We start from the raw sequence: 71248 nt of genomic DNA, 5'->3' as shown, positions 1-71248 counted from the left end.
TGAGAAAAGCTGCTAGCTTACTCTCAGTGGACTTTGCTCGTTATTCATCTGCTGAGTCGCCTCAGAGGCACAAAAGCAGATCCAAGGCGTTATGAAAAATGGCCTGAGCTCGGAGAATGTCACAGTGGTCGGCGTATTATTTTAGCCTTCTTAAAAAAAAAAAAAACTCAGGGAAAGTTTGCTTTTGATGAATTCAATAAAAGCAAAGCTGCAACGGAAGAGATTTTCAGCTAAAATTATACAGCATGGGGCAAAGCTTAGAGTAGCCAGATGGCCAAAAGTAGAGGGGTCCTCTCAGTTTCAAAACCCAGATCGAGAATTCCCTGGGCTGAGCTTCTTAGTTTATTTAATCCCATGTGTATCTTTAAATTGAGAGAGAGAGAGAGAGAGAGAGAGAGAGAGAGAGAGATCCTCTCGCTCCCCTCCTTTCCCCTTCATTTTTTTGTTCCCCTCCAGGCTCCCCATGGCAGATGTACTGGTCGCCTTCGAATTTGTAGGAGTCACTTCTCAATTCCTCCTTTGATTATGGAGTTAAACTTTTGAGTAGCTAGCCTGGAGCACTGCTAACTCCAAAGGCAGTAGGGGGGTTCACTGAAGGTCATAGTTAGGGTCTAGGTGTAAATTCCTCAAACATCTGACATGGCAAGGAAGCTGCAGCTTTTAAATTCAATGAACAATACTTTCATTCAAAAAATGATTTTTTTTTAAAGCCCTTCAGCTGGCATGGAAATGGTTTACCTTTCTGTACTACCCTGGGGAACCCTTTCATCATGGGTTTCAGAGTCAGCCCCAGAGTGCTGGATGCATTTCCGGGTGCGTTTATTTGTATCCACCCCTTAAAACTTTCTTAAGGACCCCAGTTGTAAAATTAACATGTATTCTAGTGAAGCCAAGCCCCTCCCCCTCCGGGAAAAGAAAATATGAGGCATGGAGTGGTGGTTCAGTGAAGTGCAAAAGTCAGAAGTTTGCTTTTGGATTCGAAGCCGAAAGCTAGACACAGTCCTGAGGGCATTCCTTCTAGGGAAGGAATCCTCCCAAGTCAAGTGCCTAGCACCGCCCCACCCTCAGCACACAGTGTGAGGAGGTTGTAGCTTCCACCTCCAGGGAGGCTTCCAGGAAGGCATCCTCAACCGACTTTAATCTTTAGTTGAAGTCTATCAAGAAACAAGCAGGAAGAGGAGACTGTTCAGCCCAGGCCTGAATCTGGAGAATCACCAGCCCCCACCCCACCCCACCCAGCCCCCAACCCCCACCCCCCAGCCCCCACCCCGTTAAGGCCAAATTGAAAGAAGGGGGTGGGAGCAGTGTGGCAAGGACAGAGCAATAGAGGGAAGGAGAGAATGCCACTTGGGAGCTTTTGGCTTTCCAGAGCCTGGGGTGGGGGTGGGGGTGTTAAGTGGAAGCCCCGAGCCTCAGTCTTTCCTCCGGAGAAAGAACAGTGGGCCACACTGCTTGGCGATGCTTTGCTGCAGGGTCCTGCTCTGCCACTTCCACACTGAGTAAGCCCTCGCCACGTCCCACTTCTCGCCCTTCCCTTCCGTTTCCTCCGCTGTAACTACATAAAAAATATAATCTCTATATCAAATGGGGGCGCATGTGTGGTTTCTTTTAAATGAACCGCTGAGAATGGTGTATTTTGAAAGCACACTGTAAGCACTTTGTTGTGTATTAGGGGTATCGAGTCTGTCTAGGATGATGCGTCCTCCAGACCCTACAGCTTCCGCTGTACTACGGATTCAAACTCCAGAAACCCGACAGAAATTTCTTCAGTCTTGTAGCCCCTCAAGCTTCGAGGCTCTTTTCCTGACAGCAGGACCCACTCACTCCCCCACCTTCCTTTACCAGTACTAACAGCCAAAGACTTGAGTTACCCATAATTTTGTCCCTAATTGTTGAACAGACACTGAGAGAGACCTTCAAAGCTAAGTTTGAAAAGACTTAAAAAAAAAAAAAATAGACTGAGCGATCTCTTCAAACTTTGTAAAGTAAACAGCCTCTGTCTCTAATCCAAGGAGGAAGAAGAGGCATCTGAAAGTGAGCTCCAGGTTCCTATATTGACACTATCTCTATCCCCCCCCCACACACACACACACTCCAAGTGTCTTTGTGTTGTAGTAGTCCTGAGAATGAAACCCAGGGCCCACCAGTGTTGCATAAGCACTCCACCACTAAGCTGTCGGCTTGCCCCCTAGCTTAATTATTATTTTGCAGAGAATGCTGGGAGAAAACCTTTTCTCTGAGACAAGCTGCCATCAGTATGTTGGGTGAAGGCCCCAGGATGGTAATCTAAACCCCCAGATATTGTCTTCTGTAAGAAGTTCAAAATCCCGGACACCCATGAAATATATTGCCAAACCCAGTGCCCTAGCGCCCTAAGAGGTGATTGATGGCGCACACCAAGATGCCTTGGTGCTACAGGTCCTGGCTGCGGTGTTCTCCGCAGTGCTGTGTGCTAGGACACAGAAACGCTAAATCACTAAGCTACTATCTGCCCCGATTTGCGAAGTTCAGGGTCTCCACCCGATCTGAGGAGGACTAGGCTTTGTCAATATTTTCATTCCTGGGTCCACACAAAGACTCCAGAGCAGTTTTTTTTTCCCCTGAGACTCCAAACCGAGCTATGCCTGGTGGAAAAGGAACAAGAACTGTGGTCCCCAAAGGAAGCAGGACAAAGAATCTAAACCCAGCTAAAGCTGGCTCTGGCACCCGCCTAGGCACTGGAGTCAAGTGCTGCTGGGTTTTGATTCACCCAGTGTCTCCCCATCACTACCCGGCTCCCCCACCCCCACCCCCGCGCTGCCAAGGCTCTAGAGCCTTCCAGAAACAATTTTTCCAGACGCTCTCACCTGGAATACTTCAACATCAAAGAATGAAATGGGATAGAGAGGGAAAATCCCAGATAGAATTTCCTGTCTTGGTCATTTGTAGTTAAAGAAAATTTATAGGTGACTGTGAAGATATCTTGTAGTTTAAATTCAGAAAGCCACACTACTCCTGCTCCCGAGATGCGTGTTGGATTTGGATGGAACAACAAATCTTTGATTTCTGGGCTGAAGGTTTCTTAGGAATATAATGACTGGGTTCTTTCTGCACTAGACAATCTTAAGGAAACTCTACACTTAGCAACAGCACCAGTTCAGGGAGTGGTGCTGAAAGCAGTTGATTTGCCTCAACTTTTGCAGCACCCCATTTTGTAGCTCTATTGGCCACCAATAATTTATGCAGGACAAATCTTAGCCCCCACTCCCAAGCAGCTGCCTCTCTCTTAATTTTTATTTGCCGCAAGCTTTCTGTCTTAGGGAGTATCAATCACAAAGAACTTGGGTGTTAGGGGGTGAAGTCTCCACCTAAGGTGGGCCCCTGGCATTAATTGTCCCAATAAACTGAGATATAGTGTGCATAACGCAATGGTGCAATATGGCATATTCCACGTGTATGACTTAATTAAGCCATTTGCAGCTTGATGCTGCAAGCCAACGGGTGTGCAAGTGGATTAACAATTGCTGGCTCCCTTATCCTCAGGATGGCGCATAATTACTTTACTAGCAGTACACATCAATTTTTGATGATTGCAGAAGCCATGCTAGCTTCACCAAGAAGTTTCTTAAATAACTCTCCATTGTGCGTGTTTTTTTAAAGTAGTGCTTGGAAATATTTTTAAGTCATTACTAATATTTCCATAGATTTTCACTGTCGCTTTTCATAAACCATTGAATTCCTCACGCGTTATTTTATAAAGAGGCCCAGACAAAACTGTAATTCTCTGTCTGATGAGGAAATTGGTGAGATCCCCGCCCCTTCTTGTCATTCACCTGGACAATGCTATGTTCAAAGCAAAGCTGAAATAAAATGAAGAAAGTGTCCCTCATAAAGAAAATCTTATGGGTTGAGGGGGCAGCCACTTTAAAAACGCACTTTCTGCAGCCCTCACTGTCCACATATGTCTACATGTCTTGTTCCGTTTAAAATATAATTGAAAAGGACTGGAAGCATCCTGCAACTTTGAGTCACTGCCCCACCTATGCCAACACGGAGAATGCCCTGAGTGATGAGTGCTTCTCAAGGACCTGTCTAAAGGAAAGCAGGGTGGTGTGCGGTGGCCCAGTGGGAGTTGTGTGTGCTAACATGGGTTGATGAAATCTGAAAAAAGACTAATAAAATTATGCAACTTGATGACAAAGACATTGACACCCCTACTTCTTAGATTCTTTGTCCTTTATTTAGAGTCAGATGGCATTAAAGCTCCAACTCTTCTCCACTCTGGCTGGGATGGCTGGCAATGATATGCATTTGTTCCATGTGATTTACTACTTGAATCTTAAGTCAAAGCTGATCATTTGACCTCTCTGGATTGAACTATATTCATCATCTATAATTTTATTAAAAAGCTGAATGACCATCAATCATAATGAAGGCATGGTGAGCCAACATTTTTTTCCCTGAGAACTATGTTAACTTCATGGACCTATGATGCTTCTATGGTCTTTTTTCCCCCTGTCTTTTCGATTTAATTAGATCCAGAGCAGAATATGATGGCCTCTTGATTTAAGGACCGTTTTAGGGATGCCCCAGCCTTTTTGATTCAAGGCATGGACTGAGAAATGACAAACTGTATCTCAGCCTATCTATAAATTGTACAAGATTCCATAAAGTAACATTGGATTAGGCCTTCTTGCCCCCATTTCTAACCATGTCCTGTAGGTCATTTGACATCACTGCTCTTTGGAGGCTCCTTATGTCAGAGCATTGTGAAGTAGCAAAACAAGAATAAGTCATACCTCATTAGAGCATTAAGGGCAGGTAAAATTTTCAAGTGGTCTTTGAAATTGAACTTAACCTTAATTCTTCAAAAGGAAGGCTGAAGGGTCCCTGTTTGGAAGGGTCCCTTGTCAGAGTAGATTTGTTCTCCTACCTGAAGCAGGTGATGTTTCTGCAAAGACATCTGAATGGCAGCGGGAGTGGAGGGCAAATCTAATAAAGCCTAATAAAGCCTGAGCGTTGAAATGTCATTAAACTTACCAAGATGAGACTCAAAATCACCAAAAAGGTAAATGTCTTCATTAGTCTGATCTCTGAAGACTGTCGAACATTTCATTAATTTATAATTTATGATTGTTTGACAAATATTGAAAAGTATGTAAATATGAGTGGGATAATGTCTTTTCTGCGGGAGATGAGGAAATGACCCAAACTGTACGTGCCTGCAAGATTACACACAGGACCCAGCTCTCTGCTGTCAAACTGTGCCGCCCCTTCAGCCAACATATTGTGCAAGTGACAAGTGAAATAGTGCAGATAAACCAATGGCTTAAAACGTAATAAAGACAACAGCCATTTGCATTTTTTACATTTTATTACAAAGGTAATTTACTATGACACATTTCTGAATGTAATTTATGAAAACATGTTAAAGCAATTACATCGTGTATACAGCTCTCAGAGCTACAGACTTCAGATAAATAATGACATTATAGATCTTCAGAGATTTTCACTATTAAAAACATATCATAAAAGAGAATCCTTTATTTCAAAAACAGATTCTACATAAGATGTCATTAAAATTTAAACTTAAGAATAAAATCTTGAAAAACAATATAAAATAGATGAATAATATTCTTTGTTGGAGTTGTGAAATTAAATCTTCGTGGTGACAACTTACTCATTTTATAGGGTTTATTATCATTGTAGTTTTTCTTTCCTGAAGCCAGTATTAAGTGCAAAATATTAAAGACTTCCTTGGTGGGAGATTCCAGAGGAATATGTGTTCTTTCTCAAGACTCTGAGACCATTCTTTCTCTTTGGTAAGTCACAGCTTTTGAAAAGTAAAAGAAAATGTCATTTCCTAATGGCCTGTACTACTTGAGTCAATCCTTTGAGCACACCAAGCTGTCAGGAGTTATCAAAATGACAGGATGTTTTATGAAGGGAAAGATAAGAAAAGTTTACATAATAAAGCATAAAATAAAAAGTACAGATATTTCCTTCCGTCTCTTACTACCCATACCTTAATTTATTCTGTGGCATCATCGTCATATATTCTAAGCTTCCGGGTGCATGGTTAGTTATACTTATATCCAGCCTTCAACTGTTTCATTGTTGTTGTTGTGTTTTGCTTTTACTGACTTTTTTAGGAGTTTTCATGTGTGTGTGTGTGTGTGTGCATGTGTGTGTGTGTAGGTGCAGAACTTTCTTTGAATGTGTTATCTTCAAAATGTATTCATAATGCCAGTCTGAAATGGGTCCTGCTCTTGCTTATGAGGAAATATTCTGCATTTATTCCACAATCATCAAAGAATTTGCAAGGTTGAAGCTGCACCTTCACCTGCACCATCTCCAAAGGGGGCTCAACCACTGTGACAAGTTTATAGCCACAATCTACAGACAGTCAAACTAAACAAACAGGCCACAGACATCACTTAGGGCCTACTTTGTGATCTGGAACAGGCAGTGGCAATTCCCAGTGCACTCCCTCAACTCAGAGACCCTGCTAACCCACACAGACCGGCCTCCAAAGCTTCAACTTCTTTCCCAGTCTGAATACCCTTAAGTAGCCTTTGCCAAAAGTGGACTATCACTAAAAAAAAAAAAAAAAAAAAAAAAAAACAATGGTACAGTGTCTGCCTTTTGAGGAAGCCAGCATTTTCTGAAAGGAGGCAACAGTAGAAGGGTGCCTGTTCCATTTGGCTTTCTGACAGATATTTGAGGATCAACCAAAGGGAATACACTAACACTCCTGACATCTTCAGACAGAGACAGCAGTCCTGTCCCTCCAAAGATTGTGTATATCAATTTTGGGGAAACAGGTCACTCTAGATTAGAATTTTTAACACTGACCTCACCTTTAGGAACATGGATGCCTTCATCCTCTGTCCTAGCCTAGTTCCAAGTCTAAGTCCTGTGGGAAATTGGTCTTGGAGGTTTCCCTTTAGCCTCCAGACCTGGACTAGGCAAGGGGGTGGCCTGTTAGTTTTAAGCAAGGTTAACTTGGCCCTTTGCTCCAGCCTTTTGTCTATTCTGGAGTGTATTTAGGGGTTGCATATGCTTTTGTGTTGCAAACAGCAAGCAGGGTCCCCAGGAGTCTTCCACCCCATGCCTGGTTGTGAGCACTGGTTTCCCTAGACAACTGCTGCTAACAGGAGGACTCCCTCCCAGCTCCAGCTTAGTGCAGAGGGAAGTTGGAACACTCCAGGGCTCAAGTAAAGTTCTCTACTTCTCGAAGAAGAAAGGAAAAAACTGAGGAAGGGGAAGAAAGAAGAGGTTTAATTATCCATTTCACAAGTGGTAAACTACTTGTAGGTGAGGACTATGAAAAAGAAAACATGCAATATGAGAGAGAGAGAGAGAGAGAGAGAGAGAGAGAGAGAGAGAGTTGTTGATTTGTCAATTCCAATGTGCAAGCACCACTACCCCCAATCAACAAGGAAACCACAAACAAACAAACAACAAATCAAATTGGTTGCTACTCAGTTCTCTGAACACACATTGGGTTTCTATCTGCACAGACATCATTGCAAGGATTTACATTATATGCAACTACCAACTTTTTATGCGCCATCTTTTTATTCCTTCTCCTCTGCTTCCTACACTTTTCTCTCCAGATAGTCAAATGACTTTAAAAGTAGGCAAAGGAGAAGAAAATACTCAACCGTTGCCACCCAAGAAATGATAAATAGCATCACATAGCTAATCGCTGGCGGGCGTGCTTATCAATTCATAATCATTTATTCTTGGTGATGTATGGCCCTTACTCTTAAATCTGAAAAGCTTCTATTTGAAGGTGTGAATAGCTTTCCCCCTTTCTTGCAGTAAACCTTCCTACATTAGCAGTGATTGATCTCATGTACAATTCGTCCCAGAGTGCTATTTTACAGGGGGAACACTGGCTTTTGGAGATTAACTGGGGAGTCTGTTACATATTAATGAAGCCTAGAGATATGCTAACGTTTTGGTAATTTAGTTATTTGTGTCTATAGCCATCGTTATTTTCTTTTAGACCCCTGCGGTTGCTATCCATCGAATTAAAAAGTGGTCCTTAGAATTATTTTATCTGCTGGCAACTAAACGCCCTTTAATGTGGAAAACAAATGTTGACTTCTTTCTTGAAGGATTCATGCTTCCTGGCCAGACAGCAATGGCAATGTACGTTAAACTGTATTAGTGGGAGATGTTAGTTTTCATTCTGGGAGATTGCACTAAAGTAATAACTCACTAGAGGAAAGAAAAGAAGCCCAAAATCTTTACTCACAATAAATAAATAAATAAATAAATAAATAAAGGATTTAATCTAGATTTAGATAAGAGGGGTGAGTGAAACCCCTGATACTAAACGTATTCTAGCAAGAGGTTTCTCTGGTCTCCAGGATCTTGGGAAAACTAAGTTGGTCCGGTGTTAGGAGTCGGGCTGAAGAGGGAGGAGCAATAGGGTTGCCTACTGATCTACAGCGTAACAATTAATATGCCGCCAAATGAGCCGACAACGTCATTAATGCGTGTGTGCCCCCGTATAAATGTTGAATGACTTCCAATCCCAAAGAGAAGCAGCATCTCACAAGGAGATTGCTTTGTGACGCAGAATAAAACGCTAATCTGTTTTTCCTGCTAAGAATTTTCTGGGGGCTGTTCTTAGACTGCTTTCTGCATTTCCAGGAAAAAAAATATCCCGGGAAAAAAAAAGGTTTGTCTGAGGGTAGGGGACTGGAAGGAAGCCTCCCCCCCCCCCAAGCTCTGTGGGACGCAGAATGGCAGCTCGTTAAAGAAAAGGGCTAGAAGGGCAGAAAAGGTTATGAAACCAGTGGTCAGAGTGGAGTGAGAGTGTCCATGCCTGCTTTAAGAAAGAAAAAAATGAATTTCTCCTTTCTATTTCTACAAAGTCTGTGGACCCTGCTGAGTTAGGAAAGACCTAGAACTTCTGCGGAGGAAAGGCAGCCCCATGTCTCTAGCAAAGGTGGATAGCCTGTACTCCTGGCCTGTCCACTCTGGGTCCTCGTCTTCACACTCTTTCTCCTCCTCTTACTCCTCCCACCCTGTTCCCTTCCAAAAAAGCCCAAAACCCAGATCTGGAGCTTTGGACCACTGGGGCCTTCCAGCAATTGCAAGAACCTGCTGGAAGCACTGAAGAGAGACAGCGACAGTTAGACTGGGCGCGCCCCTTTTGTTTTCGGGGCGCGATTTATGTTCTTTATAAAGATGGGGGTTTGGAAAAAATAGAAAGGGCCTTGAAAACGTTGTTACAATGAAAAAGGGACAAATTAGAAGACATTTTTCGGTGATCAAAGGCGAGAAGGAGAGCGCGCATGGGCATTCACAAAGCTTGACTTATTCACTCCCCTCTTTTGCACGCAGGGGCAACAAGCGTGTCCCCCATTGACAAGAAGCCCTATTCAGACTGCAGGTGCGAAGTGGGCCAGCGCGCCCGGCCACATTATGTCAAGGTTGTTGGAGATTAGTGTTCGGCCTTAATAACTAAAGCGCTTGATTTACATTGGAAAAAAAAGCCCCTTCAGCCGTGAAAACAAAATCGTTGAACGCGTGATCATTGCGAGGGCAGCTGATATCCTAATACTTGCATTGTTCTCGGTAGTGCCCAGGAGCGTCCTGGCCTCCTTCGGAAGGGCAAGGCCTCTGAGTTGCTGGCCCTGGACCAGGTCACCAGTCAGAGCTCCTGCTTGGGCAGGCCAGGCGAAAAGGCCGGTTATGGTGTTTTGCCAGGGCCAGAGCAAGGGAGAGAGTCCACGTGTGGGCTCTGGACTTTCGTAAAGCTCGGTACAAAGTGGACCCTCTGATGCAAATTAGGACCTTAAATAGTCCAGAGTCCTAAAAGGCTTGGGCGAGAGGGGGCGGGCTCCAGCTTCACTGTCCAGAGAAGCTTGAAGAACTTTCTTCCAAGTGCTGTAGCAAGGACGGTTTTATTCAGAGGTGGAGTCAGTTAGCTTTGTGGTGACTGGGACAGAAGGAGCCAGGCGCACCTACGGAGTGAGTGGAACTGGCCCCCAAGAAGGCTGTGAAGTTTTGTGCAGACTTGCCTTTCTGTAAGAAAAACCTCAAGCAGAAAGCTCCTCAGCTGCTGCCTGGGCTTCTGTAACTTTTCTTTGATTTGTTCCCCACAGGATGGAGGAGGAGTCCACCTTGGCCAGGCAAGAGGGTGCCCTGTGTGGTTATTTCAGGGCAGATTCCATTACCCCACCTATTCTCGGTGCCTTCCACATACTCTCCTCCCCCCACTCATGAGAAGGGATCCAGAGAACAAGAGACCTGTAGTAAGGACCCAAGAGCAGGCATTTCAATCTAGACACATATCCGTTCTAACTGTCTATCTTTTGTGAAAGTCAAGCTACTTATGGCAATTTCCATAAGATCTGTCTGTGGGGACAAGGTGAGAAAGCTGTTAACTATTGTCTGGCCTTGAAAAGGTCGTAAGTCAGGGCCTCAGTGGCTGACCTGTCAGTGGAAGGTATAAAGGCTTTATTCATGCAGTCGTGGCAGTGCTCTCAGCTCTCACAAAAGTGTTTTTATGATTCAATTTTTCTTACCTCTTTTCTTAATTAAAAAGCCGAACCATTAGGACAGCACCTGCATCATGTCCTGACAGTGCGTGCATACTAATCCTGGAGCCTTTACAAGCAGTAATTATAACATAAAATCAGAGGTTGAATAAAACAGAAGGATTTTGCTCCCAAAGCCCAGCTAATCCCCTCTTAAAAGGGTCTGGTGAAATAATTCAGAACAGTTTCCGGAAGTTGGATTACCGCTCCTTTTAAACAAAAAAACAAAAAAAACTTTTTACAATGAAATGATATTTCACACTTAAAGGAGGCTGATTTTCCACAACAGTATTTTAGTTGAAAGAAAGTTGGCAGGCTTTTGAGAGCAATAGGAAACATTTCACTACTGGTTTCTTACTCGCTAGACACAGCACCAGAATGCGTAGGGGGAGTTTTTATAATATATTTGAAACATGTTTGTCAGGTGAAAGTGTCCATAGTGTGAGTAGCAATTCCTTAGATGCATCAGAGAACTCTGCTTGTTGTTGTTATGTGTCTGTTTTTAATCTCAGAGGAAATAAATAAATGAAGCAGATGTACTTTTTATGGCAAAACCAAAATTCTCGTACTATTTTTTCAAACTTAAATTAATACATTGATGAGTACAAAAACTGGATGACTTTTAAACCGTGAGTAAATCCTTGGAAAGGCCAAACAAGAGACTTCACACTGTCTGTAGTTTCTTACTGGTTTTAGAAAAGACTGCCTGCCACCTCATCTGACTAACTTGAGGGTCCCAGGGCCAGCCAGTTAATCAAAAACAGTGGAAAACTCACCCATCCTACTGCTAAGTTACAGACTTCACCTGGTGAGGTGGTAGATTAGCTTTCTCTCTGTTCTGTCACTAAAATTCTGTTTTCTTTTCGTAGATGTTTGCCAAGGCCGTCTATTCATTGTAAGGTCAGAGCCATGTATTTCACTGTTACTCACGCTTAGTTTGAATTGATCTATATTGTAACCTTACATTTTGGGTCTCATAAATAGGAAAAAATAGGTGATACAAGTTTCAAAATCTATTGTACTGGACAAATTTACATTAAATTAACATCCACCCTGAGGCATTTTCCTTTCTAATTTCTCTTCTCTTTCAGAAAGCTACTTTGGATATTTGGGAAATCATTGGACTGTTGAGAGGGGCAAAACCTCCCTCTAATTGTCTAGTGAATTTCTCTTTTTTAGGTGGTTCTTGAGTTTAAGCTCAATAACTTTCTGAGAAAATTCTCCTTTAGTCTCTTCTCTGTCCATATTTGGGTAAAAAAGGCAGGCTGTCTGGACAACCAGAAAAGAGGCCAAAGACAAGCAGAAAATAGTACTTTAGAGCAACTGGTCACTGGGTAGCTGAGATGCTGCCCATTTTTCCTGCAATGAAGATTTAGTAAAAAACAAATCATGATTGATAAAAAAATGTGCTCACGCCTTGTTGGAAAGAATATATTTGTGTCTGACTTTTGTCTCCCACTGACCTGTCCTCAGCTGGCCTCTCACTTCCCACTTGCATTTTCTCAGCCCCTCACAAAATCTGGAGGAGCCCACATGGGATGCACAAAGACCTGCAGAGACTTACAATTTAAAAAATCACCACCTGGGCACACGGGGCCATGGAGTTCAGTACAATGCCGAAGTCTTAACAAGCCATAAGAGTGACATTAAAATTATCAAGTTCTTCAGCTTTATTCTATACTAAAAGAAAAAGCTGCTCTCATTAATTTTTCTTATTCTTAGTCCTTTAAAAGATCATGTCTCTGCTTTAGTGCTTGCTGAGTTATTCCAGTATCTGAATTCTCTGAAAAGCCAAATTATAGTAGCCCCAGAATTCTAATCAATTCTCAGGGATGCCTAAGTATGGCACATTGTGCCATGAGGCTTGGGATAGTTAAGACTTCCGCATTGTGTAGAAATGTCCCCAAATAGCTATCTAATTCCATGAGGAACTATGGGACACTTCTGAAAAATGGAGTTTAAAGAAAAAAAGCAACAGCTATAACTAGCCTTTATCTCCAAATGTTTCAGGGATTACCTTATTTAACACTCAAGCTTACTAAAGATGACACAGTATTAGAAAAAAGAACCTACTGAAAGATATTGGTCTGATTGTTTTTAAAGATCCTGGAATTGAATGAGAGTGAATTTGTATCATTCATAAGGGCACAGGGCTAGGAAGCAACAGACAGACAGACTCTTCACTCCTCATATCACTAGGCTGCCAACAGAATTTGGGCCTGGTGCTCTCCTGTGGAATAACAAGAGGGAAGGCTGAGTTGGTGCAGAGAGGGGTATCATGACCATAATATGGCCCTAAGTTGCTTTAGCCATTTGTCACTGCAAAGTTGGTAACTGCCCTAGAAAATAAATGAGGTAGTTCTAGAGTGAGACTTGCCATGAACCCTTGGAGACCAGAGAGTTCAATACTTGGACAGAGGCTGTACAGTTCTACTTTTAATGAAAAATTAAGAGATAGGTAGGTAGGTAGGTAGGGAGACAGACAGATAGATGATGGGTAGGTAGGTAGATAGATAGATAGATAGATAGATAGATAGATAGATAGATATAGATGGGCAGATAGATAGATTTTTAACAAAGCTAAAATGAAGTAGTAATTTTCCCAGTGGCCTGGAGCTAATTTCCTCTTTTCTCTGCTCCTACCCTCAGTTCTTTTGCTGGGACCAGGAAGTTTCAAAGGCAGGACTTTTCTTCTCCAAAAACCTCCAAAAAGCCACCTTCCAAACATCCTCCTTCCTTTCCACTCTGCACAGTGGCTCTGGCACAGAACAGGCAATGCTTTACCAGTCTGCTGCTACCCTGGGTGGGACAGGAAGGTATAGGTTGCATGAGTTAGTATCTCTTCTCCAGTCCTGGTTGGACAACCCTAGAGTCTTGTAGGACCTCTGGCTACCAAGACATAGTAGAGACTGGACCTGGGAGAGAGGGGATGTTGTTTCATCCCTAATCATTTTCTAGGCCATACTGATTTTTCTTCTTGAGTTTTCTTTCCCAAAGAGGCCAGGGAGCCAAAGCAACAGAAGAGATCCCTGTAATCTGTCCCTAAACCAGTGGACTGAGAGTTTCCTGGAGAGAAACCAGAGGGGGCAGGTGCCCAAGTATCTCTTCCTTTCCACTGCTTACCTATTCTACAAATTCTTTATTCTCTTGGAGGCTGCCCTTTCACCTTTCACAAATGCCTGTCTTCTTCTTTTTTAGTTCTGAATCCTCTCCCTCTAGGAAGACAGTCCTTGAGGTACAAGTCCGTTGTCTAAGGTGTTCTGGAAGAAGACCTACCATTCTCACCCTAGTTTCTATCATGGTCTCACTCCATCTAATGTTTTTACCCCAGGCACGATCATCTGCCCCAACTTCTCAGCCATTAGAAAGAAACCAGACATACATCTTCAGGCTATGACATCTGTGAACGGTTTGGAGTCCAGAAATGGCCCTGACAAATGATTGATCTGGTGATTAAGATGATTCTGATGTGTTTGGGTAAGTCCTCCAGCAGCAAGCCAGACAAATACAAATGGAGTATGCTAAAATTCACCAAAAATCCCAAAAGCCAGTCATTGCGTGGTAGCCTTTCAACCTTAATGTTGGGAATCTTCACATACACCTCAGGGGTTCTCTGCCCACCTGAGATTTCTCACCAAGGCCTCTGCCTCTGCAGGCTGCTCTGTCTAAGGTACTGTGATGCCTAAACTGCTCCATGGCAGCTTAGGCTGGGTTTGGAGCCAATTCACTCTTTCTTTTTCTAAGTTTGTCCACTTCTTCCCAGTTCTCAGGACTTTTGCTAGGAAATCAGAGGTGGTTCATGAGAGTGCGAAGAGCTGCAGGAAGGCATCCTTACCAGACAGACCACTGAGCACCCATTTATCTTTTCTCTTCTGAAATGTAAATCAGTTGCTGCCATTGGTGTTCTTAGGGTTAGAGTGTAGCCAGAGAGATCTGTCCTCTGATCATTGTTTTGTCAGGTCCCTTATTTTGCTATCTCAAGTGGCTAGGCCCCAAAGATAATCCTGCCAAACCATGAAGAAAGTTAGGAAGAGGAAGGACTATAGGCTACAAGAGAGCCCCAAATCCTTCCTAAGGTTATGAAGAAGCAATAACTGGACACTGGGAGTTCAAGAAGAAAGGAAAACATCAACTCATTTATTTCCAAGTAACACAACAAATAGAAGGTACACGTACACAAAGTCTTTTGGAGGGGAAAATTTTATTTTATTTGACTTTCATGTACATATTTTCACGAAGATTATGCCTCAACTTTCAACTTTGTTTTTATTCAACAATCACTACTGAATACACACAACTTTTTTCTTTCAAATTAGTTCATAATTTTACTGCTGTTAAGGGGGAGGGATCTTTAAATCACAGTGTAGATAGGCAAGGTACCAATAATCTAAGGGTTGACTCAGACTTGTGTGTATGTTAGTCAGGGTTATAGGAGATTTCCCTGACTTTGTAATTCACTTTCACTGCAATCATTGCATTTCCCCCATAAATTAGCAATACAAACAGACATATGGAGAGTCAAGTAAGCAAACAACATCAATATAAGAGACTTTTGCAGCAACTATAACCAATTACATGAGTACAACTTGGGGAAAAGTTCTTCACAAATCATTTAGTTAACACACAGGGTAGGGTGATGGGCATATCCTTATTTTTTTTTAAATCACCTTTCAATCTACAATAGGAGGTTGAGAAACTCCTCCACCCCCAAACAGGGGCAAAGTTTCTTTTTCTAGGCACACTATAAGATGAAGAAGCACACACAGGGGAAAGGGCTGGCACGTGCATGCACTTTTTGGTCACTATCTTGTAAACCAAACCTTCAGAACTCCAAGATAATCAAGGAAAAAAAAAAAAGGAAAGCATTAGAACAATTCTCTCCTTTATGCTACCATCCTTTAGATTAATGACATAAACGGTGTGCTGATTGCTGCTAGTGGTGAGGAAACACAATGGGTCTATTTATAGCAGAAGATTCTTTGAAAATGGGAAAACTTTTAACATTACTTGTTTTCATTCAGGTGTAAGTTCCAGAGAATTCATCTAGTAAGTAAACCTGGGTAGAGGGAATGCAGGCCAGGATAGAAAGCACAGCCACAGAAGCATAGATTTGGGAGATTTACCCTCTGCCTCTGCCTTTCTTGTATTACCTAATGCACTAGTTTTGGTGCAAAGGGCCCTCCAACATCTGAACATATCACCAGAACTGAGATTACACAATGATTTTTTCCCCCTTAGCAAAACTTATTCCTAAGGTTATCTGCTGGTGGAGTGTAGGGATTTTTGTTGTTGTTGTTGCTGTTGTTGTAAGAAGTTTGAAATTTTTATCTCTTTAGCAATGGTTTGAAACCAATGGGGGCAAAGTGAGTTTGACAGAGAGGAGAACAAATCGTTGACAAAGAACCTTTTACATTTCACCAGCGTTGTTAGGACGACAAGCAGGAATGTCTCAGATAATAACTCCCACTTCAAAGATTTCTCAGCTCAATAGAAGGCAGACCATCCTGTTTATTCAACCACAAGGACAGGCACTAAAGAAGACTCTACTGTTTGATTTTTTTTCCACCATGTTTATTTTTCCCCTATTCACCAGGGTACTTGGATAAAATAAACAACAAGACAATTAAGGGAACATGGACTTCTAACTTTGCTGCCATCTCCCCATCCCCTTGGCCTTGGGCTTTTCAGTTTGTACCCAAAGCCAGCCCAGACCTAAGGAGAGATACCACACAATCGTTATATCAGAGAAAAAGTTTAAGGGACTTCAAGACTTCTAGGGTGAGGAAGCAGTAGGGCACCTCTGGGAAACACAGTGAAACTAGCTGTCCCTGAGGCATAGTAGTTAGCAGCTCCCATACTTTCCCAGATTGGCCACCTTCATCTTAAGTCCCCATTCAACTCTGTGTTGCAGACAACTCAGCTAGGGATGGATGCTCCTTTGTTAAGCTTCTCAGGATGCCCTAATCATTTACTTTGCCTCTGGAGCCTATGGGCGCTGTCAACATTCTCCGAGTCCGGCTCCTCCTCCCTCTCTTGAAAGAATCCCGGGTGCCAAAGCCCGCTACCTCCTGGTGCAGGGTGAACCCCTAAACACTGGCAAGGCAGGTCCTGGGAGGAAGTATATACTGGAGAGCACAGTGACAGTATTAAATGGCGTGAAAGCAAAGGTCAGCGCAAATGTATCTTAATAGAGTGTCCGCAGTGAAGTGTGCCGCCTTTGAAGCGGCCGCTCCCCGCGCGCATTTCCATGGCGAGCCTAACGCGGCATGCTGATGCACCGTCAAACTCACACTTTCAACCCCAAAACGCGACTCTTTGAACAACCCGAGCTTGATTGGACCTTTCTCCTTTTCTTTTCCTTCTTACAAACCATTTCCTCGCCTTTAGAAACTCGCCATCAAACCCAAATACGCCCTCTGATCACCGCAGAAAGCAGAAACAAAGAGGGCTGAGCGGCGATTCAAGCGGCCCTTTTCTTCCCTCGCGTTATTATCCATTTTTATTATGATCGGGAACAAGTGCCCATTCGCGTGGGTTTTGTTTACCGGAAATTAAATGAAAATGATTTAGTCCGCGTCAAACAAAAATATATACTTGTATACACAGGAAAAAAGGCCTGTTAGACGTAAATATTATGTCCTTAATGAAAAGCCTGGACGGGCTCCAGGCTTGGCCTTTCAGGATTTCAGTGAGACTTGCCCATTGCCATAGAAATCCTAACTTACCATGAAGATGCACCGTGGCGAAGAAACACTGCTTTGTGAGAGAGCCCTTTGATGTCGCAGGCGCAAGATGCGAGCGCTCAGCTGCGCAGGGCAAGATTACCTTGCAAGCAACATCTGTAACAAGCAAATGAAAAATTAAAGGCGATTAGTGATCGGCCAAACATTTTTTTTATTTCGTTTCGTTATTTCGGACTGGGGTGGAAGACAAAACGAGGTGTTTTGAAACAGAAGAAAAAGAAAGGTGTCCTATATGAGGAGGAGCAGTTGTAAAATAGCAGCAGAGGTATCAAGTCCCTCAAATGTTCTATCTACAATGACAGATACCTTAGTGCTCCCCCGTGGGAACAAGTTCTTTGCTTCTCTGTGTGGGCCAGGCTGCCTCTGGGCCAGGTTGTAACTCAACAAACAACAGGTTTACTAGAGATGCATTGGGAAAGTTCTGGGGTTTTAGTAGTAGCAAGGAAAAAAAAAAAAACCGTTCTGGCCAAGATGGTTACTGTATTGGATAGAAGTTGTGGGGGTCTGTGGAACAGGAGTGAGACTTTTTCTTTTTAACCAAATCCTGAGAAGGGGGAGTCAAGACAATACAACAGGATTCTCACGTTAAGCGTTGCTAGTCCAGCTTTTATTGTATTCAATGTGTCTATTTTGGGGGGGGGAGGGAGATAATCCCAGAGCTTCATGGGAAGTGAGCAAGACTCTACCACAGAGTTACACACCACCCCCACCCCAGACTCGGGGCTCAGGTTGTAAAGCTGAGTTTCTAGAGGCTTCCTCCCAGACAGAAACATTTCCCCTCTTCTACATATTTACTTCATTTTTTTTTTTTTTTGTAAGAACTGGACAAGCCTGACAATACTCCTTTTTTCTCCTTTTCGCTGCCTTTCTCTTTCTTTTGTTTGTTTTTCCTTTCTTTAAATCTCAGCTAGGATTTTGAGGCAGTTCCCTCCTCCATTTAGAGAGTGGCAGGTTAGGAGGAAGGCTTGTGTTTCTCCCCCTTCACAATAACTGCAGAGGCCTTGCTCTTCACCTCCAGTTACATCTGGAACACCTCGCTTCTCCCTCCACCCCCAACCCACCCCCAGGACTTCATATCCAGCACATGGAATACTTTCTCCTCTTCAGACCCACTAGGTGTTTGGCTGTATAATTACTTGTTACTGTACTTCATTTCTCACATGCCCACAAACTTTTAAAACAAGGCTAACACTGTGCCATTTTTTGACAAAAAGCTATTAGAGAACTGGTGCTGTTCTCTAAGGCGCATCCTGGACTGCGGAGATCCTGATTCAAGATGCCATCAGCCAGCTCTGTCTGTGTCCCCTGCTTGAGCACCTAAGAGGTTCTATGACAGTACCTAAACAGATGGGGGTTGGGTGAAATGATCCCGGAAGCTTCACAACTCAGAAGTCTTGAAAGCCTTCTAACGCCCCAGTTGTCTATGCTTCCTATTGTTTTGGACTTACTCCCCACTGCAAGTATAAAATGTAAATGGAGTTTGGGGGTCTGACTGACCGACCTTATCTATGTGCTCTGATAGGCATTGGGGTTGAAGGTATGTGACATCCCAAGAGAAGGGGACAGAATCCCCTTATTTATCTTCCTTATAAAGGTGATTGGAAAACGCAGGACTTCCATGTGTTTCTTTGTTGGTAGTATTTGCTTATTTTGTTGTTGTTGTTTTCAAGATTAGCTAAGGAACAGGCCAGCATATGGGGGCAAAGGAAAAGATAAATGGTCCGCAAGAAAATGACTGTGGAATTCTGTCTGCCACCTCCTGGGCTCTGAACTCCCCTGGTTTGGATTGATGAGCGAGGGGGAGGGACGGAAAAGGAGTCTGTGACTGGCATCAGTGGCGGCAATGGCCCAGGCCTCAAGGAAAATCTTTTCCACGCTCCCACACCCACTGGGAAAATGTATGGCTTTACTTTTGCCACCTGCAGTTGACAGAAGTGTGAATAAATTCTAATAAGTTTTTGTTTTTGTTGTTGTTATTGTTGTTTTGTTTTTATCTGTCTCTTTATCCCGGACATTGGTTTCATGGGCAAAGGGGGTAGAGGATGTGACTGCAGAAGGACTGCATTTATACAGATCTATTATCAGTATATTCAATAACTTTTAATGGTGGTCTATTTGCTTGTCCTTCTACAGTCCCTCCCTTTGTTCCTTGCCTACTCCTTGAAGCCTCAGTGGCCAGGCCTAGACTCTCGAAATAGGCATAAACCAGAGCAGCATTCCGGAAATCAGCCCTGATTCAGAAGGCGGCGGTGGCTGCGACTGGGCCCAAAGGTGTCGTCTGGCTGGGGTGGGGGCGCTGCAGAGTCAGCCACCACTGGCCCAGCGCCGGAACACACGTACCATTCTCTCACGTCTGTGCCACGCACAACCACCGCCGCTGAGCAGGCTACCGGGGGCTCACGGCCGCTTTCTAAGGAGGGCGACGTGAGAGCAGACGGTATAGCCGAGTCGTAGGCAGAGCTGGGTGGCGGCGGCGAGCGACCATGAACTTTCATGTGCTTTCGCAGAGAGCTGGGGTGCGTGTAGCACTTGTCACACCCGCGCACCTTGCACATATAAGGCTTATCGCTCGTGTGCACGTGCGAATGCTTCTTGCGGTCACTGCTGTTGGCGAAACGCCTCTCACAGCCCTCGAACTCACATCTGAAGGGCTTCTCGCCTAGGGGAGGTAACACAGAGACGTTAGTAGGGTGTGGACTGCGCGTCGCAATCTCCGGATTGTACCCTTCCCATTGCTCTTTTGTTTTTAACAAAAGACCCACAAAAGATTTTTAGAAATTACTTTCCTCTGTGCGTTAGGTCTAACACCCCTCCCCCAGCCCGTGTGGAAAAGAAGCCCATTCCCAAAGACAGCTCTCCTTCCCCCCCCCACCCCGCCCCTCCGCCTCCGGCCTGGGCCTCGGGATGGGGGTGGGGAGAGCCGGAGGAGGAGCGACAATGACTCCATCATAGTCATTTCCATTCTTGAGAATCCCTATCCAAGCACGTTGTTTTCCTCCAACTTTTTATCTGTGTGGAGACAGAAGCACCTTTGCCGAGTTGATTGAAGAGCTCACAGTTGCTGGATTTGAAGTTATTGCCCAAGCCATCTGTCTCTGCCCTAGTGAGCCTTGCCCAGCAATCCGCCGGACACATACTCCATCCTGCTCCAAAGTGTTTTCTACAGTAGGTTTTTTGCAAGTGCCAAAGCAGTGAGAGGATTTGAGAGACTGAGCAGCAGAAGCTCATGCATGTGCGTAGTGTGGGAAGCATTTTGAGCAATGATTCACCCCGAAGGCTATTTTTCCAGGAAACAGAGCCCTTTCTCCTTTCCACTTCGCCCACTGAGGGCAGATATACTGCAACATTCTTCAAATCTTGACCAATCTATCAGAAAAATTTCAAGATAGTGTTCGCCGATTGTAATATTTATGATACGGATCCAGCAGTGTCGCGGAGACCTTGTCCAGTGTAGCGTAGCGGGGGCCCTCTCAGCCCAAACTGACAATTTCAGGTCTAAGATCCTCCCCTAGACAATTCCCTGGCCGCCTGTTCCACCTTGCAGGCCAGGAAATCCTGATAAAGAAACGTCTGCTCCGGCCTGGCGATCTTAAGTCTGTTGAAATCGCGGCCCTGAGTGTGACAAGCTTCGGGTGAGTGCCTGCTACCCGCAGGCCCGGTCGGGCTTCACGGACCTCTGGGTGTACCGCAGGTCTAGACGTGCAGGAAGGCCAGGGCGCTCACAAATCTAGGAATATTGGTATGGCCAAGCTTCATTCCAGGGGAGGAAATGACCCCCACCCCCATCCCGCCAGAACCCTGAATTCTAAGTCTCCGGCTGAGCTAAGGTTGTTTCGAAAAGCAAAGGGGGGAGGTATTTGTGCTTTAAGGAACTGAAGGTCTTGGGGGGGGGTGACCAGGGGTGCAAAAACCTCTCTAGCATCTGACTTGTGAGCGAGATGACCCGCTGTTGGCTTTGCGATTGCTTCTCCCGCCCGTTTACAGGCAAGGCTTCCTGGTAAAACTAACAAAGCCCCCATTCCGCCGCGGCGGCGTTGGAGCTCAGGTTGGGACAGAGGTTTGCAAGTAACCTGCCACGGGCAAATGCGGGGTGAACCCGTTTCTCCTGCACTGCCCACAGATAGCGCCCACCCTTGCTGGAGCAGGACTGGTACACTAGAGTCCTCAGGAAGATGTTGCCCGCTGCCATTTTCACAGGACAAGGCACAGTCTTATGAAAAATTGGAGGAAATGTATAACGAACAAATCGGTGTCCCCATTTGTCCCCGGATTTCTCCTATTTGAGTCCACCAGCGTTTGCAAAACCCAGATTTCCCTCCCTTCCTCCTTCACTCCTCTTCATAAAATAACTTGCTTTTTTTTTTTTTTTTTCAGTTGAAACTTAGAAAAGAAAATAAACCTTTGTGGTGGTGAAGGAATAGAATTTGAGGTTAGAATTTGAGGATAAAATTCCCTCACCGGAGTCTGGGGAGGGTAGTGGGGGGAATTCTGCTGCCACATATCCCATCCCAATGTCTCATCATACGAACTAGAAAAGTATTACGAACCAGACGAGAAACAAGAGAAGAAAAAAGCAGGTACGAAAACGCTTCAGTACTGGGGGTGGGGTGGGGGTAGGGGGCGATGAGCAGGCCCCTAGAAGGCCAGGCGCAGCCGGGCCCTAGCGATCCCCAGCTACAGGAGGCGCCTTGGCCTCTGCGCTCCACGGTCCTCCTACCCCCGCCACTCCGCCGCCCCTCGCCCTCCCCCTCCCCCTACGTCCCAGGGCGACGCCCTGGGTGGGAGGATAGACCCCGCGGCGTCGTGCTGGGCCAGCCTCCTGCGGGACTACTGGAGTCCGGACTGCGCCGCCGAGGCCGCGAACCTCTATCCCTAAGTCGGGGCCCTGGCCCTGCCTCTGGTCCCTGGCCCCGGCGGCTCCAGAGCGCGCAAGGTCTCCGTCCGCGCGGGCGCAAAGTTGGCTGGCCTACTGGCTGCCGGGCCAGCGCCATTTTCTCGCACTTGTGGCTGGGTCTCTTTCCGCGATGACTCCGCCCCGGAGCGGCCTGGGCGCCGGCCTACAACCTACCCCCACCCCCACGCCCCCCACCACGAAAGCTGACTGACTGCGGGGAAAGGTGGGGGAGAGCCCAGGGCAGGGGTTCCGGGAGGCACGCCAGTTTGGGAGGTTGGCCAGGCGCGCGCTCCTGGCCTGCACCTCCCTCGCCGCCGCACCATTGTTTCCCCGGTCTCTGTCACAGCCGCAGAGTGAAACCTTTCTTCACCCGCCGCCTCCAGAGCCAGGCCTGGGAGTCACATTCGGGAGAATCTCAGCTAAGAAATCTGCTCCTGATCGCCGCTTCTGCGACTCGAGGAAATGAAACGCCATTAATATTTGAAAAGGCAATTATTTTCCTGTTGAATCGAAAACTGTCTTCATGAATAATTTGTAGAGAGTTCTATTGCCATTTGAGAAACATTTTGTTGCTGGTTTGCCTCCTCCTTTTCTTGCCATTACTTAGGAGATTTGAGGGAGACACCGGAACAGGGGCAGCTCTTGATTTTGTTTTGTTTCTTTTTTCTTTTCTTTTCTTTTCTTTTCTTTTCTTTCTTTCTTTCTTTCTTTCTTTCTTTCTTTTTTTTAACCCAAGCTGTAACGAATCAGGACGGAGACTGAAAAGAACGCTCAGAATTCTGTCTTGAGTCCATGTAAACCTGAGAGCCAGCCAAGCACACTTCTGCTTCTCTGATGTCGGTCGATTATGCTACGAATTTAACCAGTTTCTGCTTCACAGACTTCAAACAGTGGGCCGGCAAAGAGCAGTATAAGTTTGTTTGCTTCAAAATCCCTGCCATTAAAGATGAGTTCTTTCTCCAGCCCCGGACTGTGAATCTACCTTCCAGGTGCTGGCAGGCAGCCCCTGGAGCAGCAAGTCGGAGGGCTAGAATTATGCTCTTACTTGTTTCTCTGTCCCTGGGGGATATAACTCGAGGGGACAGAGAAAGAGGAGCAAATGGGTAAGAGAGTGGGGAAGATCTCAGACCATACGCTAGAAAACCATACAAGACGTTTGCTGACATGCTAGAGAGAAAAAGAACAAGATCCAAAGTGGATTTCGGTCTTGTCTCAGCCTGTGCCAGTGGTCTATTCCCTAAACCTCATGGAAAAGGCAGTTTGGGGCAAGGTTTAAGCACACTTCTTCCCAGGTGCTGCAGCTATCAGGCGCTTTGACATTTAAAACGGTTGCTCTTCTAACCAGAATGGTGGAAAGGATATAGCCTGCGGGACTGGAGTACCAAGCTGGAATTCTTCTGGTGTCAGCATCATTCTTCCCTTTTCCCGCCTCCAAGGTGGGGGAGGGGAGAAGACGCTGACTTCTTAAACTTCAAGCAAGGGGGTGAGGGCGGGGGGGGGGGGAGTAAGGAGAGTCAAATGGTGGCTGCTAAACTAATTAATGTAACTTCACAGGCTGTTCTGGAAGTGTGAAAACTTTCTTCTTGCAATTGTATTAATTAGATGCTTCTGGCCAGAAGAGTTAGCTCGCAGGTTCGTTCACTGGGCTCCTTCTCTTTCCGTTAACTAGAGATAACAGATGTGGTTGACACATGTCCCTATTTCACTTAACAGCTCGGTAAATGACATTTAAGGCAGTGGGTCCCGTTGGGTCGCCACTAAAATAAGAACGGAGGTTTTATTAAAAAGTCCCTTCTGTGGAGACAACAATACAAAAAAAAAAAAAAAAAAAAAAAAAAAAAAAAAGCTCAAAAGTATGCCACCAAGTTTCAGGTGATGGGGAAGCTGAAAGGAAGAAGAGTTTCCAAAAGTTATCTGTAAATGTGAGACAACTGTTCCCATTTCCTTTAAGATTTTGGGGCAAGTCATGCTGTTTAAAAAAAAAAAAAAAAAAAGTCTTAAAACCAAACTCCAGGTACAGCCCAGGGTTCAATCTCCAAATCCTAAACCTAAATCAAATCAGATCTGTAAGCTAGGAGGGCCCACGTGTTTGCCAACAGGCATGGCAGAACTTTGGAGCCACTTCTGCCCAGACAGCTTCCTGAAAACGGCGAGTCTATGAGCAGAAGCTGTTAATTACCATTTTCTAAATCTGCCTCGCGGAAAGGATAGGAAAATACCTCCCTCCTCCCCTCAGTTGGAACTTCAGGAAATTCAAACCCAAGGGTCTGTGTCCCATGGGGTCGCACGAGACAGACAGCACTGAGTACTGACCTGTATGTGTTCGTTTGTGTATTTTGAGATTTTCTGATCTAGCAAAGACTTTCCCACACCCTGGGAAAGGACAAGGGAAGGGCTTCTCGCCCGTGTGCACGCGGATATGATTTACAAGTTTGTATTTGGCTTTGAAGGGCTTGCCCTGCCGCGGACACTCCTCCCAGAAGCAAATATGGTTAGCCTGCTCTGGGCCACCGACGTGCTCCACGGTGACATGCGTGACCAGCTCGTGCATGGTGGTGAAAGTTTTGGAGCAGGGGCGCGGGGATAGCGGGCCGTCATCCCCCAGCCACTTGCAGATGAGCTCCTGTTTGATAGGCTGGCGCATATAGCGGAAAAAGGCTCCAGGGCCATGGGGTGCGGTGAGGTTCATGGTCAGGTTCATGCCTCCATAGCCATGCAGGGCTGTGGCTGTTGCCAGAGTGTCGCTGCGGGCCGTAGGCCCTGGTGCAAAGGGTTCCGACCTCGCATACATCTCTCCAGGGAGTCCCAGACGCATGAGTCCGTTCAAAGGACGGCTGTGGGAGGCCCGGGGAGGCTGCTCGTGAATGCCCGGAAACACCGAGGGGTTCGAAGTAGAGGCGAGCTGGGGCCCATGGTGTCCACAGCTGCTACCTGTTGGCGAGACAAATAGCGTGTATGAGAACCGATGGGGTGGGCTTCGCACTTTCCCCGGCTCACCAGGACAAGCCCTGCCCAGCCGCATCTAGGTTTCTGGCGTCGGTGCTAGGATCTTCAGCCAGACCCGTACCCAGCACAGAACCCTGAGACCAAGCAAAACCAAAAAGCCTCCGCCTTCGTCCGGTTGGGCTGCAGTTCTGCCGAGTCCCCTGCCGTGCCATGAGCTGGAGAGGGGTAGTGATAATGGGATAGGTGGGAACTGAAGCAGGGCTGAATCTGTGGGTGCCCAGGGGCACGGCCTCTGCAGCAGAGGTGTAAGACTCGAATCTCAAGATTACTTTGTCCACCATCACCAAGGGGTGCTCCGGGCCAAAGATGGAGGTGATAGAAGGGGTCATTTCGGAGGTGGTGAAGTTGGAAGTGGTGGTGATTTTAAAGCGTCCTTAGACGTATATATTAATTTCAGTGTCCCACTGGGCCTAGAAAGGACCGCCTGCTGCAACTCGGTCTGGCAGCTGCCAATACTACTGCAGTCTGTCAGTGCAAAGAAAAGACAACCAAAAAAGGGGGAAAACTTATGCAAAGTGGTGGAGATTTTTTGTTTGTTTTGTTTTTCTTTAAGTCCTCCCCCCCCCTTTTTTTTTTCTCCCCTGCCTTTAATGTCTCTGTGAAACCTGAGGTGCTATGGAGGCAGCAGCCGTGGCCCCAGGCCACTGTGAGAACAATCGCCAATGTCGCCCATTGGCCGGTGGTCTAGCCCGACGTCAGTGATGACAGGCAGTCTCTCTCTCTCTCTCTCTCTCTCTCTCTCTCTCTCTCTCTCTCTCTCTCTCTCTCTCTCTCTCTCTCTTCACCTCCTCCTCTCCCTCCCTCTTTTGCCTTTGGCTCCCTCCCCCAACCCCAATAGCATTTCACACTTCTACTGCTCATGCGCTCTGACCTAGTCATGGATTCTTTTCTCTGTCCTGTAACCCACCCAACTCATTCCGCCACCCCCCTGGGGGGGGGCTTCCAGAAAGCTGAGCCTTGCCACTTTGCTCCGGGGAGTGAGCAAGCAAGCGTGCAGTGTTAGTTTATACATCTACCCAGTACCATTGAGGGGGGCGCGCGGGGGTGGGGGGAAGTTGAGCAGAGTCCCCACACGGTTGAGTACTCAGGCCCCTCAAAGTGCTTGGGAAGTTTGTCTTTGAGCGGCAAAGGAGAGGGTCTGAATCAAGGCGAAGTAGGCTGCAGACTACCTGGGGCAGAGAAACTCCTAGGGTAGTGAACTTAGGGCCTAATTTTATTGTCTTTCAGTCTCTAACATTTTTCTCTCCACCCCTACTCTCCGCCGCCGCATCTTTCTCCCTTCTTCCTCGACCTACTCTCATTTTCCCTAAGTCTACCGCAGGGTGTCTGCCACACTTTGCTATTCTGTTCTGCTTCGCTCTTTTAGTCTTCTCTATCACTCCCTTTCCAATTACCCTTGCCTCCCCATCCCCACCCACCCCCCTTCGGTGACTGGCAGTACTGGAGGTAGAACCCCAGCTTGACTGGAGAGATTGTGCCAGAGGATATCATGAAGAAAGCAGAGGTCTTATTTCAAACTCACTTCAGGCTCTCCTGAAAGGGCTCCTTTCACCATAGCTCACATGTATCTACCCGAGGGAACTCTGGCTAAATAAGTAAATAAATAAATGGCTCCGGAGAGACAAATACAAAAATAGAAGGACCGGGTTCTTGCTCACGAGTCTATGGGCCAAGGGACTAGTCTGGGGGTTCCAGAATTCTGTGTCAGATGAAGGTTCCCCGAATGGCAACTTCGACTGATTCCAGTCTGTGTCCGTTTGTTGCCAAAGCTTTAACCTTAGTCCTTGCTATCTTCAGGGCTCTACAGAATGGATGTCATAATTGACTGCACCCATGGTCTTCAGTCTAGAGTTGCCACCATAGCTCACTGAGTAAGACCAGTTGAGGAGGATATTAATTCCCGTTCAAAAAACGTCTGTCGTGGCATCAATGGCTTCCTGAGCCTAGCCCCTGACTCCTGATGCACAAGACACAGAAACGTTTGGGTTTGTAAAGAGAGTTCTAAAGATTGAGAAGAAAAAAAAAAAAAAAAAAAAAGCATAGCTCTTTAAGAGAAGGGGCAAGTTTGAACAAACTGCACTGAAGAGTAACTTAGAATTGGTGGAACTGACCCCTCCTCAAGGATATTACATTCCATGCCTAGTAAATAAGGGTTTTTGCTTTGTGTATTTTGTTTTCTTTTGTTTTTTTTTTTTTTTTTTTTTTTTTTTTTTTTTTTTTTTTTTTTAAGACAAGGTCTCATGTAGCCCAGGATGATCTAGAACTTGAATTAGTTTGAACTTCTGCTCCCCTGGCCTTCACACTCCAAGAGTGATGCTAGCTAGAAAGGGAACCCAGGACTCCATGCATGCTGAACAAGGGACCTACTACATCCCTACCCACTAAACAAGGCTCTAAAATTTTTAATAATTGACTTACTTTCTAAAGCTTGGTGCCATTCTTCATTCATCACTGCTTGGGGTGAGAGATTAATTTCTACAATATTTTCTCTAGCTTTGAATAGGCTGTATCTCTCTGCTCTGCATTAGGAAGGACTTAGGCAATTATAAATAGATTCTGTGGGCACAGGAGAACACACACACACACACACACACACACACACACACACACACACGAGGAGAGACATTTGATTTCTGTCCCCTAAAAAGCCTTTCCTGATATTTAAAAAACTAGACTCTGGAAACTTATTTTCTTCCCTGCCTGTTTCTCCCTCTGAATGCTTCATTTTAATTCCATAGTTAGCCAGCTCTTTGATGAGAAATTCTTCTATCCGGTCCCCTAGCTTGTTTCCCCTTCCCTCATCTCTTGACAGCTACCAAATTTCAAGCCTGACCCCCCCCCCTAAAATGAAGCAAGTATTCAGGTGAGTCTGAGCTGAACCCCGCCACCCAAAGGCCTCGGAACACAACATACAGGATAAGAGAAAACAAAAATATGTCCCTTCTTGCCCAACTATTTCTATCATCCAAATCTGTGCACAGGAATTAAAATTCCTTTTCTCTCACCTAAACCTAAGTTACATATGATTAATTGTTCAGGGTATGTCAAATTCACAATCCATTTTAGCTTTGGTTAATTATTTGAATTGAACCAACGTGGGTTCTTAATATGCATACTGTGACCCATTCCCTCCATTAGAAGCTGTGAATAACAACAATACAGGTTTTTGTTTGTTTGTTTGCATTTTCAGCTATTTTCAGAACCATTTGGAAGTCTGGTGAGCATGCTGAACTCTTAACAGTCATGTGTTTGATTCTCATTTTCACAAGAGAAGAAAATGCTAACTTTCCATTAGCAGGCTGTAGAGGGAAAGATTTTTTAAAAGAAAATCCAAGTTTACAGAACTCCTGAACTGTAAGCACTGACCTATGTACTCAAAGGTTAAAAACAAAACAACAAAACAAAATACGCAGAGGTTTTTATACACACGCCTTTCTAGAATACAGTCTGTCTGACTAACTTTGCCCTTGAAAAGGTATGAACATGTGTATGACTTTTTGTGCCAGCAGCAAAAGGGCAAACACATCTGATTCAGCCAAAATCACTGACAGTAGCCTGGCCCCATGGAGCGCCTTCCCAGATGCAGCCTTCTCTTGAAGCACTAAAAACATCTGGACCCATCCTGGGTAGACCTTTCTTGAGTAGCCAGGGGTCAGTTGACCTGCAGGTCACAGAGGCTGCCTGATCCTTGCAAGGTTCTTGGAGCCATATGGTCCATACCTTGGTTGGCTAAACATAACAATGGGACCAGACATTCTTTTAAGGTCTATTTCCCCAGAGACAGAGATAGAGGGAAAAATGTTTTTGTATCCATTTATATTTCCTGACTTAGAACTTTGAGCAATTATGTGAGGACATTCAAGGTGTATTTCTAAAATAAACTCCAAAGCAGTTTCAAGCTGATCAGAAATGACAAGTCCTAGAGCACCAATGTCCTAGAGGTGTATTTTAGTATTTCCAGAGATCTTTTTGATGTCCCAGGATATAGACACCCCCAGTTTCAGAAACTGTCAATTGACCAGAAGTACTAATTTTCACTGGAGCTTGATTTGCTTTCAGGAGCTTCCTGCTTGGTTTGCAAAGAAATGGAGCATCCCAAGAGAAAGGGCAATAAAACTTTCATGAGAGCTCAAGCGAAGCAGATCCTATCAGTAGCCCCCAACATCCCTTGTTCTCTAGAGTCTCTGAGTATTAGTGCCCAGAATCATGACTTGAGCATTTTTTGCTCACAATAGTCACTATCATCAATGGCATAAACAAATGGTTTCTAGTTTATTTTCTAGAAATAGGGCAGTTGGTGGCTTTATCATCTGTCAGAGCTCCTTAGACCACTAGGTGAGACATCTGACCTCTCTTCTTGGAAAGGTGAAAGGAGGAAGACAAGGCATCAATAGCTGGGGCCACTTTTCTATGTTGATATTTAAGACAATGCTACATTGTGATGATCTATTCAGTTAAGGGAGTATGGTTCAGAGCCTGGCCAAGCAGCCTCTATTGTCTGAATGGTCTACTTCTTAGACATGCAGCCACTTTTGGCCATGATTGCCCTCAACATAAGGTGTGGATCTCTGAAGAAGTTGTTCACTGACTTCAGCATTCCTGCAATGGAGGTATCTCAAGTCTTATGAAAAGAAATCATTTAAGCCCCCAAAGCCTGCCATATGTCCAGTCCCATATTATGAGAAGGAGATGGGGTCTGTTAGGGTTTTTTAAAAAGAGGAAATAGTTCCTAATTGTGGAAAATTTAGCTTTAATCATCACTAACGGAACTGAGAGTATGGAAAAATATACTTAGATGTAATATAATGTCTAAGAAATGCTTCTGTGAAATGACTTTTAACAAAAGATTGGAACAAATTGGTAAAAGAACTTCCAAGGTAGCAGCATTAAGAGATCAAAACAACTGAATGTATATAATAGTCGCATCTCTCTTTTGACTTCTGTCATAAAATCATCCCAAATAGTAGAAGAAAGTCGTTTGTTAACTTACTTAACTTTTGTTTAAAAAAAAAAAAACTTGTCTTGCATAACAATAAGGGAACATCTTTGGAGAAAACATGGAATTGTATCGTTGAAATGAGAAAAAAAATTAAAAGATGCCTGAAAGGGGGGAAAAGTCAACATTAAATCCTATGCTTATTCTAAATGAAATATGAAATTAAGTTCTTCACAATGAAGGTATTTCTGGCAGAGTGGCTGTCAGTCACTCTTGATTCAGCCACCACGTTGTGAGAACATAGTCTGTGCCACATTGCAGAAGGCTGGTGGCTCTGGTAAAGGTGGTGCATATCATGTAAACCCCATCGTCAAGATCAAAGTGCACTTCTTTCATGGAAGCCAATACATGTCAACCCTCATCCCAATCAAATTGTCTGGAAATGAATTCAAGATGAATGTGTCATAGAATAATGTGACAGTGGAATTGCAGAAGGTCAAGGGTGGTTGTTTCAATGATCGAGCACTCAAATATTAATTCTAGAACACCCAGATAAAGTAAGCGGTGTGGACTAATCCTCGGGGCTGCTGGTGGGATGTTGTGTCATTGATTTGTGTGCAAATGTATCAAACACCAAGGTGCTATTCTAAGTTTCATTTGAACTCTACAGATGTGCCCAAACTCACATCCCACTATAACCAAAAGAGAAGCAATCATATATGCTTTATGCATAAACACACACACACACACACACACACACACACACACACACACAGGGAGAGAGAGAGAGAGAGAGAGAGAGAGAGAGAGAGAGAGAGAGAGAGAGAGAGAGAGAGAGAGAACCCAATCTTCACCAAATCTCTATAAATACTAAGATTTTTTATTACTCACTTGATTCTTTCAGGGTGTTTCTGTAAAGCCGTAATCGTTTCCTCATCACCAAGGAAGTCTTGTATTTCATTTTCTGAGTTTGAACCTGCTTGAGAAGAGAAGGCTTGAGTAAAACAATACCATACACATTTCTATGGCAAGCATCTGTGACCTGAGTATGTGAAAGAAAGATGTTAGTCTGAAAACAACCCTTTAGCCATTCTTTGGTCAGTCTCAAATTTGGAAACACACAAAAAAAGATTGCTGGGGACGGGGCTACTCACATTTCTTGTAAAATTATATGGGTTGGTAATAAAAACATCGAAAATTTCTAATTTTACAGCTAGAATTTTTAATCACTCATTGCTCTACCTTTTAGGTAGAAGTGCTCATTTAATGTTCAAAAATCTGTGGCTTCTAAAATTCAAAAGTTTTGTTCCAGAAAATCCCATTATTTCTTTAAGTTAGTTATTTACATTTGATGAAGCCTGTTGGGGAGGGCCCTCTACTCTCAAGGGGTGTGCAACCATGCTTAGTTATGTTGTTGGAAGGAAGACATTTTCAGATTTTCAAATTCTGTTCTTTCGTTAGTAGTGAACAGTCCTTTAACCTCACATGTCCCAACCCTTCCCCTACTCCACATCCACTCGAGAGCTGTTACTAATTCATTTTTTTCAAAGCTAATATTCAATCTACCCGATTAAAAATGTACCATGTTGTTGTTGTTGCTGCTGCTGCTGCTATTTTGGTGTGAAGTTTTCCTGTTTTTATAGTTGAAAAGTTTAGAAATAATGCCTCCCTCTCAAGATTGCTTGTCAGTGGCTGGAGCTACTAAGCATCCGGCAAACAAATCCTTGAAAGCATTCTGAGGACCTCTGCAGCTGTCAGGCAAGGCTGAAGGCAGTAGAGCAGCCAAGCAGCAACCCACCTAGTGTTGACTCTAAATTTGGTGAGGAAGGACAAACAGTCATTGAAAAAGGTCTCAGGCTGGACAAACACAGCAAGACCTCAGTCAATGGGACGTCTGCCTGTCTTGACACTCTAGCCCACAGAACAAGTGCCTATTTAACTTGTTGACCCACGGGGCTAAACCCAAGTAGGGCTGCAGTATCACAGGGGCGCTCTAATTTCTTACGTTCCCCACACCTCTAACTCAGACCCAAAAGTTTTCATCCTTTCTTTTTCTTTTCCAGGCCAGGCCTGAGTATACTCACCTCTTCCCAGAGGAAATTGCTTTCAATTCTTTCTAACAAAAACATCAAGATTCTTCCTTAAAGGTAACAAGCTCCTTTGAGGAGCACAGACCAAGAGAGAAGGGTGAGGGGGCAACTTTGCATTCTTACAGAAGGGAAGTGAGGCTGGGTGTCCTCACTCTGAATGTCCTCCTGGCAGGATCTGGCACCCAGTTCCTGGTTGGTTGGCAATCATAGAATTTACTTCTTTGCTTCTTAGGAAAGGGGGTATAAGTTTCCCCAGAAACTTCTCTCTTCCTACAGTGCTGGCACAGGCCAACTTCTAGAAGGTCTCAATTGCTTTTATCCTCATGCCCTATGTGCCTGTCCTTTGTGCACTACAAATGCTTCCATGGGTATGCAAGCAAATGATTCAAAGATTGGACCAAGGCAGACAAAAGGGACCTTAAATAGTTCGATAGGAGCCCGGTCATCCAGCCTGTGCAGGGAAACAGGGCAACCCTCTCTTTGGTTTAAAATTGAAACCACTTAGCCAGTGGTCTTGCTGAAAATAGCAGAATGAGGAGAGCATTTGGGAACTGTCTATGCACCCCTGAATCTGAGGTCCTCAGAATAATAGGTCTGAAAAGCTCTTTGATTCCCCCCAAATTCTTGCACCTGAGGCCTCCTCCATACCAAGTGGCTACCAACTCAATAAGAAGCACCCCAGGATATGTCAGAATCATCCTTTATCCTGCACCTTGAGAGGAGAGGAAAGGGGTGCCAGGGAGCACCCTGATAGTGATAAGAAGACAGGATGGTTGGTAGTCCAGAAGACACTATTTTTATTTGAGGTATCAGAGAGTCTGCCTCTTGTGAGGCACCCTTAGTCCACACATGCCTGTCTGAGGTCAGGGGTCAACTAGAGTTGGTGACTTCAGTTCCACACTGATTAACTATCAGGCTTGAATACTTGCGGGTTGGGGGGGGGGTGTTGGGGAGGGGAGCTCAGTTCTGGCAGGCTCAGAGATACCAAGCCAAAGATGAAAGCCATTGCTGGATTTTGCTCCAATCGATTGCCAGTTGCACTCCCACCTCCCTGGATACCTTCCACCAGCCCTGGAGCACCAGGAAAATACGCCGAGCGCCTGGGTTGTACGTGTCCCTTTTCTCGCTCCTGTCCTCAAGAGGGGTAAAGATCGGAGCCCCCTAGCTCTAGGCAGGAAGGCTGACAACCTTCGGATGCTCAGAGTCAAATCTAAACCAGTGGGGTAATCTGCAGACAATCTGGCCTGGGCACGGTGGTAGCCTTACTTTAAATCCCTGCCCCAAAACACAGGAAGGGAGAAAAGCAGTGCCCCAGAATCAGAGGTTGGGGGTCACTGCCAACCTTTGACAGCCAAAGGAAGTTTCTGTAGACTCTAATGAAGACCCAGAATGGCCCTCGCATGCCCCTATCTTGATTTCTCAGAGTTTTCTCTCTCCCACTTGTCCCGGTAGGCCTTTGTTAACTCAAAACTTTTAGACTTCGAACTCAGCAGCTCTTTTACACCCAAATCGGTTCCCTTTTCTCTTGCTGGTAATTTGGTATATGCTCCTGGGTCTAGGCTTCGGCCTGCTCCCCAGAGCTAACCGCACCCCCCATCCACATCCTGGCGAAAGAAAGCCAAGTCGCGAACCCATGGCCCGCTGCGCACACAGAGCAGATCCTAGAGTTAGAGTCTTGAAGCAGGACCAGGATTAGGACAGACAAGCATCCGGGCCCGAGGAGGACCAAGACGGCATCCTCAGTGAGTATCCGAAGAAGTTCTATGGTATACCCTCCCGCAGCACTAACTTGATTCTTTATTCCGCGCTCGCGAGGATAAGCCGAAGCCCTCCCTTGCCATCCTTGCCGGAGGGAACAGCAGAAAGGCTGCCTGCAAAGGCCCCCCTTCGGTGGACACCCTCTTGGTTTCCGCCACGAACAAGAAGGGCAAAACTTGGTCAGTTTTGTTCTTCTTGTGCCCACGGTCGGCACACTCAGGCAATTTACAAAAAAGAGGAGCGAAGACAAGAGGGCAACAAGCTGTTTTTGGTGCCATTGCCAGTAGGAGCCTCATCTGTCTTTCTTCCACCCACTCCTCCGGGGAGGAAAGAAAGGACTCATCCTCAACGCTGCCCCTCCCCACCCCCTTTAGAATCAGTGGGGTGGGGCCTGTACCGCGGTGTGTGTGTGTGTGTGTGTGTGTGTGTGTGTGTGTGTGTGTGTGTGTGTGTGAAGGTAGAGATGGAGGGGGAAAAAAATCTGACTGGGCCTATTCTCCCAGCGGGGTTTGGGTGCCTTAAGGCCCCTATAAGGACATTTACTACAAGGCCGCTGGGGATGCAGATCTTCCCCGTCTGACCCCCCTGGTTTCAAGCACTTACCCTGCTCCACCTGTTGCCCGGATCACCTCATTTCTGCACATCACTTTGGGGTGGATGAAGGGGGACCAGAAACCCCTCTAAGCCTCTTTTGTGGTTCCACCGAGGCGGTCATCCTTCATTTCTCCTTCTCCGGCTTTCGGGGAAGCGGTTGGGGAATGTATGATGAAGCAGAAATGAGCCGTCAGGATGATATTTTAATGGCTTATATGTCACGTTGGTGCATGTGGCTTTGAACTGGAGCTGCTTGCGTTTCCTGCAGAGAGCGCCGCAAATCCCACTTGATAACTTCTACAACCCACAACTTTTTCCCCCTCTCACATTTGCTCTTACCTTGTATATTTGGATGGGTTTCCTAAAATTACCCTCTGTCAAGGTTCCCGGTGGATTTTCCACAGACTGGAGGAGAGAAGCCTGACTTTCTTTTCTGAAGAATTATTTTCCCTCCCCTCTCCCAACAGCCACCCTTCCCTCAGGTCCCCTCCCTATTTTTTTTTTTAAAGCAGTCAAGGTGGGCTCAATATTTGTTCTCCCTGGTGAAAGAGCAGCACAGCCTCTAGGGAAAATATCTCCTAGAATATACGATTTTAATAATTCTAGGATCCAACGTCCCTTTGTTGGAGCAAAAAACTGAACCGGTCTGGTATATCATTTTCCCCAACAAAATATATGATAGGTCAAAAAGAAAGCAGCCCTTAACACTGTCTGCTCCAAATGTTTCTGTCACTCCTTAAGGAGTCCACTCTGATTAAGTGAGAAGGGGCTGGACCACTGGATGCAGACTTGTTGCTGGGGGCAGAACAGTCTTTATCATTTCTTTTCTTTCTTTCTTTTTTTCTTTATATTCCCTAGCTCACAAGCACAGATGCTCAACACAGTCTCTTCAGACACAGGGAAATCATAGTCATCCACAAACTGACTTCACAGCCAGAAGTGTGTGTGTGTGTGTGTGTGTGTGTGTGTGTGTGTGTGTGTGTGTGTGTAGGAGGTGTAAAGGACAGTCCAGCTCACTGTATCCAAACCAGAATCTAGTTGGGGGGGGGTGGCGGGGGACTAAAGAAAAACAAAACAGAAAGGAGGCTAGAAGTAGCCAGTACTGATCAGCATTCCTCCAGTCCTAGAAAGCTAGCTGGCTGACAGAGAGAGACAGAGAGAGAGAGAGAGAGAGAGAGAGAGAGAGAGAGAGAGAGAGAGAGAGAGAGAGAGAGATCTTATTTTCTTTTTGCTTGGAGAACTGGTTAAGTTTTCTAACCGGACATCACGTGAAAGGATGAGTTGAAGGTCCCTTTGTCTCGAAAGGAGTTTAGAGCCTTGATTCAGCTGCAAAGAAGCCAAATGAAGTTAGAAACAAAGGGCAAATTGAAGGATTCCGACTCTTGGCTTTTTGTGTTTTCCTTACTAGAAAATAATTAGACCTAATGAATATGCAGACGCTAAGGCTAAATCCTGGGCCAAGCTGATGGGCTTAAAACTGAGCTAAGTAGAAACGCAACCTCCATCGCCCCGGGCTCCACATCCCCGTGCATTTTTTGAAATGTATAAATGTCGCTCGCTTTAATTGATTGAGTTACAGGGATTTCCCCCCCTGCTTTTGGGTGCCATACTCCTCTACCTTTCAACAATCATTTTAATATATAGTCAATGGTTCTTTGTGGATGGGACAAAAAGCAACTACGCGCAGTTGTTGAATAGACTTTGCGCTGGGCAAAGACAGGTTAATCGAGGGCCGCATCGCGAAAACAAGCGAGTGTTGTATGTTTGCACGGAATCCAAATGTCTGCATTTTCCTAACTAAATCAAAGGGAGTGTTATTTCTTTTTCTGCTCACTCATCTGAAGGTAAGTAAATTTTCTCTGGCGATCAAAAGCCTGGTCGGCAACAAAGACCGCGCCCGCTTTTTCCACCGTCTTGTTGTGGCAAGTTGCGGAATTTCAATAACTGTGACAAGGGTGACTGATTTGTGAACTGGAAAAGGTTTGAATGTCACAAAATTTACATTGGTCCTATCTACCAGGGATTTAAATTAAAAAAAAAAAAAGTATTCCAAGATCTCTAGGGAGCTTTGGGAGATCCAGAGGAACAATGGCTCGTTGGGAAATTTACAGTTTTACCTGAATGAAAGGGGCCGGGGATGGGAATTGGAGGGCAGAGTGAGTGGGTTGGGGGGTAGGGGCAACGCAGACAACGGACTGGCCCTGGAGAGAGAGAAGAGAGAGGAGGGGAGAGAGAGAGAGAGGAAGAGAGAGAGAGAGAGAGAGAGAGAGAGAGAGAGAGAGAGAGAGAGAGAGAGAGAGAGGAGGGGTAAGGGAAATAATGCAACTAGCTTTCCAAATTACCATTAAAAACAAAAACAAACAAACAAAACCCAATCCGACAAACCTCAGGAATCGGGAAAAGTTTAAGAGCTCCATCGTTTGGGTGTGAGTGGGCGCGCAGGAAGGAAGTCTGGGAAACTGAGGCTATGGGAGACACCAAGAAATCACGTTTCTAGAGAAAAGAGAGTGGAGTGCTCTCACTCGCTCCCGAATCTTAAATTATAAACAGGAGAGAGGCCCATCAAAAAGGAAGCGAACTTCAAAAGGAGCAAATAACAAAAGCTTCCTTTGCTTCCCCTGAAGGGAGGGGATGGGGAGGGTCGGAGAAAAGAAAGTTGCTGAGTCGGGACATTCTGGAAGTGCCTTTGGGGTGTTTCTCGGCTAGTCCCCGACTGCTGTTCTCCGGGACGCCGGGGGTCTCTAGTCTATAACCGCTCAGTGGAGGTTTGAAGGAAAGTGGCAGAGGGATGTATGTGGAGGGGAAGAGGCAAAGAAGAGGGAGAGGGAAAAGGGGGAGGGAAAGAGAAAGTGGAAGGGGGAGAGTGGGAGACATTAAAAAGAGGGGGAGAAAAGGGGGAATTTAGAAGAAGAGGGGGGAAACCGGGAGAGGGAGGGGTAGGAGACAGGAGGGAGGGGAGGGGAGGGGGAAAGACTGAAGGGAGGAGGAAGGGAGGGAGGGAGGAAGGAGAGAGAGGGGGGGGAGCTATGGACTATGGGAGGGAAAAGGAATCATTGCATTTTTTTTCCTTCCGTGAGAAGAGGGGGAAAAATTTGCCAGGGGGGAAAAAAGTTGCTACTCCTGGCAGCCCTGTTACTCAAAAGGGGATGTCAAGCGCTTTACAATACCTGGGATTGATGAGGCGGGCGGGCCAATGAGCAGCGCGCGGCGCCACCGCGCGCCCTTCGTTGGCGCGGCGGCCCCAGGCGGGGTGTGTGGGGGGATTGCCGCCTCACCAATCCTCGCCCGCGTCGGTTGCACGTGACGCCTCCCCCTGCTCCCATTCATCAAGGGGGGGGGGAGACGGTGTCGTCCTTTCAATTCATTTATCTGCAGGAATGATTGCTGCTATCAGTCTCGCGCTCACCGCCCGGCTGAGGAGGTGAAAGTTTCTCCCCAGGAAGATAAACCGCAAAAGACAATATTGTGCATGATTTGCGCCTTTTCTTTGCTTTTTCTCTCCCACCCCCCGTTTTTTTTTCAAAAAGCAGAGAGGGGGGAAAAGGGAGAGTGAAGGAGAGAGGAGGAGAGCCTGAGAGAGAAAGAGGAGAGGGAGAGAGAGAGAGAGAGAGAGAGAGAGAGAGAGAGAGAGAGAGAGAGAGAGAGAGAGAGAGAGAGAGAGAGAGAGAGAGAGAGAGAGACTGAGACTAGTGGAGAAGTGAGGAGGGGCACGCTGCGCGCGGAGACAGGGCTAGCTAGCAGTGGCGGCTCTCGCGCTCACATTCCTCTATGCCACAAATCCGGGAAGAAGTTTTATTGGGGGGCTGAGATGTTCTATGCCTTTCCCCGGGCAGCCTTGACTCGAGGCCCACTCGGCAGAGACTGAGCGGCGAGAAAGTGAGAGCCGGGCCGGTGCGGTTCCAGCGGCAGGCGCCGGAGCCCGCCTTCTACCGGCCGGCAGTCATTCCGTTTGCCTTCCTTTGGCCGGGTGGGCGACGGCTTGCGCCTCGCCGCTGCCTGCTGGTTAAGACTTCGTTAGGTGGGTCGACTCCCCCTCCCTCCTCCTCTTCTTCCTCCTCTTCCTCCGCCTCCCGTTCCTCCTCCTCCTCCTCCTGATCTTCCCTCCTTGGCGGGCGAGGGTGGGGGGGGGCGGGGGAGGCCGGGGCTTGCCCCGTGCAGCCACGATGCTCCTGGACGCCGGCCCCCAGTATCCCGCGATCGGTGTGACCACCTTTGGCGCATCCCGGCACCACTCGGCGGGCGACGTGGCCGAGCGAGACGTGGGCCTGGGTATCAACCCGTTCGCCGACGGCATGGGAGCCTTCAAGCTCAACCCCAGTTCGCACGAACTGGCCTCGGCCGGACAAACAGCCTTCACGTCGCAGGCTCCCGGCTACGCCGCTGCTGCGGCCCTGGGCCACCATCACCACCCGGGCCACGTCGGCTCCTACTCGAGCGCAGCATTCAATTCTACTCGGGACTTTCTGTTCCGCAACCGGGGCTTTGGCGACGCGGCGGCGGCAGCTAGCGCCCAGCACAGTCTCTTTGCAGCTTCAGCCGGCGGCTTCGGGGGCCCACACGGCCATACGGACGCCGCGGGCCACCTTCTTTTTTCTGGGCTTCACGAGCAGGCAGCGGGCCACGCTTCTCCCAACGTGGTCAACGGGCAGATGCGGCTAGGTTTCTCCGGGGACATGTACCCGCGGCCGGAGCAATACGGCCAGGTGACCAGCCCGCGATCCGAGCACTATGCCGCGCCACAGCTTCACGGCTACGGGCCCATGAACGTGAACATGGCTGCACATCACGGCGCTGGCGCCTTCTTCCGCTATATGCGCCAACCCATCAAGCAAGAGCTTATCTGTAAATGGATCGAGCCGGAGCAGCTGGCCAACCCCAAAAAGTCGTGCAACAAAACTTTCAGCACCATGCACGAGCTGGTCACACACGTCACGGTGGAGCACGTCGGCGGCCCAGAGCAGAGCAACCACATCTGCTTCTGGGAGGAGTGTCCACGGGAGGGCAAGCCCTTCAAAGCTAAATACAAACTGGTCAACCACATCCGCGTGCACACGGGCGAAAAGCCTTTTCCCTGCCCGTTCCCTGGCTGCGGCAAGGTTTTCGCGCGTTCAGAAAACCTCAAGATACACAAAAGGACGCACACAGGTATGAAAACTAATGTAGGACACTCTACCTCCCACCCGGGCCTGAGATTCGAAAGTTGGGGGCTGAGAGACACAAACGCGGCCTTGGTTGGGTCTGGGCCTCAGATTTCAAGAGACAGGCAGATCTGATTTTTAGTTTTTTAAGTATGGGAAAACAGAGAGCACGGACGAGAAGGATCCGAGCATACAGATTAAAAAACAAACAAACAAACAAACAAACAAGGAATAAAAAGAGGTGGAAACTGGGAAGCCGAGTCTGGCTTGGCCCAGCGCTTGAGAAGCTCGAATCCCGGAGAGGTGGCGCGCGTGGAGCAGCCGCGGAGGCGCCAGTTGCTCAGGCTACATACAAATCTAAAACTCTTTCTGGTGGCTATATTTTCTGGAACTTTGTTGAGTCCTTTCTACTGGGAAAAGGTAGAAGAAGTTGAGGTTGAGCTAAAGGATGCAGCAGCAAAATAGAAATAGGCGGCAGGCGCAATCGGAGTAGGGAATGTAATTTGAATCCGAGGAGAACATTAGGCTTATGCGCATTTGAAGAGATACATTTTAGAAATAACTGGTTGGGATTGAGGAGTGTGGATAGTTGGTGAAAGGTGTAGAAATCCTATCAGTTACAGTGTATAGAGACTGTTCTTAAAATGCGGGGTACCCGAGTTGGCCTTTAAAAACACTGACAAGTCGGAAGCTCAAAGAAACAAAAACAACAGCAGCAATAACAAAACAAGTGCCAGGCAACTCAAAGCTTCGGGTAGGGGGCAGGTTGGAAATTATGGGCCACTTGGGGTTAAGAGTCAGGGCATCTGACCGCCCTCCGCAGTTGGTCATTGTCTGGTGGGAGAGAACCCAACTTGAACTCTAGGTTTAATGGTCTCTGGCAGGTAAGAACTTTCCGCATAGAAGCCCCCTCCCCCTTCCAGATTACGCCAGGAAACGTGATGTGTGTAGGGGGTGGGGTGGAGTTGGGTGGAAGAGGCTACCAGGGGGTGCAGAGCGTCTAGGAGGGAAAAGAGCAAGGGGGAAGAGAATCAATCGGGTTCAGAAAACCATAAACGAAGAGCTTAGCAGAAGCCGCTGGGTGACCTCTGTAAAGACCTGGGCAGAAAAAACAGCATCTAGAACTATTCTGGATTGCAAACAGACAAACAAAAGTGCTACTGCTACTTCTAGTGATGCTACTACCACTACCATTACAAAGCAAAAATAAAATGTAGATATAATTGTCTCGGGTGTTAAAAACATAGCTAAGTTATTCATAGTTCCACTACAGCTGCATGAATTTATGAAAGCCCCAGATTTTAAGCTCGAAAGAGCTACCCTTGGGCAGCCAGCGTTTTTAATTTACTAAAGTTTATCTATGAAATTCTGAAAACAGCTACTGACTTATTTGAAATAAGACCCATCTCTTTCTCAACTTTCACATTAGGGGAGAAGCCCTTCAAGTGCGAGTTCGAGGGCTGCGACCGGCGCTTCGCCAACAGCAGCGACCGCAAGAAGCACATGCACGTGCACACTAGCGACAAGCCCTACCTTTGCAAGATGTGCGATAAGTCCTACACGCACCCCAGCTCTCTGCGCAAACACATGAAGGTAACGCCGCGGTCTGGCCGCTCGCCTTCGAGCAGGAATCCTTTCGGCGCTCGGGCCCGGGCCAGCCACCCTGGAGCGGCTTCTGGGCGGCCGCAGGAGCCGCGGAAGGCGGAGAGACAAACGGTTTCACTCTGTTGAGTGGAGCAGGGCAGAGGGAGCAGGGGAGGGAAAGATAGCCGCACCAGAGGCCAATTAAATTCACTGTTTCATAATGAAAGTAAAAATAAGTTAGGGAACTCCTAGGCCGCGCGGTTAGAGCTGGTGCGGTAAACTCGGCCATTGCTCCCGGCAGCCAAGAGCAGGCAGGCGAGATGCGGTCCTGTGCACAGCTCTCGATATCTGCTTTCCTCAAAAGTGGGCAGGCAAACTTTAGGAAGCAAACTTTCCTAGACTCTGGCTTCAAAAGCAGCCTCCTCCTTCCCACCCCCTCCCCCTTTTCTTTTGTGAGTACCTTGGGCACAGTTCCCCTCCTGGAGCGTGGCTGTGCAGGGCCAGGCCCGGAGAACCAAGCCCAAGTCCCATTGGTCCTGCCCGCGGAGAGTCTGGGAGATCCCTGGCTTTGAAAGAAGCGGGGAGGGGTAGGGGAGGGGGCGCAAGGCGGGAGGAGGGGGAAGCACAGCCTCCAAAGCCTTGGGTAGCCGCTGGGCCCACTCTTCATCTTCATTAAAACGCAACTTTATTCTCTCAGGTCCATGAGTCCTCTTCTCAGGGCTCACAGCCTTCGCCTGCCGCCAGCTCGGGGTACGAGTCGTCCACGCCACCCACCATCGTGTCTCCCACCACAGACAACCCGACCACCAGCTCCATGTCGCCCTCTTCCTCCGCGGTCCACCACACAGCCGGCCACAGCGCTCTCTCTTCTAATTTTAACGAATGGTACGTTTAAAATCCGAAACAAAACATGCCAAACCTATTTAAGAGACTGAACACACACGTATACACAATATTATTGAAAGAATCCTGAAAACGAGAAACCCCTCGTCCCGATCCCGCAAACGTTGGTTGTTTTGTTTTGCTTGTTTGTTTTTGTTTTTAAATCTGCCGGTAAAACTCCAGGACTGAGTAAAACAGAGGAAACAGCAAGCCTTACTTTTTTTTTTTCTTCAATTTTCTTTCCCCCGCCCCCCTTTGGAAAAGGCTTGGTAGCTGAAGGGCGGGAGGGGGTGGAAGAGAAGGCGGCTGCCTGACTGAACACCGCCAAAGGCCCTGAGGGGCAGTTTCTTGTTGGATCAGAACAAGCTCTCTGGGGCTGCAGCTTTTCTTTATCTTGTTTTGCTTTCTTGTAAATACAGAATTATTAGCGTAAATCTGTTCTGTTGGATTCTGTATATAGCTACACCTCGGTTGGAGTGGGTGGGTGGGATCGTGGCGTGGTGGTCTTTGCATTGGGGAGGGGAGGGCCGAGGGGAGGGGGGAGGGAAGGGGGGGTGGGCGTCCAAAAGCCAACTGTTTGTACTGAATGGCGAGAATGTTCTAGTAAGTGTGTACCAAAATGTGAACTACTTTGTACGGTTACAGTCTCCACGTTGACCTAACAGAATATTGATATTAATGTGCTTTTTTTGTATAAAGTGCAAACATTTCGTCCCAAAGTCTGAGTGCTTTAGTGCAGTAAAAATGTTGTTTCATGTCCTGTCAATAATTCGTATAGTACGAGCCTGAATCTACGTGTCAAACTGTTCCATTTGTTTATGTAAAGTGATATTAAAAAGATATAAACTATAGCTGTCCATTGCTTTTGGCAAAATATACAACCACACAATGTATATAATTCCTAGTTTCCATATTTATCCGCATGTAAAGGGCCCGGTTTATCCATGTTACAGCTATTCAATATTTATGGCTAGAAAAAAAAAAAAAAAACTCGTATGTACACTTTAGTTTCCAGAACTGTTTGGTAACCTTTCGTACCTTATTAAAGATTCTTAAATCTCAGTGATTGTGGTAGGAATTTCTTCTTCACATCCCCTCCCCCCAGCAACCTGTGCCAGCCTTAGTGCATCTTCCAGAAAGCTCTCCAGCTTCTCTTGCCTTCTTTTCTGTCATTGCAGGTCATATAAACTTGATAAATGAACGCTACCCTGCTGGCTCTCCGAGAGGGTGTAATTAGTATTTATATCAAAATTTATGAAACAAATTTTCGGCCTCGGTATAATTTAAATGACCTTTGCAGACATAGAATAACAACCATAAAAATAACGGAAATAGATTGCACAGACAACATCAATATTAATGTAAGCGAATTGTGAGAAGCTCGGGGGCTCTCTCTGTAGCCTTGCAAATGAACTTGCAGTCATTCAAGGGTTCAGCTGCCCCCTCCCAATTAAATCCTTTGATCTGAAACTGGATTGTAGATTTACAATATTATATTTTAAATTGCTGTCTTCAATTAAACCATTATGGTCATAACTAATTTTCAGGATGCCGATGCATGCTTTTCCAGGCCTTCCATCTTTGTACAAAAGTAAATGTCCATAAAGCGTTTCACTTGTATTTTTTCAAACGTGATGCTAATCTAAATTAATTACTTCCTATGATATATTATTATTCCTATAATTTTGCTACTGTCATTAGTTCTCTCAAAAATACATCTAGAAAAGAGAATTATTTTATGTAATGTGATTATCTTTCTATCTCTTTTATTTATTTCTCATTTACTTAAGAAATTTGTTCCATTGGCTGGCGTTGATACAGTAAATTTGTAAATGAGGAGACAATATAAAAAAATCTAAATTACTTGTGCTTAATGACTGTGGCAGAACGCCTTTTCTCTAAATCAGATTGTCTTTCTTGCAGTTTAGTTTGATAGATTTGCAAGCTATGCTGCCTCGGCAAAGTTAGGGTCTCTGGTAGGGATGCTGGTTTCTTTGTCTCTGGTTGTCGCTTGCATGATCGCCCCATTAGGCAGACAACGTAGCTAGAACTCACAAATCAGGCCCTTGGCTATGGCTGCAAGGGTGTGGGTGTTGGAAGTCAGAGGAAGCATGGCTCTGCTTCTCTACCATCCTCTGTATGTTCTGGAAGTTACAGGCCTAAGAAGGAAAACCTTCTAAGAGCTTTATATGTGTTTCACAGCCAGAGCAACTTAAGAAAGTATACCACTGGTTAATTAGAAAATAAAAATGTTATCCTCTTTAAAGCAACCACTGCTATTTGTATTTCTCATGTTTAGTCAACAAAGTCTTGTTTATAGATAAAAGACTTTGCTGCATTCATTTTTATCTTTTTTTTTTTTTGTAAAAAAAAATTGGGAATATTTATGTTTCACTGTAAAAAAAAAAAGTTCTGTTTGTAGCAGCAATATTGGCCTTTTATAAAGAGTGTCACCTTGCAAATTCCGTTGAGATTTTAAAAAGTTGAATCCTAAGCAAGAGTTGCTGTTAACTCTAAAAATTTGTGAGCTAAAACCCTGATCTCGGTAGGTTTGGAGATTTAAGACTGATGAACAGTGTAGAATTTCAAGTGACACTGGACTTCGAGCCAAACTTTAAACACAGAAAAAGGAATAGAGATAGCTCATCCTTCTAGGTAAAACAGATCTCCCTCTCCTCCTTGTAAAGATGAGGTTTTTCTGGATACTTGGTGTGACTATGATGATAGTTTTAAGAGCACTTTTGTGATTTTTGTCAGAGCATTTAAGAAGGCAGCATAGGAGTTTATCTTTGATTTGACTATTTCTAAATTACTAAAAGTTTACTTCAAATGTGAAATTCTGTCTGCTTGTTATGCATGCAATGCTCCTTTGCTTTAATATCATAGTGCAATGATTAAATATCACACTATGGCATATGACTTATATAAACTATTTAAAATACATTTTAGAAGTGTTTCTGTTTTCAAATTTCAAATATTCATGTAGATTTTAAAGTCAAATAATTTTATTGCCACTTGAGAAGCCCTCTGTATGTATTTATGAATAATCTCACAGCAAAGAAAGTTTTATAGAAGACAACATTTATGTCAGCCCCCCCTTGCTTTGTTTTCCTCAATGCCCACCACAAAGAAAAAGTCATTAATGATGTAAGTTACCAAAACAATGCTTTAAACTAAAATGTAGTCTATTATTTTGCTGGCACCTTTAATGTCTGGTTCTTGAGATGTATTCTTTATACTTTTCTTCATGGGCTATTAGGTTTTGAAATACATGAATGTGAACAGAGAAATATGTTGTTAGACTCTATTTAGCAGGAGCTGAAGATGCTGCAAATGGCTGGTTTCTATGTGTAGTTGTGGATTTTGATCTAGGGAGAAGGCCGTACTGGTTCATAGAGCATACATACTGCATTGTATTCTGGATCCAACCAAATGAATAGGACAGCTAACAAGTTATTAAAATGGTACTTTGTGTCAACAGAAAATGCCTGAGTACAAGCAATCATTTGAGAAATGAAGAGAGATGAGTTTGGTGTGTGTGTGTGTGTCTGTGTGTGTGTGTGTGTGTGTGTGTGTGTGCATTCAAAGAGCAAACATGTAAACACACAAGCACCATTTATGTAGAGACTGAGTAATTCTCAAATATTTCAGATCCTTTGTTTTCTGCTTCAAAAGCTACCCCCAACTGCTTTAAGCATTTGCAGCTGATGATTTTGATTTTTTAAAGTCAAGCATTCAAGTTAACCTTTAAGAAGCAAACCACCTCTAAAAGAAAGATGTAACCTTTCAATTGCCTTATATTTATTTATTTATTCATATATTTTTAACTGACAATGAAAATAGCACTAACCTTCTTTCCTGATGGGTTTGGCATTTAGATATTTTTATTTTTTGATTGTGAAGTTTTCTCAGAACTTTGAAAGGTTTGTCAATAACAGTACACTCTCCAGCATCTCCCTTATCTCCCCAAATGTTTCTAAGCCCCCAAATTGAAGCCAAGGTGTAATTAGTGCCCAGGCTATTAGTGAATCATCGCTTATAGACTTGGTACCTGAGCACATTACTGGCCAAGAAGTGACTTGGAGAAACTGTTGGATCTTAAAGGTCGATTCAGTGTAAGCCATTCTGATGGGTAACTACATGTGACCTGGTATACTTAAAAGGAAAGCACTGGCTTTATTCCTTTAACTATTTCTGGTCTATATGTAAAAACATCAGATTTTATATATTTTCAATTTGTACTTCTCCCATTTCTCCAATTTAAAATGCCAATCATTCCTCTTTAGGTACAGAGGCCTAGACTCCCAGTAACATCAATTGTAGTTCTCAGAACTGAGCATTCACACCAAGAATGTTTTTATGTTTTCATAAACAAATAACATAAACATTTTTATAAACGTTCATAAGAAAGTTTTTATGTTTTTATAAACATGGTCAGAGTTGATAGCATTCTTTACTTTTTGAATTCTTGAAAATAGAGCAGCAACAGCAAGACAGATCTTGGTTTTTGCCAGGCCAGTCATTAAAGGCCTGTCTAACTCATAATATTTTTTTCTTTTAATTTTTAAAGAACCTCGCTGGCTGTAACCCGTACCCATTTAAATTGGCTATAGAATGAAAGGTTGTTTATTTGTTTTTTGGTGTGTGTGATTATGTAGAAGTCTTATTTACAAATGATAGTTACTAACTAATTTGAGACAAGCAACAAAAATGTTAACTTATTGTATGGATTCAAGACTTTCAACGTCTTGAAAATATGTTATTTTCATATTAATAATGTTGCCCTTCAATCTGTCAGCAGCTGCTTGGCTTAGTTTCTTTGCCCAGCAACAGGAAATACACTGTGCAAACTCGGGGCTGTTTTATCCTACAAGGTGGAATCGTCATCAGCTCCACACGAGGGGTTTCTGTACGATGAATTAGAGGTGGGTTTTTCTAGAAGAAAAAATAGAGTTTAGCTATCAGAAGAAAAAAAAAATAGAGTTTAGCTATCAGAAGAAAAAAAATGGAGTTTAGCTATCTAGCACGGAAACTATGTTTGTCAATGGTGATGCTAGAGACCTGTGCTAGTCTGTACACTGAATTCTGAGAGTCTTCAATGGCCAAGGTGATTCTCTGTAGCCGGCTCAGGAGAACACAGCAGGCTGAGAAAGTTATCCAGAGACGCACCCACCCACAGCACCAGCACAAGACAGCTCCTGTATATGGGCATGAACACACTGTAACCTTGCCTTCAACAACAGTAAACTCTCTATAAGGTATTAGAACGCAGCAAACGTATAAAACAAAACGCTATCACCTGTTTATTTGTGCAACTATTTCCAATACAAGCCTCAAAAAATGTGGATGTAAACGCTGAGGAAAGCTCAGATCGCATGATTCTTCTTCTTTTTTTTTTTTTTTTTTTTTTTTTTTAAATTCTCCCTTCCGGAAAACTTTAAGCTTCTGCGAAAGAAACTGAAGTTGTAAAAGAGGAGAAAAACAAGATTAAAAGATGGGATAGAGTTTTGCTGACAGAAACAGTTTTGCCTAGGAGGATATTTTGAAAGTATGGAAGTATGGAAACGGGCCTGAGGAATGAGTAGAGAGGAAACTCTCTATTCAGCTAGCCTTTCAGTTCTTGCTTAGAAGGTATGACCACACAAGACTGTGTGGGTAACCTAAGGGGCTCGCGGTGCCTCCGCCAGCAGGGAAGTGTTTCCAGCTCTCTTCCACACACACCCCCGCCCCCCTAGCCTCCAGCCGGACCAGCAGCGCGCATGCGCGGCATGCAGCCCAGGGTTCCACGTGCTAATGAATATGCATAGTGCCCCCGCCCTTGGCGAGCAGAGGAGGGAATCGCGGAAGCTCCCGCCTGTGAAAGTCTCTGGCCTGACTCCCAAAATAGTGCGGCGGGGAAGCCGCACGTGTTTGTTTTCAAACCGCGCTGGTTTAAGTGAGTTCACAATGCCAGCAGAGGCTCGGGCAACCTGCGGCCGCCACTACAAGAATTGAGTGGCGGGAGCGGTGCTGGATTTTCCCCTTTCCCAAGGGCTGAAATGTTGGATTGCTTGGCTAGAGTGGGCCACACATCCTGTGCCCGGGCTCCTGGCTTACTCCCTGTCCACTCAGTGTTCCCCTATCTTATTCCTTCTAAAGCGGGTTCTGTCACTCTGGCAGTTCTCAGACGCACGCCATTTCCGCATTCCTCAGACACAAAGTCCTTTGGGCTCAACTGGTCCCTAGGGCTCAGGATCGGCTTTTCAAGGGCCGGGAAATGGGAGGACTTCCCATTTTCCTTATTCAGAGCAGATCCTCGTGTGTCTCTGTCTTTGCGTACCCCTCTGACCTTCCTGTAGCCTTCTGGCTTTCCTCCAAGGACCCAGTCCCCCTACCCCAATTTACTGCACTAGAAGCTATTTGCCTGAATAGCCACCCTAGGGTCTTTTACGAACACCTCTCAAATACTAGTCAAGTTGCTGCAATGCGACCTGCGACAGTCCCGTTGAGCTCAGGCGTGCTCCACGTGAGGATTTAGTGCACAGAACCGCTTGACCCAGAGACCAGGAAGTGTGGACTTCAGGTGCTGGGGAAGTGGTTTTCTCTCCTCGTGACGTTTGTGGAGTTCTGTACATAGTGTAGTATTTTAAGGCCTATGGGTTATTTTCCGATCAATCGTATAACCTGTCTGACGCAGTGACCAGCATTTCTTTACAAATAAATGGTTAGCGGAGGTCTCTGAGACAGCTCTACCCTTTCATGGGCTTGTAGAATTCCGCCTGTTTGGTGTTTTAATTAAAACCCTGTCCAATGATGGCAGAAATGGCCTCCAAGACCTCCAGTCCTCCTCTGAACCTCACTTTCAGCCGAACATGTAGAGCCATTTTGTGGCGCTCACACTCTGTCAACAGTGAAAGTCACTGTCCAGTTCACAATGAAGTCTGCTTTAGGGCTAGCACAACTTGTGTCGTTGATTCTTTCACTTGGGGGCCATGACAGCCAAGCCCTCTTAGGCCTCGTACTTGACAGAGAGGTTTTGAATACGTCATTACCGGGACAAGGCCTTCCATCCTACATAGCTTGCTTGGTAGCTCAATGCTATTTTCACCCAACCGATCTCGCAGCTCCATAATGGAGGTTGCATTTTGCTGTAGGCTCTTTGCATGCTTCTCCATTCCTTGCTCCCCCGTGAGGGTTAGGCCCACGGGGAAGTCTGTTCAAAGTCACTCACCCTGAACACTTAAAATAGTGGTTAGAACACGAAGGTTGGGTTAGTTCTTTCGAGGTGCTCACAGCTTCTGGTCGGTGCAGAATCCTTGAAACAGAAGCCATCCACTGGAGACTTGGGTTTTTCTGAGTTTGAATACCCGGGCCGGCCGAGAGCGACCAAGACTCCGGACTCTAGCTAGTGATGAAGGTCTGTGAGGGGGTCGCTGAGTAGAAAGCTCAAAGCCAGCGTGTGTTCCTGCGTCTTTCCTCAAAGACCAAGGCCCAAAGAACCTTTTTCATTTGGCGCAGGCTGAAGGAAGGGAGGGGAGGGGCGGGATGGAGTTCGGAGGGGGGTAGGTACACTGTGGGGGATGGCGGGGGTCTCGGTCGAAAGCGGGACTCAGCTCGGCCGCCGCCTGGGAGCTGACACAGTAGCTGTGCTCTCCAGCCGGGAACAGTAGAGGAGTCAGAGCCAGAGTCCGAGAGACTCAGGTTCCAGAAGGGCCAGCGGCTCCGTGCCAGGTCAAGTTCAGTCTACACTGGCGGCAGTTTGCGGGTGTGGGAGCTAAGAAAAGGGAGCCCCGACCTGCCTGCTGCTTTCTTTCCCTCACATTTGCGCCTTAGCCCCTTCCCAAATTGCTTGTCTTCGGTAGGAATGACTATTCACTCCGCTTCAATCAGCTGCCAAACCTGTCCGAAATCTAGACCCCAGATCTGGTAAGTCCAGTTTTTCCCGCGCCCCCTAAACCACCTTCCCAGCCACGTGGGTTCACGGCAGCCAGTGCGCGCGTGACCCTAGGCGCGCTCCACCAAGTTGGGCGGTTTGGAGCACCATTCTCCACAGCCAGGCTGTTCCCACCCCCCCACCCCACCCCCAGCGTAGCCCCAAGGGTTCTGGCTTCTATAGTGAGGCGTGAGATGCGAGTGTCAGCTTTGCGATCCTGGATCCTCTTTGGCCCTGTAGTCACCATAGCTATCTTAAAAAAAGAAAAAAAAAAAAAAAAAAAAAAGAGGGAAAAGAGAAAAGGGGGAAAAGATGAAGAGGGAAAAAGAAAAAAAGAAAAGGAAAGAAAAGAAAAAGAAAGAGAGCTTTCCCCAGGGGTAGGGTGGGGGTGGGGTAAGGCAATGGAACAGGAGACTTGCCTGACTTTCCCTAGGCAATCACAAAGGTGTCCAACAAAATTCACACATGTTTTTATTGGGATTCTGTGAAATTATCATTATTAGTGTTTTAACATTTAACATGTGCGTCACTCATAGCTTCTCAAGTATACATGCCTCTTGGGGACATTTTTAACAATCTCTTTGTCCTCCAATACTGATTCCTTTCCTACAAGGAAGAAAAACTCGTAATTTAAAAAATCAGCTGCGTTAGGACATGTCGTTTACTAATGCGAAGAATGAGGCGAGGGGTGGAGAAAAAAACAGCCATGGTATTTCTAGTGGGAGCTCCTGTGTGCACTATTACTAAAATGTGAGAGATGGATGGGGGTGATGGTGATCAGGGCGCTGGAAGGAAGGAGGCTTTTGAACTACTCTGCCCTGTTGCACAGGCCTGACCTTTGGCTGACACGGCCACGGAGCCGGCCGTTCGTTAACGAGGATTTGATACATTAGACATTCCAGCTGGGCGTGTAAACCCACGCTCTGAATCCAGATTTCGCTTAAATTAGTGTTCTAGGAAATGATCTTTCTAAGTCCTGAGGCTTAGCTGAGTGTCAGGCAGGGCCCTGAAAAGGGCAATGAAAGGATGCCGGGTAAAAGGCACATTCCTAGCTCCTTAAATAAATAAATAAGAAGAAGTAAAGCAAAATAAAAACATTTTGAATAATTCCTGGAATCCTCCAGGGGTCCACTTTGAGGCAACCACTTATAAATAAGGCTGATTTCATTCTAATGTGTTCGATCCGAGACATCTTACCAGGCAACGCCGGGAAAGCAGAGTTACAGTTACGGATACCCATAAGATATGACTATTTTAGGAGATATTAGAGTGTAACTATATATTCTCAGGAGATACCAGAGCGTAACCCAGGCAGCTAGACACATGGAGAAAATGTGACCACAGTTTTAAAAAGCCATTTTTACAAGTTGCACTCTCTTTAACTTGCTTCAACAACTTCGTGACAGACTGGCCACGAAGTCCCAGAGAACAGTTAGCCTAATAGATTGAGCGTGTCCCTGGAGAAGTCTCAGGCCAGACCACTTGCTTGGTGGGCACCAAGGCTCTCTGGCATTTACAGACAAAAGTGTCCATACATTTCACTAGAATCTCATCAACTCTGTTAGGGGATGCATGTCCAGGAAATGCTTTTCCTCCCCGCTTTCCATCAACAGATCCCGCCTGCAGACACTCATAATTGGGGGAAGAAATTCGCTCCTGCCGTAGTTCACGTACAAGAGGGAAGCCAGTTGAAGTCGGAAAATGAAGTGGTAGAGCTCTGTCTGCTTGCAGACTTCCAACCACCCGCTTCTACGGCTGCCCGAAGCCCTGCAGAGCCGCTCAGAGCCAGCTCTCAGCGCCGGGAGCGCCGTCTTTTCCAGGCAGGTTTTGCTGGAGCAGCGCAGGGCTGGTTCCAGAAACCAAAATTCATTACTGGAAAGAAAACAGTTAGCAGTATTCGGTTCAAGGAGTCTTTACCTCTGTTCCTCCACTCCTCCAGGTGTAGATGAAAAGATGGAAATTAAACGAAAAAGGCTACTAGTATCATTAAATATAAAACAAACAAAAACTTTAAAAGCAAGAACTCCTGGGGGAAGAAACCCTTCTTTTCAAAACCGCGAGTTAAGAAATCCAGTCAGGACGGGCCTCTGATAGATTCGGAGTTTGTTTCGGCCCCAGTATTGTCGGCTCAAATATCAGTCTTGTATGTCTGGCAACATTTGGGTCCTACGTACCATGAAGGCCAAAGTTCCTTTGGGTAAAATATTTTTTTTTCCGTATATTCTTAAGGAGTTTGCAGCTCTAGGGTCGCTTAAACTCTGGCCTAGAGACTAGGCAGGCTAGGAAGGAGGCAAGCTCCCGGCTGGTTAGGTAGGAAGCCTAGTTCATTTTCGCAAGCCCTGGGTCCCAGCCACTTTCCAGCACTCCAGCCCGAAGTGCACTTGTACGTTATTTTCTCTTTAGGCCTATGTGTTTAAGTCAGTACAAACCGATGCTGACCCTCCTGAGACTAGAAAGAAGTAAAGTGGCCTGGCTTGGTTGGCTTTCTACGCTCCTCATTCCTCTGTGGCCTGGAAGGCTACCCTCACTTTTGTGTTTCCAGACAAGGTCTCAGTCTGGGTGCCGCTGGTAGTCCCCGGAGTAGCCAAACTCAGCTGTAACTTTTCTGGGGAACCACAAACTAAACTCCCTTCCTACCTCCGGGGGGGGGATGGTGGTGGTTAAAGGTGCCTTTGCCCCAGGGCTCCCAGTACAATCCACCCCCCTTCCTCCTGGGGAGGGGGCTGCTGGGGACCTGACGCAGGCAGAGTGGCCGCTGACGTCAGGGGCTGTTGGCCGCAGGACCCCAGCCTGGCAGCAGGAGCCGCGCTGGGGCCTCGTTAATTTTCCTCCCGGTACTGGGCATAGCAAAGAAAGCGCAGGCTGCTCTGGTCTCAGGTCTTATCCACCTTTTCCTTTGGGGCATAGGGGGAAAGGAAAAAGAGGGAGATTCGTTTTTTCAAAGCCTCGAAAACTTAACTTCTCACTTTACACCCCTCCCCCTTCCCACAAGTAGGGTTGAAACTCACTATCTACCTGGTCTGAGGGCACGTCCTACCATTTCGCGATAAACCCAACACCTGAGACGTCCCTGTTAAACCCAGGCTCTCTGCCTCTTCTCTCTGGGTCCAGCTTTTTTGCCAGAGCCTTAGCTGGATCGCCTACACTGTTATGGTTGATTAATAAAAAGAATAGCCCCCTCCCGTTCCTCCAGAGACACAGCCAAGACAAACAGGCGAGCCTTACAGCCCGGCGTCAGGAATAAAACTCTCATTTGTAACATCCAAAGTAGTTTTTCTTTGTAAAAGCGTTTATAGGAGAAACTAGAAGAAAACAGAATTTTACACATGTTAAGCAGCAACTTAAAAAACTCCACCCTTTCTGGTCCCAGTACAGTTGCGTTTTCAACTTTACAGTGGCGGTCACCGAGAGGGGATCCTCTCTTGGGCCTTTCCTCGAGATAGGCAGGGGGAAGAAATCCATAATGCAGTTCCACAGGTGACAGGGATGCGATTTTCTGGAGAACCAACTAACTGAAATTAGAATAAAATATAAAAGCCCACTCCCCCAACACACAGGAAAAGAAGCAATTTACAAATCCAAATGTTCTGAATATCATTTGCCATAACGAATTTCTTTGAAATTAGATAATTGAATAAAAAACTCATTTGGAAAATCTTGAATATAAAAAGGAAACTTACACGAATCTTTGTGTATTGTTGAAAAATAGAGGGTCCTGACAAATATAGGATCATCCTCATAATTAAGAATGTGAAATGAATTTACCCAATACTCACTGGGTCAGAATACAAAGCCACTGTATTTATAGCAATGCCCAGAAAAGTACCATACAAGGCAAGTGATTCTAACACAGAGAAAGACAATAATCTGGGTTTTAATATTGTTTTGAAACTTTCACAGCAACTGTAAATTGGTTTCCCTTCAAAATTTTGATGATTTTATTACAAAATTAGTAAGTTACTTAGCCAGTAATTATATGGCGAGCACATGCATTGATCTACAGAAATATAATCAATTATTATTTTATAAAATGAGCAGAACAGAACATTTATAAGATTTATATATTTTTGAAGGAGGCTTTTGGCAAGTTTAAGTGGCCACATTAGTAAATATACAAAGTCCTACAAGCATGTTCTAAATGAAACAAATGTCTAGGACAGTGTACTTGAAATGCTAAAAAAAGGTTTGAAAGAAACTTTATTTAGGGCAAATAAAAATAATTGAGCAAAGGCTCCAGATGAAAACTATTTCTTTCAGTGATCATTGCATAATTTTATAGTTTGCAATACCTAATACCTAGACTTTTAATTAAAATTCCAAAGCCATGTTAACAAGATTGGGAAATACTTGGAGATGAGGACAGTAGTTCATCAGCATTCAGTAACTTTGGTGCCTTGTTGCTGTTTTATGTACTTCTTTTATGTTCCATAAGCCTTTCCAGAGGGCTTTGCTATTTTTAGTGCGGTGGGCTGAAATTTATGGGCCTATTATATATTCCAGACTATGTGGGTAACATTGTGTCTTGGGGAAAACTATGCTAAAAGTTAGCTAATATTATTAAGAGTTTTTAATCAATAATATTAGAGATATAAGGAAATAGTTTTATGAAAGTGATAAATTTCAAAGTCACTTTTGTTCTTGTTGCTGTCTCCAGTAAGTGATCTATATACGATTTGGAGCTTCAGTTTCTGACCTGGCAAAGGCCAGGTCAGATATTTCTCTGTGAACTTCAGTACTCTGGAGAAGATGACCTCTAGATTTTTGTATGTCCTTCAAAACTGTGAGTTGGCTTACTATTGCTAAGTGAGTTAGAAGAAAAATAAGTCTAAACATAGAATTTGATTTATGAAACAAATTAAATCAAGGTAAATGCTTAATCAATTCAAACATAAATACAGCTGACTGGCATTTCCATGTCACATACCACTTGTTCATATCCTTCATTTCTAAGAGTCACTTATCAGAAACATGAACATCATTAAGCATGGAAAGACATCAAAAAATTGCTTCCCAGTTGGAAAGTAAAATAAAATACATTTCCAAAATGTTTTGTCTATATAAACTATAAGGCATACTTTGAAAACTAGGGGCACAAATAGAAGGGGTATTAAAACTCAGATCCTCAAGGGTGCACATTGGCTAAAGCATTGATACGAAAATGGTTGCAAAATATATTCACTATACCTATTGAAGGCTGTACAGATGCCACTTTGAAGAGAGAGAGAGAGAGAGAGAGAGAGAGAGAGAGAGAGAGAGAGAGAGAGAGAGAGAGAGGCACAATAGTTTTGCTGCATACTCTTTCATTTCTGGGTTAGTATGAATGTATATATATATATATATATAATATACTATTATATATATATATATATAGTATTTAGTTTAAAGATTCTGAAAACATTTCTTGTTACCTTCCTATTAGCTGACTGCACCTGACTGGATCAGTCCATCCATTAATTAATAAAACAAAGAAGCTTTAAAGATAAAAATGGTCAAAATGATAGAGACAATGACATCTCAGAAAAAGAGTCCAAACTCTGATGCCCTATATTTGACCACTTTTCCTTGGTGGGGAGGCCTGGTGGCATTCAGAGAAAGGATAAGCAGGCTACCAAGATGAGACATGAAAGCCTATGACCATATAGTGGGGGAGGAGGTCCCCCTCGGTCATAGACCTAGGGGAGGGGAATAGGATGAAAGTGGGAGGGAGGGAGGAACAGGAGGATACAAGGAATGGGATAACAATTTAGGTATAATCTGAATAAATTAATTAAATGCATTTTTAAAAAGATGCCAAATACTTTTTCCTCTCCAGGAATAAAATGGGAGAGAGAAGTAGGTTAAAAGTATGATACTTTCCGTAAGAAACACATAAATAAAAATAAATAATACCTTTTTCATTCTCTTTGGGATATAATGGATACCACATGTTTTTGCTTTTCTTCCCTCAGTTCACTTCTCCCTTCCTTGCTTTTATTCTCATCTCCACCTCTTTCCCTTTCCCTCACATTTGCTCTGGAACTACAGGCAATACACACTTTTGAAAAGGCCTTTCTCTGTGGATGACAATGGCATACTCAGTTTGCACTGGAATCTTTGCCAGGATATCATCTATTGGGAGCACTGTTGGTGTGCTCAGGTGAAGTAGGCTAGCACAAGCTCCCATGGATGGACTTAGGCAGTTTGAATGTTAGACTCTGGGATGTTCTAAGGCTTTCAGATCTCTAAATTCTATTTTCACGATTGCGTCAGACCAACTAAAAACCCAGTTTTGACAATTCCTAGCAAATATTTGCAAAAGAATGCCCATCAGTGATGAGGATACCCACACTTGTAGAACTGTGCAGAATTGTGGAACATTATATTCTTCTGCTTCTGTTTTAAAACCTAAATAGAGATTCTTTTGTTATTAAGAACAACCCCCTTTCTTGTTTTTATTATTGGTCTGTATTCGTTTTAAAGCTTTTCCTATAAAAGTGCCAGCATAGTGACTATTTTTTTTTAATGTGTGTGAATTTCTAATTTGCTCTGAGATATTAAGGCATGATTTTCACGTTCCTGAGATTGACTTGGTTCATTGACAGTGTTTCTTAGAATGATTTTAAGCTCTTTTTTTTTTCTAACAGTCACCTCATGAAACCAAGAAATAATTCACGCTCTTTAAAGCTGGCTGTACTTAATTTCTATGAAGTTCTAAATAGGACTCACCTATTCCTAATACAAGAAACAGAAAAAAACAGTTTAATATCTAGATCCTTGTTTTCCCTTCTCTGTTGGATTCTGGATTCACTGGGAGTGCTGCATGCAGCCCAGTTTGATCTCTACTGACAAATAGCTCTTTGTATAAGAGACTTCTGGCAGGTGTGCAGTGCTTTTGAAGAACTAATTTTGTGAGTGCTTTAAATTATTTACATGTCATGTGACTTTTCCTATTTATTTATTTATTTAAAAGTGTATTTACATATTTTATTTTACGTGCATGGGCGGTGTTTTTCCTACATGTAGATCTGTGAACCACCTGTGTGCCTATGCCTATGGGACTGATTAGAGATGGCTGTGAGCTACTGTGGTGGTGCTAGGAATGGAGCCCAGGTCTTCTGCAAAAAAAAGCTAGTGATCTTAACACCCGAACCATTTCCCTACCTTATCTTCTCTTTATAAAGAATACTTATGAACAAATGTCAATATATATGAAAGTAGAGAGAATAATGTAACAAAATATCACTCATTGGTAATATTTACTAACTTCTGGTCCATATTTTATACTTCTGTGTTTATAGTAGAGTGTTTATGCTTCCATTCAGTGCTCTATTTGAGGATTATTTGAATCGTATAATCTTAAATTTCATACCGTTTAAATTGAACATATTTGTTATTACCTGAACAGGCAGTTAATGTAAAACAGACTGTTTTTGTGAAGGCAGTTTGTGTGTGTTTTCAGAAACATTCCCATTTGGAGCTTCTGGATTCTTATTCTCCTTCTTTTTAAGTAAAGAACCACTTCCAGTACCAGAGACCTTATTAACCACTGGACTCAAGAACCATTGTGGTACTTCAAAGGAAAAGAATAATTTAGTTGATTCTCATCATAATAAAAATGGGAGCATAAATCAGAGACTTTAATAGTACCCAGGGTCCAGTAGTCATAAAAGAATCAGAATTGTTCACCCAGTTTTTAAGTTGGAGACATGATGACTAAGCCTTTTAAAAAATAGGAACATGTTCCAATATAAAAAGAACTATTGTATATGGAAAAACTTCCACTGAGGAACTGGTCGATTTCAGTATCAAAACACCTGTGGCAATATGTCAACTACCAATAAGATAGTAAACATGATTTTGTGTGATTCATATGTACTTTTTAAAACTGTTTAAATTTATTTATTTATTTCTGTGGATTGCCATGTTCAGAACATAACACACCTGTGGAGTTTAGAGGACAACTTGTTAGAGTTGGTTGGAACTGGGAATTGAACTGAGGTCTTCCACGTGGCAGCATCCGGACCCTCACCTGTTGAGCTGCCTTGCTTTCCTCAATATCACATTTCCTTAGATCATTAGGCTATCTAAAGCTGCATATTATGGCTACTCTTTAGAAAGAGAATACGTGATAGCTGTTGATTAAAATTAGGAAAGGTGGGCCGCTCATTTTCTGAGATAATTCTTGACTCATGGTTCCTTCTCCCATGACCAAAATGCCTCTCAGACTTCATTTAGAGCCTCTTCTTGGTGGAATACGAAAATGCATTAATCTTTTAAGCTATAATTCTTACAACTTTTGGGATCAAAGTACTTTTTTTTCCCCAATCCTGGGATGTTGTTGTTAGATAACTTTAAAAAGAAGCATTGTAATACTAAAGTGTGTGTGTGTGTGTGTGTGTGTGTGTGTGTGTGTGTGTGTGTGTGTGTGTGTGTACATCAGAGGACAACTTTTAGGAGTAAGTCCTTTTCTTTCCTCATGACAGTTCTGGGGCTCGAACTCATAGCATCAGGTTTGGCAGCAGGCACCTTCATCGCCTGAGCCATCTAATGAGCTCCTTGTTTAATCTTCTTGAGAGTTTGACTATACATTTTAGGCTAGCTTTGAACTCATTTTGTAATCTAGGTTTGCCTTGATCTCACAACTTCTGGGATTATAGGTATGTACCATCATGCCCTGTTTATCACAGACTTGAATTTTAATAGTGGTACTCTTCTCATCTTCCAACTGGGTCTGAAATATCAGGAATGAGAATGCAGATCTTTTAAAATAGCAAAGTTATCTTTTCAAGCTTTGCCCCTACTCACAACACTGACTCTTGTCTTAGTTCTCTTCCCTACACTGTAACCGTGTTTTCCTGCCTAGAATCCTCATCTTGGCTAGAGAATGCCATGGCCCTGGGCTCCTCCGTGAGATTTGGGCATTAGAAACCTCTTAGTTTTTTAGTTTCTTGAAATTGTATTCTAGGAACGGAGATGTAACTCAGTGGTTTGGATACTGGCCCCTCTTACAGTTGACACAGGTTCAATTCCCAGAACCCATATGGCAATTCATATCTGTCTGAAGTTCAAGTTCCAGTGGATCTGACTCCCTTGCACAGACATGCATGCAGGCTAAACACTAATGCACATTAGACACAAATAAATAGCTGGGTAGTGGTGGCAAACACCATTGATCCCAGCATTCAGGAAGGAGAGGCTGGTGGATCTCTAAGTTCAAAGCCAGCCTAGACTACAGAGTGAGTTCCAGGACAGCCAAGACTACACAGAGAAACTCTATCTTGAAAACCAAAAGCAAACAAATAAAAACAACAAATCATAAAAAAAAAAAATAAGCCCCAAGATTCTGACCCACACAACCTATTTCTTTTTATGTACTGAGAAAATAGGTCTATCTTCTCCTTGCATTGTGCCTACTATCACAAACCTTTGTCGTAAAGTTATGTCTGAACATGCTAAGTTTGGAAGCTTAAAGTGACTGATCTTTGAAGTCAATGTGGGCTTCCTTTAGGTCTGAGTTTCTCAGACCATTTGTATCAGAAACATATAGGGGTGAGCAGGGGTGGGGATGGGGTGGGGAGTGGAGTGCTAAATATTCATGTTTCTGGATTTTACTTCAAGTGTAGTGAATTAGAATGTTCGAGTTAGGCATAGTAACTAGGCCTCTGCATTCTTAGCATAGAGAAATTTGAAAAACATTGACTAACACGCAATAGGTGTCTAGATTTGTCTAGATATCTTTTTCCCTCTCTGTTTCTATTACTGAAACTTAAAACTGTTCATATTTCTCATGTCTGGAATCCTTAAAGGTTCACAGAAACAACCAGCCAATCAACCAAACAGCCACAGGGCCATTTTTAAGCAAATAAAATTGCATTTCAAACACTTCACTTAGAACCTCATTACAGGAAAACAGTCTTCTAGATTTGGCATTAGAATAGGAACTTGTTCATGATATTAGTAACAATAATGTAGATGAAAATGAATTTTAAAATGTTAAAACCTAACAGACTCATAGTTTATATTATAGCAGCGTACAATTTGCTCACTGAATGCAGAACAAAGAAATTAAGAAACGTATTTCCAAAGGATGTCCATATTGTGGATAACAGGAACATTGCAAAAAAAAAAACAAAAAAACAAAAAAAAAACAATTGGGAAAAATGTACCTGATTCAAATATGCTTTTTAAGTTATATAATTCTGACTCATCAAGGAGACTTAGGATATCTTTATATTTATGTAAAAATCATTGTTTTTTTATGTATCTATTTCTGACTCCATATATTCAACTTTACCATCTAGTCATCACTTCATTTATATTTATCTATCTTTAATATGCAAATGTTATAAAATTAGAATCCAAGTTCCATGAGAGTGAAGGATGTTGTTCATTTTAATTATGGATTTTCTGGCCCAAACATGCTTCTTTCTTTATTATTATTATTATTATTATTATTATTATTATTATTATTATTATTATTATTATTTTGGTTTTTCAGGACAGGGTTTCTCTGTGTAGCCTTGGCTGTTCTGGACTCACTTTGTAGACCAGACTGGCCTTGAGTTCACAGCAATCCACCTGCCTCTGCCTCCTGAGTGCTGGGATTAAAGGCAAGGCATGCACCACCATGCCCAGAACATGCTTGTTTCTTAATGTATCTTCCTTGTATTTGTTGACTGATTTAATTAGTTGAATACAATTCATCAGCAAATATTTTCAAAAGGACATAAGCATAATGGAGGTGTCACAAGTGCCAGGGATTGGTTGCGAATGGCTATGTGGATGCAGACTGCAGTATTAAAACAATTTCTCTTGGGGCTGGAGAGATGGCTTAGAGGTTAAGAGCACTGTCTGCTTTTCCAGAGGTCCTGAGTTCAATTCCCAGCAACCATATGGTGGCTCACACCATCTACAATGGTATCTGGTGCCCGTTTCTAGCCTGCAGACACACATGCTATACATAATACATAAATCTTAAAAAATTTTTTTATCTTAGTGTTGACTGTTACCACATTTAAAAGTATTGGTAAGTTTTTCATGGGCCCACCCTTAGCCAATAGCTTGTGACAGCAATAACTGTGATGTCTTTTGTCTCAAAAATTTCTTTCTCTTTTAGATATAAGGCTTTTATGAAGGGCAACTTAAACCTGTTTGAAAGGATTTTTGGATTAGATATTTTCTCTTTTTAGAAATGGTCTTTGTCTGCATATACAAGACAATGACACATACTGTCAGTGGTACACATTTGCTGTGTTTGAGGAGAGCTTCATTAGTAGCATAGCCTCCTTTAAATTTAAATTTTAAAAATCTATGTGAAGAAAATTAATGTATTCAAAACTCATCTAGAAATACATTTAGTGACCATTTGGCATGAACTTTCTGTGGAAAGATGTTAGCTATTTGTATATATAACAATGTAATTTATTATCTGTATCCAAATACTGTAGAATGGTGACACATGGGGTTTTATTTTAATGTTAAAACTTTCAACTCTTCGTTTACTTTTAAAAGAAAGATCCATTAATGTTTTCTATACTTCTGCATCTCTTTTAGGATTGAGAGGCAGTCAAAGTCCCTTTTAGGAGCTTGCCTTCTTCTGACAACAATGAACTTTGGAAGGAAACATAAGAAAGCAAACTTTGGGGAGCTTTAGGTAGAAGTTATGTGTGGAAACCTTAGGCATGAATGGGCTGACATAGCTAGTGGTGGCTATTATGAGGAAAGGGTATTTAGCTAAGACTGACACGATCTGAAGAAACCAGGCAGGAAAAGAGCAAAGATTGAGTAAATCTAACTGTGGAAAAAGAAAGGTAAAAGCTCTAGGTAAAAGCTATCTTGACATGTTTCAGTTAAACCGTCAATTTATTAATCCAAACAAATACTTGCTGAGAGTCTATTTTGTACCAGGTGCCATGTATTTGAAGATGTTGACAAACAGAGAGCAAAATACCAGTTTTGAGTACTGGTATCATAGAATTAATATTCTTGTGCTACAAAGAAAAGAAGGTGGAGGTGCAGAGAGAAGAAGGGATGGAGGGAAAAAAGAAGAGCAAGGAAGAGGAAAGAATGAAAAGAATGAAGGGTAAAAGACAGGTAAAGTGTTAGACGATGGTAAGTGAGCAACTCTAAGTGGTATCGAGTCATGTCATAGGCTTATCTTGGTGGGCTATCTGAGCTTGAAGGACTAGAGTATACCTTTCTGAATGACTGACCCACAGTATAATAATAGGGTGACACCATGAGGCTTACACTTGTGTGACAATCCTTTAATAGTCCCAATTGTGGATTACAACATAGCAAACTAGACCAAAGAGAACATGTGACAAAGTAAAGCAGTATTTGATCCTATTACTTTTTCCCTAACTCATTACTGTACATGTGAAGAAAGGAAATAACATGTTTTTTATCATTGGTAGCAAATTTTACATGGCTTTTTCAACCACAGTTTTGGGATATTGAGATTAAAACAACTGTTTTATAGATGGGAATGTAGGACAGAATTAAGAGCTTTTATTTGATGTAGAATGGTTTAAATAGCAATGAATCTCAAGATTAAACTATGCAGTATGCAAACTAATATCCATTTAAGCGACCTTACAATTCTCTTAGCCTTTTGTACCTTTTACTTAAAAACATGGTTCTATTATGGAGCATATGTTATATTTTGCAACTTAAAAATGCAAATATTTAAGTCAAGAATCTCATACTACAAAGAATAGAGTTCTATTTAAGTCCATTGAAATTAAAGGTTGTTTCTTGAAAGGAAAGAGCATGGATAAAAAAACAGTATACAGTTTCTAGGTGTTTTGCCATGAGAGGTCCCATGGATTGTGGTCTCTGCATCTGCTCCATTGGCACTCCTGCTTTCCTGTCACATAGCTTTCTTTGCTCATTCATGGTCTGTCCTTCACTTACTGTCAATCGTGACTCCATTATCCTTTCCATGCTCACTACTAAAACTAAACATGGCATTGTAATAATCAATTTCTCTATTTAATAAATATTAACTAAATTCACAGGAGATTAAACATGAATAAATCAAACAAAATGCCTGCTAATATGTACACTACACTCTAAGGAAACAAATATAAATCTAGATAAGTTATATATAACATGATACCTGGAAAATCATAAAATCTATGTAGACAATTGTGAAACTGAATAGGAAACAAACAGGAAGCTCTATGGCAGCAGTAGTCAACCTGTGGGTCACGACTCCTTTGAAGGTCAAATGATCCTCTTGCAAGGGTTGTTCTTAGCTATCAGAAAATACAGATATTTACATTATGGTTCACAACAGTAGTAAAATTAGTTATGAGTTAGCAATGAAAACAATTTTATGGTTGGGGCTCACCACCACATGAGGAATTGTATTGAAGAGTCACAGCACTAGGAAGGTTGAAACCTACAGCTCAAGGAATAGCTCAATGTAATGTAAACATTTGAGCTAAGATTTCTAAGAGGTCATTTAGAAAAAGGACTTTATACACAGACACATCAAAGTTGTGTGAATCTGAAGAAGAATGAACAAGGGGAAGGACAAGTCAGAAAAATTAAGGGATTTGGGAAGTTTGGAAATAGTTTGTGTATGAATATGAAACGTGCTACACAGTTTGATGTGTTGGATCCTTGTTTCCAAGCTAATAGTACTATTCTAGGAGACAGCTGATGGAAACATTAAGAAGCGATATGTTGATGGACAAAGTAGGTTACTGGGAGCATGTCTCTGACAAATATAGCCGGTCTCCTGTTCCTTTCCCAATGCATCCATACTTCTGTGAATTGAGTCACCCCTGTCATATGCTTTCCCCACCCTAATGTTCTTCCTTATCACAGACACAGAATCGTGAAACAAGGACTATGCACCTCTGAAACCATGACACTTTTTAAGACAGCGAAACATCTGACTAACAGACGGAAAGAGGGTTAGACACGTCATCATTTAGGTTCTTGTTATCAAATGTCAGAGCATAGGGCTTCGCTCATAGTGAGGCAGAAGATACCACAGGGGTTTGAGCAAAGAAACTTATCCTGTCATATTTTAATGGGATCATCATGGCTTCTGTACTGAGATGAGTTTGAAAGGAGTGACAACAGGCAAGTGTCATTCTCTACTCCTTGGCTCGTTGTGGGTTTTTGTGTTACTTATCATCTACTGTAAATACAAGCTTCTCTGATGAGTGTTGGGGGGTGTGTTAATATATGCGTATAACATTAAGTTGTAAGGGGTCAGTTTCATGTTATGTCCTTTTATTAGAATGATAGTTGTAGTCATGAACTCTCTGTCCAGCAATGATGTAGATTTTAACGAGGCTGGATTCCAATAGAGAAAATGATTGTTTACTCCTGTAATAGTCAAGTCACTGTCATACCAATGGGACTGTCTTGCCAGACCATTAGTCATGTATCTCACAAAGTTCACAGCTGGGTGAGACTGATGGTTATTTTCCCCTCCAGTAGTGTGTATAGCGCCTTCCAGAACCATGAAAGCTAGCCAGTAGAGATGGAGCGTCAGGTTAACACCAGCTTAGTGCCTCCATGTTCTATGACTCAAGTGCATGGTATCTTCAGCAATAGTGTCTCATCATCAAGTCTAGAGGGTAGCCAACAGAACTGACTACAATCTCTATGTTTGGGAGCCCATAGAGCTCACAGGCCAATAACTCTAAAAGAGGGAATTCATTCTTGGCACTGAGCTTTTTATTTGTTAGCCTGTATAGTCTAGTAGAGGTACATTGTCCCACTATAGTCTAACTATATAAAAATTTTACTTTACATTTGTTTATTTTGTGGACATGGGTGTTTTGCTTGTATGCATGTATGTGTACTATGTGTGCATCCAAAGATATTAGAAGGCAGCACCAGATCCCTTGAAACTGGAGTTACAGACTGTTGTGAACTGCTGCTACGTGGGTGCTGTAATTCAACATTGTCTTTTGTAAGAGCAACAAGTGCTCTTAACCACTGAAAAATTGTTCCATAACCTAAGTAAGTACATCAATACCTATTATATATAATAGATGTTAGTGTGAGATCTATATCTATAAATAATCTATCTATATCTATGTCTATACACACACACACACATACATATGGAAGTTTCTACAGTAGTAGGCAGGTTTTATCCTCTACCCTTATTAATTCTCCCTGTATTCATTTTTCACTCCTGTGACTGCCTTCAATTTAATGCTTTCTGTTCGATTATTCTCTGTCTAACTATTTATACCACAGTTTTCTATCTCTCTTCCTTGGAGCCTTCTGCCTCCACACCCTTTACTATTTTCTTGATCTCTATAGATATTTTAAAGAAACATACCTATTCAAAGTTAATATCCATAAATGAGAGAAAACATATTTTATCTTTATCTTTCTGGCTCTGTGTTACCTCACTCAGGTTGACTGCTTTCATCTTCAGCTATTTACCAGAGAAATTCATACTTTTGTTTCTTGTTTCTTTTTCTTGATAGCTGAATAGTATTATGTTATGTAAATACACTACATTTTCATTGTCCATTCATCAGTTGATTAACGTCTAGGCTGTTTTTGTTTCTTGGCTATTATTAATAGCATAGTAATGGATAAGTATCCTTGTAGTAGAACTTTTGAATTTTTTGGCTACATGCCCCAAAATGGTGGAGCTATATCATGCAATGGAATTTTAATCCAGCAACATGGCTACCCTGGCAAGGGATTATATTCAAAGACCTAGGTTTGTGTGATCCAGCTGGAATGCAGACACACCTTTAGTGTACACCTTTAATCCCTGTGGTTGGAATACAAACCTTTAATCCCTCTGGATGTAATACCTTTAATCCCTCTAGCTGGAATACAGACATGCCTTTAGCGCATACCTTTAGTCCCAAATAATGATGTCTAATTGAGGGACATAAAAAGCGATGAATCAGAGAAAGATTTGACAGAATGAGTCAGAAGTAGATATGCCCAAATCCCAGGTGAACAGACAGGAAAGAGAGCAAAGCAATTTAGTGAGAAGCTAGAAGAAGCCAGTTTGAATCAGTAAGCTTGGAGAGGAGATTTGAACCAGAACAGCTGGGTTGAAGCAGTCAGCCAGAGTTCATAAACAACTAAAAAGGGTCTTGGAGGCTGAAAACATTCTAGGCCTAAGCTAGCATATGAAGGGTTGAAGCTAAGGCCTTTAAGGTCCAGACTTGCAGAAGATTAAATTGTATGGATGCTAGAAGATTCCAGGCCTAGGCCTAGGGATAGTTAGATAGAAATGCTCTGGGCTCAGGCCAAGCCATCTATTTGTAAAGCTTGGTTAGGGCTTTCATCTCATTCCCTCATCTACAGAAATAAAGACATTTACAGGATCATGTGGTACATCTACTTGCTTTGAGGACATTCCACACTTATTTCCAAAGTGGATGTTTCAGTTTGTACTCCCACCAGCAGTGAATAAGTGTTCCCCTTTCCTGCTATACATGTCAGCATTTATTTATTTGTTTTTTAACCTTATTTATTCTGACTAGATTAAGATTACATCTCAAAATAGTTTTAACTTGCATTTCCAGGAAGGGCTAAAGATGTTGAACATTAAAAAGTACTTTTTAGCCATGTATATTTCATCTTTTGAGAATTCTCTCTTTGCTTCCATGCCTCATTATTTTTCTTAGTTTTCTTGATGTTTAGTTTAAATTGTTTTAGTACATTGTATATTATAGATACTAACTTTCTGTCAGATGTGCAGCTGGTGAAGACTTTTGTCCCATTGTATTGACTGCCTCTTCACTCAAGAGATGGTGTTCTTTGATGTACAGAAAATTTTAGATTGTAGATCTTAATGCCTGCATTCTTGGTGTCATATTCAGAAAGTCCTTTCCTATACTGATGAATTCAAGCATATCCTCTATTTTTCTCCTCTATCAGTTTCAAGATATCATGTCTAGGTTCTTTATCTATTATGAATTGAGTTCCTGAATTTAGCTATGATTTTCATTATTTATTGTCATCAACTGAGTTTGTATTTTTCCCCAAAATTTTGAAATGAATCATTAAGCCATTTATTTGTACTTTTTATGCCTTATAATTGTAGGCAATTTGAGCCATGAATTTCCCTCGTAAGGATATTTTTTAACATTTCCCAGAGGTTTTTGCTTTGTTAATATTTTCACTTAGTTCCAAGAAATTTTTATTTTTTTCTTTGATGCATTCATCACTCAGTAATGAGTTTCTTAATATTCATCAGTCCATGTGCTTACTAGAAATTTGTTTGCTGTCAACTTTAGTTTTAAATTGTGTTATGGTGAGATTGGATACACAGAGTTACTTCAATCTTCTTGAATTTGTAAAGATTTCCAGGAAGTGGTTTATTTTTGAGAAATTCCTATGTGCTGCTGTGTGTAATGTATATTTCTTGATGCTTGTATGATATATTATGTAGATATTTGCTAAGTCCATTTGATGTATTCTGTCATTTAATTCTGATGTTCCTATGTTTAGTTTTGTTCAGATGACCTGTCTATTGGAGAAAGTGGGATGTTCACATCACCTACTATTGATGGGTTGATGTTAGAATGTATCTTTATTTATTTATTTCAAAAAAAGTCATTTTTAATTTTTTACATATACATATATTATTATACATATATACAAAAAACTGCCTAGAAGATCCACAAAAACAATCAGGAATTATATTAATGTTACACTCATAGTGTGTTGGCTATTTGTATTTGGCAGCCTTGAAGAAAACATCTTTCCTATGTTGGTGTGTCTAAAATTCTGAATGTAAATCAATATTTCTCATATCTTGTCACTATCTTAAAACATCTACCTAGACTAAAAACATATTAACCCCTAAACAACTAAGCTTAATTGTAAAACTAAACTATCTGGTCTTTAACTCCATCAGAGACTTGAGAAGGAATAAATTAATAACCTGAGTATACAGGGAGTGCAGGTTAGCAGCTTCCAAAAAGAAAAGATGGCAGAGACAGTTTGCTGCCTGAACAGTCACCCAAAACTCTCTATAATCTCTGACAGATATATTTGTGAGGCAGGGGCTATTGAGGACTTGCTTATCCTGTCTTGGTAGAGTTTGTAGAATGTGCTTTTAATTTTAGTACTATTTTTTATTCCCCCAAACCTCCATATTGTGTGTGTGTGTGTGTGTGTGTGTGTGTGTGTGTGTGTGTGTGTGTGTGTGTGTAATTAGATGAACAATTTTGGGTGCATATATAATTAGAATAACATTGTCTTCCTTAAAAAAGACCTCTTCCCTTGATTAGAATATAATGTCCTTTATCTCTTCTGATTAGCGTTAGTTTAAAGTCTATTTTGTCAGATATTAGGATAGTGATGACTGCTGGCCACCTGGTCTCATTTGATTATTTTTGTGCATCCTTTTACTCTAGGACTCTGCCTATCTTTAAAATTGTATTTTTTTCTAGACAACAAACATATAGATTTTGTTTCTTGTGTCTTTTTATTGGAGAACTGAGACCATTAATATTTATAGTTATTATTGAAAAGTGTGAACCGATTGTAGTCATTGTGTTGTTTATTTTTGGTGGAGTTGCTTATGTTCTCAATGACTATTTTTCAGTAATTAAAGATTTGTATTTCTTTCTTCATTCCTCTCTTCAGGCCAAAATATTACCTCCTGTATTTTCTTTAGGTTTTGTCTGTTGGACATAAATATATTTTTAGACAGTTTATATTATTAAATGTTTTATTTATCCTTTAATTATGTCAGATAATTTTGCTGGATATAATAGTCTATATTGGACGCAGTGATCAATTAGAGATTAGAGTGTGTGGTTTTCATCTCTTCTGGCTTCAACATTTACATGGAGTTGAGTTCAATTCCCAGCAACCACACGGTGGCTCACAACCATCTATCATGAGACCTGGTGCACAGTCATACACAAAAATAAATAAATCTTAAAAAAAAAACCCAAACAAATGAAAAAAAACATTTACATGGAGTGATTCTTTCTATTTATTTATTTATTTTTATTTTTATATATTTTTTATTTTCTTTTATTTTTTTAATATTTAATTTTTTTACATTGAGCTATTTTGACGTGCTTTTCTTTATATGTAATTTATGTTTTATTCTCTTGTAGCTTCCATTACTCTATTCTGTATAATTAATGTTTTAACTATGCTTTTGCTGTGGAGAGCTTCTTTTCTGGTGTTATCTATTTGCTATTCTGTGTGCTTCTTGTATCTGTATGGGTGTGTCTTTTCTGAGTTTCCTTTGGGGAAATTTTCTTCTATGATCTTATTGAGGATCTGTTCTATGTTGTTTGTCTGAGATTTTTCTCCCTAATCTGGTACTATAATTTAAAACTTTGGTCTTTTCATGTAATCTTACATTTCCTGTTTCTTCTTTTCTTGTATTTCTAAAAAAACCTTTAATATTCTTTGCTTATTCCAAATAGAGACTCAATTTTATTTTCCAGTCCAGATATTCTCTCTTTAAGGCTTTCCTTTGAGAGTTTTCAGTAACATTGAGTTATTGGGTTTTTAAATTTTTTTTTATTTATATCAGTTTGCATATTTTTCAGATTATATTAGTCTTCTTATTAAATTATATCTTAAAATATTGGATTATCATCATTGGTTCCATAAGTCAGATGTTATAAAATGTTTTTTATTTGTTATTTGAGAATTGCATACAATATATTTTGATCATATTTTTCCCTTGCTTCGGTGTTTCCCAGAAGCACCATCACTTCCCTCCTCTTTCAATTTTACATTCTTTCTCTCTAAAACCACACCCCGACAACACCCACCCACCCACTCACTCACCCAACCAACCAAAAAGCCACATGGACTCCGATTTATGTTGGATATCTACAATCAAACTTTCCTGGAGTATGGTTCACACACCAAATGCCACTTCATTGAAGAAAACTAATTTTCGGCCATCAATTATGAATTACTCTTGGCTAAATGTGGAACTTTGTGTCATTTCCCTTCTTACCTGTTGGGACTTTTGTCTGGCTTGAACTTGTTTTGGTCTGCTTTCACAGTGTCTGTCAGTTTATCTGTTTCGGCTGTGTTCTGAAACTACTTTTCCCTTACCGTTATCCATCATCTCTGCTTCTTACAATCTTTCTAAGTCCTCTTCAGTGTAGATCCTTGACCTTGAGGGGAGTGCTGTGATAAAGACATCCCTCTTAGAGATGAGCACTCCAAATATTTCCTTCTCTGCAAATTGTCCCATTGTCAGTCTCTGTGTTAATTACTATATCCTGAAAGAGGTAGCTTTTCTGATGAGGGATGCATTGGTCTATGGGTACAGCAAGATGTCAGGACTTCTTTTTACTTTTATGCTCATTTAGCAGATTAATTGTAGTAGGTTTCCCCCTAGGGCCTATAGTCTATTTTGTCTCAGGTTCTTAACCTCAATAACAGTGTCTGGAATGGGTTCCAATATGACCAAAGTATATTGAATGCAAACGACTTAATTGTAAGACGTAAATAAAATTTTAAAAAGTTTTTAGTTCCATAACATTTGTGCCACTATTGTACCAGTGAGCATACATCATCAGGCAGATCATTATTGTAGTTTGCAGCATTTTGAACTCAATGGGATTGATGAGTAAGCTTCTTCCTGGTAGCACGCATAGCATGTTACAGAACTATGAATGCTAGCCATCAAAGGATGAGGCTTCCAATTTCTATGCCATAAGTGTGTATTTCCCTCAGCAACAGGGTTAATTTCTAATGTGAAATGTAAGAGAATGTGCCAAATGCTCTATACTCTCATTATTTTAGCTCTTGCATAATATCATTTTGAGATCCTTTTAATCACTATAGTTTATTTTAAATTTAATTTGAAAATGCTTTGTCTGCCTGTGTCTGTGCACCATGTGACTGGCTGGTATTCGAGGAGGCCAGAAGAGAATGTTAAATTCCCCTGGAACAGGAATTATAGATGGTTGTGAGCCATTGTACAGGTGTGGGGAACTGAGGCAGGGCCTTTTGAAAGATCAAACAGCACTCTTAACCACTGAGCCATCTCTCCAGCCTCCTATAGTTAATTTTAGAAGAAATTCTTTAAAATTATATAGTATATAGTTGATCAAAAGAAAGAGTTCTACAATGTAAAATAATGATTTTTTTCTGGTTTTTGATGAAAGTATCTACAACTTAAATGCACCTATAAACTACTGTTTATATGGTGTAGACATTGGTTAAAATTTAGAAACTTTTGAGTGCTA

General features: G+C 43.2%; 2 protein-coding genes across 5 annotated transcripts; one reads left to right on the top strand and one right to left on the bottom strand.

Annotated features, from left to right (window-relative positions):
- Nucleotides 1-15862: 15862 nt before the first annotated feature.
- Nucleotides 15863-35371, bottom strand: Zic4 (Zic family member 4). 4 transcript variants are annotated; one of them, XM_051140561.1, is made up of 4 exons: nt 34902-35371; nt 31012-31096; nt 24492-25109; nt 19454-19943 (listed from the first exon to the last, which is right to left on the bottom strand). In XM_051140561.1, exons 2-4 carry the CDS (start codon nt 31079-31081, stop codon nt 19510-19512), a joined length of 1122 nt encoding a protein of 373 aa, XP_050996518.1. In that variant the 5' UTR covers nt 31082-31096; nt 34902-35371; the 3' UTR covers nt 19454-19509. The 4 variants fall into 4 exon arrangements, with proteins under 4 accessions (XP_050996521.1, XP_050996516.1, XP_050996518.1 ...); XM_051140560.1 differs by lacking the exon at nt 34902-35371 and adding an exon at nt 34572-34873 and having other exon boundaries at nt 19456-19943; XM_051140564.1 differs by lacking the exons at nt 31012-31096; nt 34902-35371 and adding an exon at nt 15863-17380 and having other exon boundaries at nt 19625-19943; nt 24492-25200.
- A 2537-nt stretch (nt 35372-37908) lies between these two features.
- On the top strand, nt 37909-42646 carry Zic1 (Zic family member 1). Its single transcript, XM_051140419.1, has 3 exons — nt 37909-39707; nt 41130-41293; nt 41982-42646. The coding sequence occupies exons 1-3, from the start codon at nt 38726-38728 to the stop codon at nt 42177-42179; spliced, it is 1344 nt and encodes a 447-aa protein (XP_050996376.1). The 5' UTR covers nt 37909-38725; the 3' UTR covers nt 42180-42646.
- The last annotated feature ends 28602 nt before the right edge of the window (nt 42647-71248 follow it).

This window comes from Acomys russatus, chromosome 32 (genome assembly GCF_903995435.1).
Source record: "Acomys russatus chromosome 32, mAcoRus1.1, whole genome shotgun sequence".
Classification (NCBI taxonomy): Eukaryota; Metazoa; Chordata; class Mammalia; order Rodentia; family Muridae; genus Acomys; species Acomys russatus.
The sequence above is the reverse complement of the archived record's forward strand: the minus strand, read 5'-3'. Positions and strand labels throughout refer to the sequence as shown.

Coding starts and splice junctions, on each gene's coding strand:
- Zic4 (XM_051140559.1), bottom strand. CDS start 25,200: ATGCGGCTGGGCAGGGCTTGTCCTGGTGAGCCGGGGAAAGTGCGAAGC. Junction 19,944..24,491: donor ACACAAACGAACACATACAG/GTCAGTACTCAG, acceptor TACCTCCCCTAG/GCGAGAAGCCCTTCAGATGT.
- Zic1 (XM_051140419.1), top strand. CDS start 38,726: ATGCTCCTGGACGCCGGCCCCCAGTATCCCGCGATCGGTGTGACCACC. Junction 39,708..41,129: donor ACACAAAAGGACGCACACAG/GTATGAAAACTA, acceptor CTTTCACATTAG/GGGAGAAGCCCTTCAAGTGC. Junction 41,294..41,981: donor CTCTGCGCAAACACATGAAG/GTAACGCCGCGG, acceptor TTATTCTCTCAG/GTCCATGAGTCCTCTTCTCA.